This window comes from Populus alba, chromosome 4 (genome assembly GCF_005239225.2).
Source record: "Populus alba chromosome 4, ASM523922v2, whole genome shotgun sequence".
Taxonomy (NCBI): domain Eukaryota; kingdom Viridiplantae; phylum Streptophyta; class Magnoliopsida; order Malpighiales; family Salicaceae; genus Populus; species Populus alba.
The window spans coordinates 6316451-6388539 of record NC_133287.1 but is presented as its reverse complement, the minus strand read 5'-3'; the positions used below and the strand labels follow the sequence as shown (position 1 = coordinate 6388539).

General features: G+C 32.6%; 5 protein-coding genes across 6 annotated transcripts; 2 read left to right on the top strand and 3 right to left on the bottom strand.

The window, feature by feature from the left end:
- Positions 1-9923: 9923 nt before the first annotated feature.
- On the top strand, positions 9924-12126 carry LOC118030385 (gibberellin 2-beta-dioxygenase). Its single transcript, XM_035034468.2, has 3 exons — positions 9924-10616; positions 10860-11208; positions 11634-12126. Exons 1-3 carry the CDS (start codon positions 10219-10221, stop codon positions 11883-11885), a joined length of 999 nt encoding a protein of 332 aa, XP_034890359.1. The 5' UTR covers positions 9924-10218; the 3' UTR covers positions 11886-12126.
- A 25410-nt stretch (positions 12127-37536) lies between these two features.
- Positions 37537-39693, bottom strand: LOC118030384 (uncharacterized). 2 transcript variants are annotated; one of them, XM_035034466.2, is made up of 4 exons: positions 39169-39693; positions 38455-38598; positions 38087-38173; positions 37537-37838 (listed from the first exon to the last, which is right to left on the bottom strand). In XM_035034466.2, the coding sequence occupies exons 1-4, from the start codon at positions 39682-39684 to the stop codon at positions 37764-37766; spliced, it is 822 nt and encodes a 273-aa protein (XP_034890357.2). In that variant the 5' UTR covers positions 39685-39693; the 3' UTR covers positions 37537-37763. The 2 variants fall into 2 exon arrangements, with proteins under 2 accessions (XP_034890357.2, XP_034890358.2); XM_035034467.2 differs by lacking the exon at positions 38087-38173.
- Positions 39694-40150: 457 nt separating this feature from the next.
- On the top strand, positions 40151-41878 carry LOC118030383 (uncharacterized). The gene is made up of 4 exons (XM_035034465.2): positions 40151-40611; positions 40721-40867; positions 40999-41076; positions 41519-41878. The coding sequence occupies exons 1-4, from the start codon at positions 40255-40257 to the stop codon at positions 41726-41728; spliced, it is 792 nt and encodes a 263-aa protein (XP_034890356.1). The 5' UTR covers positions 40151-40254; the 3' UTR covers positions 41729-41878.
- A 2770-nt stretch (positions 41879-44648) lies between these two features.
- Positions 44649-45334, bottom strand: LOC118030382 (uncharacterized). Its single transcript, XM_035034463.2, has one exon. It carries the CDS (start codon positions 45209-45211, stop codon positions 44774-44776), a length of 438 nt encoding a protein of 145 aa, XP_034890354.1. The 5' UTR covers positions 45212-45334; the 3' UTR covers positions 44649-44773.
- Positions 45335-51494: 6160 nt separating this feature from the next.
- LOC118030381 (alpha,alpha-trehalose-phosphate synthase [UDP-forming] 1) lies at positions 51495-64999 on the bottom strand. Its single transcript, XM_035034462.2, has 18 exons — positions 64615-64999; positions 63240-63645; positions 62950-63047; positions 62417-62805; positions 61170-61284; positions 60899-61000; positions 60503-60653; positions 59980-60068; positions 59285-59333; positions 58456-58556; positions 57713-57900; positions 56617-56731; positions 56028-56204; positions 55833-55955; positions 55661-55748; positions 55323-55453; positions 55120-55218; positions 51495-52433 (listed from the first exon to the last, which is right to left on the bottom strand). The coding sequence occupies exons 2-18, from the start codon at positions 63601-63603 to the stop codon at positions 52053-52055; spliced, it is 2760 nt and encodes a 919-aa protein (XP_034890353.1). The 5' UTR covers positions 63604-63645; positions 64615-64999; the 3' UTR covers positions 51495-52052.
- Positions 65000-72089: the final 7090 nt, after the last annotated feature.

The window sequence follows — 72089 nt, the reverse complement described above, 5'->3', positions numbered from 1 at the left end:
TTGATGTGAGATGATTTATATTGGGTTTAGTTAATTTATAATTCAAGGTATTTTTTTTAAGGAAGTATTAGTTTTATTATAATTTCATGTTACTGTTATTGATTTGCATGAATGAAGCTGTTGATTAATTATTCTCCACGCAAAGGTAAGCTCATATGCTTCTATTGTTGGACAATAAAAGAGAATAAGAGTCTTTGTTTATAAGGGTTAACATGCCTTCGATAAAATCATCGTGGTCTTGTTATAGGCAGTGTCACTTCCTTGAGAAAAATAATAAAAAAGAGTCGATATATTAATCATCGACACCATATTATAAAAAAAGAGGTATCTAGTGACGTGGAAGTTACCCCGTAGTCGTTGAAACGAACAGTGATAATCCAACCTAGTAGCTAGTGATTGAATTCACATTGTTACCACAGTTATTTGAAGTGGCGGAGAAATTATGTTGTATGGTTATTTTAAAAATATATTAAAATATTTTGTTTTTATTTTTTAACACCAACATACCCAAAAAAAAATCTTGAAAAATATTTAAAAAATTAATTTAATATTTTTTTAAAATAAAATATACTCTTAACACACGTACAAAAACAAAAACCACTACCCTCTCGGCGCAGATGATCTCTTGAGATGCTTTTCACCATGGAATCGGAGTACGTCTTGACTCATTGGCAGTGGTTTAGCATCCCGCCTGTTGAATTGTTTTAGCATATTGTTCAGAAAGCTCTTACTTTATGATTGTTATTTCAACCCACAAGTTTAGATTTACATGCCACCGAGTTTGTTTTCTAGAGGAGAAAGTAGAGTAAATGGCGTTTCAATGGGCAACTCAGTGGTGGTATGGCGTTTCAATGGGCAACTCAGTGGTGGTATGGTTGTATGGCTAGTTTTGGAACAAGACATGGAAAGCGACCAAAATTCAATGGTTTTTTTGTTCAGATTATATCTGATATCGTAAATACATTTAGCTTGTTGATCCCTAGGAGTTTTTTCTCTATGACCAAGGAAATTTCATGTATTGTGTTCTAAATTTTATGTTCATCTTGTAATAATGCTATTGGAGACAAAGCATATATAGATTGTCCACGAAGATATGCATCTAAAGAAAATGACTTTGGAAAATCCTATCTCTTGAAAGATCCTCTTTACCTGTATCTAAACAATCTTTTCCCACCTCACTAGAATTCATCTTGATGCTTTTCCTCTCCTTTCAGGAGTCTGGAGAAGTGGGGTGTTGAATTTTGGTGAAAAGTTGACACAAAAGGCATCTATTAATATGATCTATCATATCACAGCATGCTTAGTTATATTCCGTTCTTCCAACTCACACATACGCACACATATTCGTATACGTAGTATTAATTCTCGAAACTGAGGATATTAATTTCCTTGTAGCGTCACGTCAAAATTTTTGATAGCCAAGAACAGCATATATAGCTAATGTTCGAATAGGCAGGGCCGTTGATGGTGTTGGTCTAAATCTGCTATATATATTTGGTCTTCAAAGAAGAATTGCCCTAACTTAAACCTTTGTTTTGGCATGTAAGTTATGGTGAATTTGGTGCTAAAACGTTGAGGCATTTCTTAAGTGTTCATAGGCGAGTTGCGTCTTCAATTCCTAATTAATATGGGATATTGCCCGGATCATTTTGGTCTTCCACTTTCGTTAAAGGACAAAAAAAATTGAAATTGAACAAAAACCAATATATCACGACTGTCGTTTTGGGTGTCAATTTCGGGATGCAATGGTTCCTTAATTTAAACAGACACAGACACCCAAAATGATGGATTTTATCTAAGTATTATCTACCAACGTAAGTAATCTCCTTTAATAGAACATAAGAAGATGAGGAATTTGCATTCCATGTCACTCTTCTCCAATGAAATTGCACTGAGGGAGCTGTGAAGATTACGTGATGAATGATCTGGTCACCAATGGTAACACAATGTATTTTCACCAACACACTCATTTAATAACTTGCATTTTCAGACTCTAAAAACTCTCAAAGATCATATCTCGATCGATCTTTCTGTGCTGCACTTTCGGTTTTGATATTCTCAACTTGCTAAGATCTTTGAAATCATCGATCCAAAGCTGTCACCGCTGTTCTTTGTATAAAACAACGAAGTTGCCAAAGCTAGATTTAGTTGCATGAGGAGAAGATCAATAATTTTGGGGAAAAAAAAACACCTATCTAGGAGATACATGCTCCTACAGGATTGGGTTTTCAACTTATTTAATTTGTTAAATATGCCAACTAGTAACTAATACATTGAACCAAAAAAAAAAAAAGAAGAAGAAAAGAAAATAAAATGAAAAAACGGGTGGCTAGTTTTATCATACAAGTGGATAAGTGAAAATCTTTGTCTTTAGGATGCATGATTTTCATCTTGACTGTTTGTCTTTACTGATCTGACATTTCATCGACCATTATTTCAAAGTTTGTTTCTTGGAAAGGTCAGTCTTATTATGTTGGTGCCACTGACCATTACCTTAACTCTTATTAATGATCATATCATGGAGATTTGTCTTACTTGTTTGATAGGTCTTTCTGACATAGTTTCATATGTTTGAGTGTTTCAACTTAACAAGTCTCTTGAACTAATTCAGATGACTTGTAAAATATATAAGCGTACATTGGATTTTTCGCGAGTCCCATAATTCAGTGGGAAGAAGGCCTTATTTCCAAGGCCTCGGAATATGCTGGTGTCAAAACAATCAATTTGAGGAGTTGTGAGAGGGAAAACAAGGGAAAAAAAACTGTTCAATAATATTAGTAGGAGGTGATGGGTCGGCAAACATTATGATCAAAAGTATTCAGTTCTTTTCTTCCTTTTTTTTTTTTTTTTTTTTTTTTAAACTTTTCTTCCACTCAAACACTTGATGGCGATGGTTGAGAATGACTTGCAATGCTAGGAAGGATGGCATTTAGCTACAAGTTGTGCACATATATGCTTCTAAAAATGGGCACTCTTTCTTCTAACTTGGAAGATGACATCTGTGCTTCGATATTGTCTAAAATGAATATCTAGCAGCTAGCTAGATGCCTACTTAGTTAGGTCCGTAAAAATGGAAATAAGATCACTAAACTTTAGTTTTGTTGACCATCTGATCATGTCAATGATGAAGCGAAAGCAACTGAAAAAAAAAATGCCAACTTTAAAAAAAAAAAAAAAAAAAAAAAAAAAGGGGGCTGTAAAACTATACAACTATACTTTGAAAGTTCATAGTAGTATACCATCTGAAAATTAAGTGCCTGTATCCTTTCCTCATTTAAGTGTCTTTTCCCTGTAAAAAAATAGTTGCCTTTTGAAGTACGACTTTTGTTCAAGTTACATTTTCCCTATATAAAAAAAATGAATACAATATAGTGAAGATAAAGAAAAAATGATCAATTCTCATGACACTATATTTGTTTCTGAATTTCAACATGTTATTGAAAGTGTTTTTTATTTAAAAAATATTAAATTAATAATTTTTTAGAAGTTTTTCAATAGTTTCGATATACTTATATTAAAAAATAAAAAATAAAAAATAATTATTTTAATATATTTTTAATTAAAAAATACTTTTACAAAATCACCCTACGTTCAAATTACAAAACACACACTGAGTCCATTGCATAGTGATGCAGCGTACAGTAGGATAATAAAAATTCATTAATTCTTTAAAATTCCGGTAACAACACTTAGCAGAGACGAAAGATGAGGAAATAAATTTTCAGTGTATAATTTTAATTCAAAGATAACCAATGGCCTCAAACTAACAAAATTGATTGAAGAGTCCACTTTAGTTCACTAAAGACTAAATAAAAAAACCAAAAATAACATTAAAATTAAAATTAATAAAAACAAAGGTAGAAAATAAGAAAATATATCAATGAGAAAGTTATAATCCTAAAACCAAAGAAATCTGGACATGATATGCAAGTTGAATTACTAAAATGTCATGAAGTGGATTTTGATCTCAAAAATGGTTTTTGATAGTTTTGCGTTTATGACACCGGAGTATCCTCTAATGGTTTCATTGATATTGGGTTATTTGAATTTAAATTGACAATGCAAATAAATTAAATTCTTGATGTTATTTATTGTCAACATGTGAACTAACTTTACATTTGAATTTATATTTTTTTATTGCATGAAAAAATAAGTTTATCTTATATGATTTTAAATTTTAGAATGTGCTCTTTTCAAATTACCCAACCATGCATACATTGAAATTATGTGCATGGAATTTTGGTTGTTTTAGTTTTTACACTTTTTATGTGCTTGTTTTATTCCTAACAAGTAAAAGATGTGTGTTAATTTATTTATTTTTAGATATCTATCAAAATCATTTAATTTGCCCTCAATTTTTTCATTTTGGTTTCTAGACTGACGGATTGTTCCAAGTATATAATAATCATTATACCATGTATTGAGAATCTTTGGTGAAAATTTGAATTGCGAAGTGTTAGCTATGAATTGTCAAGATTTTTATCAAAATCATTTATTTTTTCCTCAATTCTATCATTTTAGTTCCATAGACTTTAAGGGTTCTTCGAAGTATATAATGATCATTAAACCATCTATTGAGAATCTTTGGTGAAAATTTAAATTGATAAATATTTGACTTGTGTTTTTGGTACCATATTTAGTTTTGTATCTCTTTGCGAGTAATAAACTTTTATCCCTTAACTTTGTTTCTCTAAAGTGATGAGTAAATTTGTATCCTTAGAGTGGTGGGTTATTTATATTTGTATCTCTTTGATTTTGTACCTTATAGTGGTGAGCATAAACAGTAATTCATGTGAGTGAACTATTTCTACTATATATTCTTATCATCCCTGGTATCAAGTTAGAACTAGAACTTAGGATTTACAACTATGGTTGTTCATGGATGTCATGTGCAAGAATTTAAGAAGGACATCCATGTTCTTGAAATGAATGAAATGACAAGGCAAATCCAACAGATCTATGAGTGTCTTGAACAATATGAGAATCAAGATAATGATGATGATGACGACGACGACGACGACTCTGAAAGTTGTTCTTCTAGTAATAATGATAATGATGTTAATCCATCACAGACCAAACAATGATGCTAGTGATGGTTCTTCTTCTCAACATCAAAGAAAAAAGAATAAAAGGCCTCATCAAGATTCTCATGTAAAAGATGATATTCTTGAATTCAACAGAAAAATGCAACATAATGAATTCATTGATTAGCTCCAAACTATTGCGAAGGCTTTTGATTTCAAAAAGTATCCTTATGAAAGAAAAGTAAAGTTTACCGATCTTAAACTTAGAAAACATGCTTCCTTATATTGGGAAAATCTTAAGAAGCAAAGGGATTGTGAGAGCAATAACATGATCAAGTCCTAGGAGAAGATGAAAAGGGAGCTTAAAAAAAGGTTCTTTCATGAACACTATCTATAAAAGACCTTTATTATGTTTTAAAATCTAAAGCATTTTGGACTAACGTAGAAGAATATCTTATGGAATTGGATTTTGAATTGTTCATGCTAAGGTATGATATTTTTTCAATTTGGTCTCATTCTTTTTTTTTTTGGTCTTTTTTAAATTGATTTTTATTTTTCAATTTCACCTTTCAAATCAGAGATCAATTATATTTTGTATTTTAATTTTTATCCTTATTTTTTAATTGTTATTCTTTGTTTTGAATCATTTTGCATAATTGAATTATTTTTTTTCAATTTAATTCTTCAACATTTGATTAAATGAAAATTAGGTTTCATGATTTTTTCAAGTATGGTGTTTTCGATTTAATAACTTGGGTTACAAAAAAGTTAATGCAGTTTGGCATTGTTTTTTTTTTTTTTTATATATATATATATATATATAAAAAAAATAGGCTTCGTGATTTTCATTATTTTTTTTTTATCAGGTTATGTTGATTTCATGACATAGATCGTGGGTTTGACATGATAACCCGGATTGGTTTAGCCTTGATTACTAGGATTACAAGTTTGTCATAGTAACTTGGGTTGAATCAAACCAATTGTTTTAGGTTCTTTCTACCCAATTTAGTTATTTTGTATTTAATGGTCTAGAAATTAAGTTACATTGTTTATCTTGTTTTTAAAAAAATTCTAAGTTATCATTATCACCTTTTTTTTTATCCATATGTTGTCTTTGTCTATTTCTTTATCATCTAATTAAAATAAAATAAATTTATTTCATCAATTTAGGTCTATGACCCACGTTATGGATTTGTCTTCCTTTTTTGAAATGTGTTTGTGGTAGCTAAGTATCATTGTTTATGCAAAAAGTGACCCATAACATAGCGTAGGTCTACGGATAGTGAATTACTATTTTAGAAGTTCAATCTTTATGTTTGGAAAATATCATGACAACAATAATGGTGAAAATTGTTATTTTAAGTATCATACATAGCTATTAAATTCAACTTTTTGGCATGATGATTCAACCTGGTAACCAACAATTAGAATTTTGAATAGGCTAGAAACAATAGTAATGGTGAAAATTAGAATTTCAAGTAACAACAATAGCTATTAAATTCGACCTAGCCTGATTATTTAGCTTGGTAACTCATCGATTGAGATCCTAGCTCAGGTAGGATATCATTTAGAACTAACTTGAAAGTTGACCCGATTAAACTTGGGTTAACCTGGCTAAACTTGAGTTGATCTAATTAAATATGAGCGATCTGGTTGACCTCACAAATCTAGGTGAAACCTGACTAAGTCAATTCTAAGATTTTTTTATCTTTTTTTTTTTTTTTTTTTTTTTCTGATCTCAAAATATTGTTGTTCATTTTAAAAAAAAAACTAAAATGGCGTTCTTTCAAGTTGGAGTAGAAAAATTCACAACCTCAACCTTGAACTGGGTATGATAATTATGGTAGCAACTTGTAATTTTATCGATTTGAACAATAAACTAAACTTTTTAGCATGCCCAAACTTAGGTTGTCCTTACAAAAACTTGTATCACCACATCCTTATAGAGTAATTTGAGATACCATGAATTAATGTGGCAACATGCCGCATAACTCTATTGGTGAAGAATCCATATACGCTGATTATTATCAATTTTTTCAACCAACTAGAAACAATAACTGAATATTTATTCTAGAAATTAAAACTTTAAAAAAGAGGGTCCAAACCTTAAGAAAGAAACAAATACAAACAAAACATCCATGAAAAATATAATTAGAGGTACTAATATAGATCCATTCACAACCACACCATGCACTAATTCAATCTAAAACTAATGTAGATCGAATCGTTATTCAAACAAAGAAGTAAAAAACAAGGATCTAAATTTATTTTTAACTAGATCCAAAGGAGAAAAAATTAACAAGAAGAGAGAAATGGGTGAAAAAGAAAAGATCACAAAGGAAAACCAAAGATATTGCCGTTAGTGAAATAACACCAGCGACAACAGAGAAAATCTTTTTATGCAGGTTTTTGTTTCTTTTTTCTTAAATATATTATGGGTGTTTTTAATTTAAAAATTTATTTTATTGCTATTTATTTTGGTATATTATTATTAGAATATAATTTTATGACATGATTACATGTATTTTTGGGTGCAAAATATAAGTAGCCACTTATTCAACCATTGGTAAACAAGTGAACCGATAACCCGAAGATTCAATAGCTTTATCAGGTAATATTCCAGAATGGGCTGATCTCACATCTATGTAGCTTTAATTGGCACCGACTCATTAGCCGTGTTCCATTCTGGGTCGAACTAGTTTTTTTAATATAACAAAATATTCAAGCGTGGCTATATAAACTCAAAATATAATGCATATTAGATTATTATTTTTAATATTGATACCGTGTTATATTGAATGACAAATTGATCGACTTGGGTTAAATTGTTAAATCTAGGAAGCCAATCATGAGATCATGATACCCTTATAGAAAGAAAATCAAAATAAATTATGAAGATCAATTTCTAATTAACTTAATGTTGAACAAAAAAATTAAAAAAAAAATATTAAATTAAAAAATAGGACAAACCCCAATTAACATAGATTAACCCACCAAACCCGTGACTTGAGTCATGAAATTGAGATAACCATATAGAAAACAAATCAAAAAAATATTATGAAGTCCAATTTACAACCAAATACACAATGATAAAGCATAAAATCGAATCAATTAAAAAAAAGAAAAAAACAATACTGCAAGTCAACATGAGCTAACATGTTAAACTTATGACCAGATCATGAGACTAGAATAACTTCCTAGAAAGCAAAAAAAAATACGAAACTTTATTTCTAACAGATCTAATGTTCAAGTTTAAATCAAGAAAAAAAAAATACTCCAAGTCAACATGAGCTAACATGTTAAACCTATGACCGGATCATGAGATTAAAATAACTTCCTAGAAAGCAAAAACAAATATGAAACTTTATTTTTAACATATCTAATGTTCAAGTTTAAATTGAGAGAAAAAACTAAATCAATGAGACATGTATAACTCCACTTAAAGCAATTTGATAAAAATAATTAGGCGTTCCAGTTCCGAAATAACCTAATATTGAATGATAATTTTTTTTTTAAAAAAAAAAGGAGAAGAAGAATTGAGTTGTTGGAAGGTAAATAAAAAAAAAATCAATTAAAAAAGAATCTAAAAAAATGAATTGACTCAACCCGGGATAATCTACCAAACTCGTGACTCGGGTCAAGAAATCGAGATAACCACATAGAAAAAAAATAGAAAGAAATTACGAAGTCCATTTAAAAAAAATTTAAAAAAAGGACCTAAAAAAATAAACAGAGTCAGCGTAGGTTAACATGCAAAACCTGTGAACCAGATCGTAAAATAGGGATAACTTCATAGAAAGCAAACAAAAAAAATTACAAAGCTTAAGTTCTAACCAATTCAATGTTGAAAAATAAAATAAAAAAATTAATTAGAAAAAATAAGAAAAATGATCCAAGTCAATCCATTAAACCCGTAACATGAGTTATGAGATTCTGATAAATTTATTAAAAAAAAATTAAATAAATTATAAAACCTCACTTCTAACATATTAATATTAAATTTTTTTTTGAAAAAAAATAAAATTCATGAGAAATTAAAAAAAGTGAAAAAGAAACTCTATTCTGTTAATTTGTTAGCAGAATTACTGGTTTTACTAGGATACTTAATTATTGTTTTTTCTTATAATTGTGGTTGGTCATTCTCCAATAGTTATTATATCACCAAAAGATTTACTTTCCATCTTATAGAATATTTAATAACCCTAGAATTACATACACACAAGTTAGGATACACTTTTTTGGCGTGTAAAGTGTCGAAATTTTAAGGTAGAAAACAAGTTGGTTATTGTCTCAATCAGTTTGCCCTTTTCAAAATAAAATTTTTTTGACGGCTTTATATATAGTCTGGAGGTTCCGCCGCCCCCCGCCAATCAGCTTCCTTGTAAACAAATTACATCACGATTTCAGCTCCATTGAAAACGATATTAAGGGCTCCAATTTATTTGACCATTTTAGTTCATTTTCTTGGGAAATGCATAATAATTACCCATCTAATTATCCCATGCTGTACCTAGAAGTAGGAATAACTTAATGTCTCATGATTATTATTACACCTTCAAACATCCCATAAAAAAAAACGTACTTGAACAGGTGATCCATTAACAATATAATTATTTTATTTATCATACAAGAATTTCTAAATCGTCAATATATGGCCACTAGCTAGTAAAGTAAATTCTTTGCTTGTTACGCTAATTACACGATGAACAGAATTTCAGCTTTTCTATTTTATGCTCGAAACTGTGGGGACTCTGACTCGGATAGACACGAGACCCTACACGCATCAACCCTCTTCTTCTTTTCTTTTCTTTTTTCTTTTTTTATGTTTTTTTTCCCCTACGAAACAAAGTTATCTATATTTTCATTCCCAGCTCTAAAATAGAAAAAAAAAAAAAAAAAAAAAACAAATGTAAGCATTTTCTTTCCCTCGATAGCATAGATGTCAAGCAGACACACAAAGCCAGATGGCTGCTCATTATAGATAGTAACACTTCTGTCCCTCCTTCCCCCCCATCTCACACGCACCCCCCCTCTCTCTCTCTGTCATGCATTAGCTTCCTCGCCCATTCGCCCATTTATAGCCATCAGTCCCACGAGCCTCTCTAGTACCTCCTCACCAAGCCAAATTCTTCTCTTCCTTCTGCAGTCTCTTATCTTGCCTGTCTTTTTAGTGTGGAGAAACTAATAGCAAGCCATGGTAGTACTTTCCCAACTAGCTCTAGAACCTTTCTCAGTTATCAAAACATGCAAGCCTATAGGATTGTTTTCCGAGATACCCGTTATAGACTTGACAGACCCTCATGCCAAGACTCTCATAATCAAGGCCTGTGAAGAGTTTGGATTCTTCAAGCTGGTAAATCATGGAGTTCCAATGGAAGTCATGACCAAGTTGGAAGCTCTTGCTACCAACTTCTTTAACCTCCCCCAGCCTGAGAAAGACAAGGCTGGACCTCCTAACCCTTTTGGCTACGGAAACAAGAAAATTGGCCCTAATGGTGATGTTGGTTGGGTTGAATATCTCCTCCTTAACACCAACCCTCAAATCTCCTCCCAAAAAACGTCCATTTTGCAGGAAAACCCACAGATTTTCCGGTAAATATATTATACAAGACAGCACCATCCTGTTGCTTAACTTTCTTGCTTTCTTTTCGTGCCTCCTGTTAAACAGGATAAGCTCTTAAAGTACTACATAAAATCCTGAATTATGCTGTTTGTTAAGATTTTATTATATTTAGCATGGTAAACAAATTACGGTACTATATATTCTTGTTACTGCTAGCTAGTAAAAATATTGAAGTTTTGTATTTTCATTTTTTATTTGTGGGAATGGTGTAGCTCTGCTGTTGAAGATTACATACTGGCAGTGAAGAGAATGGCTTTTGAAGTATTGGAATTGATGGCTGATGGGCTGGAGATTGAGTCAAGGAATGTGTTCAGTAGGCTGTTGAGGGATGATAAGAGTGATTCATGTTTCAGGCTAAACCACTACCCACCATGCTCAGAGCTGCAAGCATTGAGTGGTGGAAATTTGATTGGGTTTGGCGAGCACACAGACCCACAGATAATATCTGTTCTAAAATCTAACAACACAAGTGGCCTGCAAATTTGTCTGAAAGAGGGAACTTGGGTTTCAGTCCCCCCTGATCAGACCTCTTTTTTCATCAATGTTGGTGATGCCTTGCAGGTCTGTTTACTTTGTGTTTTTATTCTTCTCGTAACTATGTTTTTTTTACCTGTAATTATCACCGTGTCTGTGTTTTGTATTGATGGGATCTCCCTGGACACGCCCTCCACGTCCAGCTACGGCCATTTGGTTTTCCTTTTTTTTTTTTTTTTTTGTTTTTTCTCCTTAAATCGAATCTGGCAAATTACCAAGTAAGTTCAAAATATGCCTTTAAAACTCAATTCTATTCTTGTGGTCCCACCTAACTTACTAGCATTTCTTTTTTTGAGAAAAAAAAGAAGAAGAAAGAATTCGGCTGTGGACACAACTCTCACGTATTTTTCTGTCCTTAAACGTCATGCCATTTATACTCTCAAGTCTCAAGCACATGTTCACTTCAAAAGTTCTTAATTTCTTTGTTGACTAGTTTTTGGGCTTGGACGCAGGTGATGACAAATGGAAGGTTTAGGAGTGTCAAGCACAGGGTTTTGGCTGATCCCCTGAAACCAAGGATTTCCATGATTTTCTTCGGTGGTCCACCTTTAAGTGAAAAGATAGCACCTCTACCCTCCTTGATGGCAGAAAGAGAAGGAAGCTTGTACAAGGAGTTCACATGGTTTGAATACAAAAGGTCCGCATACAAGTCAAGGCTAGCTGATTACAGACTTGGGCTCTTTGAGAAAACTGCAGGCCAATGATGTGGTCATTTTTAGTAAAAATTAGGGTTTCGCGGAAACTCAAAATTAATAGGTGTGAAAACTTTACCCAACCAGCCACAGATGGAAAGCAAATAGGCTCTTCGTTTACTCTTCTTCATGACTTCGCTTCCACACCCCCAACCCCCCCCTTTTTTTTTTTTTTTTTACTTTCTCGTTTAAAAATGTATTAATGCATTTTATCATCATGTCATGATGTATAAAGTTATGCCAACTTTTCTCAGATTCCACTTCAGAACATTTCTTTTTATCCAAAACTATAAGATCTTACCAGCTGGGGGCTTCCCCACTTTTCTGGTCAGATTGCCCATTGTTATTACTTTCCACCATTATCTTCAAAAATATCCCCATCACATCAAACCATGAATAAGAAGAGTCTTGGGAAGATTGGTGTTTGACACAGTGATGGTAATCATGCTGATGCAAAGCCACAATGGGCCACCTTGACTGAGAAGCATGGCTACAATTACTAGGCTATAAAACTTATGGTTCCCATTTCTATTATTCATTGCCTATCGTTCTCATTAGGAGAAGAAAAACAAAGCTAGCCAACGTATCATCTATCCTGACAGTTACTTGGAGGGATGAAGAGAATGAAACGGAGGGAATCTTGGCTTTAATCGATCCCTACCTTTGCCTCTAAAGAAACAAAATGTAAGAACAATCTTACTGTAGACATAAATGCTCCCTATGTAAGCACGTGATTTCACTGTCAAAAACAATAATAAAGTGCAAGCAAATTTATGCTAGGACGATAATTTCCGAGATGACACCATTATTTCTACTTCTGGCCAGGAGTATCATTGATGTAAATCCATATCAAGCTCATGGTTTTCAGGGAAGCCCCCCATTACACCTCACACGAGTAAGACGGTGCGTGCTTATTAAATTCTGAAAGGGAAAGGTCTTAAAAGAGTCAAGTCGCCCTTCCAAATTGTTTGTATTGACCATCCGAGTGCAATTCGCTCTATATCTCAGCCTCGAACCTTTTTCTGACTCGACATTTCGTCACCATTAGTTCACCATCAGGAGATGGAACTTTATCTCTCATTCATATACTGCTCAAAATCATCAAATCATACATACATACATGCATACCTGCCTACTTACATACATACATACATGAAAGGACATTGTGAAAGTAGCTTTCCAGTGCTGTATGCAAGACCTCTTCTGTATTCGGTCTCCTAACAGCAAATATCAACATAGATAATGAAGCACCTCGCTTTTGAAGTAAACAGAGGTCCATTTATGAGGTCCCCGCACAACATTTAATGTCACGTTGCATCTTCTGTGGTCACACAAGAATGCATTTCTAGAAGTGACAACGTTAATATTCAGTGAAATACATTCAAACGTTCAATCAAGCACTTTGATGTGGATGAATATGAGGAACTGCTTCCAGTAAATAACAGAACATCCATATCAACATTTTTTACAGCATCTCTTACCAGTATATATTCGGTGGTCATCGCCACAATCTCATCCCGTGAATAAGACATCTCTCTAGCTTTACCTCCTCTTAAAAGAGAATGGATTCTGCAGCCCAATATAGATGAGGAATGTCATACTAAACATCTGTCAAAACTAACACAACACTATAACACAATATCTCATTTATATCATAAATTAAATAATTTCAAAAACCTATCATATATATCTCTAAATAATATAAAAGCAGTATGCATGATCTCTCACCTTTTGCGTATGTACTCGTAGCTATGATAGATCATGTTCATCGAAAAACCATCTCAACTCAAAACCTTGAATTATTAAGCAAGAACCTAATAAAGTGTTAACTCACTAATAATATATCTTATGTTAAAACCCTTTATATTTAGAATTTGTATAGACCAACAAATTATAAGGAAAATACCATGACTTCAGCTCATCAGGGATCTCATTCTATGTTTAACACCTCTGTTTTATTATGTTTCTAAATAGTTGCAGCCGTGTATATTCCTTTACTAGCTTTCCTTACATAGTCACATGTTCAGTAATATATATATATATAAACAATATTATGCAATGAATATTAATCAAGTTATTCATCAAATCATTCGTGAAATCCTTTTATGGTATCAAAGCCTTATTCCCTCACAAGGTTAGAAACACTCTTTATCTCCATGGCAACTGGTAGCAACCCTACTTCTTTTTCAGAGTCTACTGCATCTTCACTCCCTCTAATTACTATCAACATCTCCAGCCAATTACCATACAAACTCACATCCTCAAATTATCCTTCCTGGCGTGCAACTTTTCTCACCATTCTCATTGGATATGATCTAATGAAATATCTGGATGGCACTCTTCAATGCCCTCCCACACCTGATGCACACTCTTTTGCCTATGCTGTAGCACTCCATGCACACTAGAACAGATAGGACCAGTTGCTATTGAATGCTATTTTTGCTTCTATTTCTGAAGCAGTTATGTCCCTTATTGCTATGACCACAACAAGCCGTGATGTTTGGCAACATCTTGCCCGCTTGTTTGCTAGCAAATCTCGGGCTAGAATTATGCAGTTGAAAGAAGACCTTACCCTTATGCAAAGGGGCTCTCGCACAGTGTCTGAGTTTCTCCATGTAGTTAAGGTAATTGCAGCCAAACTCTCTCTGATTGATGCAACCGTTTCAGATGATGATTTGACATTATATGTGCTTAATGGACTTGGCTCTAAGTTTAGAGATATGATGGCACCCATACACACAAGAGAAATTGCCTTATCCTTTGCAGAATTACGTGACCTGTTAATTGGCTATGAACAATATCTTAAACGCATGGATGCCCACTCTTCTTCAACACTGGTTCTCACTACAAACACCTCTCAACGGAGGTCCTTTAATCCACGTTTCAGAAACAATAAAAATCATTTCAAACAGAATTTCTCCAATGCAGCTTCTCCCAAATAGCCCTCTGTTGTGTGCCAATTATATGACCGTCCTGGTCATATTGCCAAGAATTGTATCAAATTGTAGTCTTCACCCACTGCCAATTATATTACTTTTTCGGCTCCTTCAAAAGATAAATGGCTTCTTAACTCCGATGCCTCTCACAACATAACGTGTAACTTGGCTAATCTCTCCATTCACTATGAGTATAATGGCCAAGATGAGGTGGTTCTTGGTGATGGTACAGGTTTGCACGTTGCTCATATTGGTTCCACTAGTGTCTCCTCTCCTTCTCGCCCTCTTAACTTAAAAGAAACCCTGCATGCGCCCCTCATCCATGAAAACTTGATCTCCGTTCATAAGTTTACTCTTTATAGCAATGTTGTTGTTGAATTTCACCCCTTCTTTTACCTTGTGAAGGATCCGAAAATAGGGGCAATACTCATGTGCAGTAGGTGTGAAGATGGAGTTTATCCAGTGGAACTATGTTCTCCCTCATTGCAAGCTCATGCCATCACTTTGGATGGAACTCGTACCTCTCTTAATTGCTGGCATCATAGGCTAGGACATCCCAGTTCACAAACTTTATCCTCTCTTATTAGTAGTTATCACTTACCTATGTCCCCCTCTAAGTCTTCATTATCATGTTACTTCCCTTACAAGTCATAAACCTCTTGAATATTTGTATGCTGATGTTTGGGGACCATCACCGGTTCCTTTAATTAATGGCTACCACTATTATGTACTATTTGTCGATCATTTTACCAAGTATTGCTGGTTTTATCCTATGCATAAGTCGAATGTGTCTTCTATATTTGTCCAACTTACCACTATGGTTGAAAATCAGTTTTCTAGAAAAATTAAAAAATTGTATTCTGACAATAGTTGTGACTTTATCAAACTTAAACCTATCATTGCTGCTTGTGGTATTAGTCATTTACTACTGCACCACATACTCCCCAACAAAATGGCACCGTTGAACACCGCCGGTCCGTCATCGATATATTGTCAATACTAGAATGGCTCTTTTACATCATGCTTCGGTTCCTTCCATTTACTAGACTTATGCCTTACCCACAGCAGTCTATCTTATTAATCGTCTTCCCACTATCTTACACTCACGTCAAAGTCCTTTTGAATTGTTATTTGGTCGAGTTCCTGACTACAAAAAGTTGCGCACTTTTTGTTGTCAATGTTATCCATGGCTTGTTCCATATTGTGCAAATAAATTTCAATCTAAATCCCAAACTTGTGTTTTTCTCAAGTACTCCCTCACCCAACATGCATTTCAATGTCTGAATCTTCACATTGGTAAGATTTATTTATCTCGCCATGTCACCTTTAATGAATGTATTTTTCCTTTCAAACTGGCACCACATTCAGTCGATCCTTCTTCTGCCATACAGTGTCAAGCACCTTCTCCTTCTTCTCTTGTTCCTCCAGTCTGCATGGTTCCATTAGAGACTCTTATCACCACACCTCTTGTGCATAATGGATCAGCACCTGTGCCTTCTTCTCCTATACCAAGTATGCCCTCATCTTCTCCTCTCAATAATTTATCCTCCTTTGTCTCTCCTTTTCCAGCTGCCCCTGCACTGCCTGGTCGAACACATCCCATGGCCACTCAAGCTCAAAATAATATCTTATGTCTTAAGGAACTCTCAGTCACCACCAAGCATCCTCTTGACCCGTTATTGGAACCCACATGCATCTCTCAGGCTCTCAAAGATCCCAGTTGGTGTAAGGCCATGGCAGTAGAATTCACTGCCTTAGTCTCTTATAGAACTTAGCGTCTGGTCCCTCGCCCTTCTGCTACCAATTTAATTGGCTGTATATGGGTGTTTAGGATTAAATGTCATCCAGATGGTACTGTGGATCACTTCAAGGCACGTCTTGTAGCTAAGGGATTTAATCAAAGGCTGGGTGTAGACTATACTGAGACCTTCAACCTAGTCAAAAAACTAACCTCTATTTGTCTCATCCTTTCCATTGCACTGTCACATAACTGGTCTCTCAAGCAGCTGGGTGTTAACAATGCGTTTCTTCACGATCAGTTAAATGAGCAAGTGTTCATGCATCAACCTGCTGGCTTCATTGATCAATCTCATCCTCATCATGTTTGTTCTCTTCAAAACTCCATTTATGGCCTCAAGCAGGCACCTAGAGCCTGGTATACTGCCTTACGTTCCAGCTTTATTGCCCTAGGGTTCTTTAATTCATAGTCAGACAACTCCTTGTTCATTTATGCTCAAGATGGTATTCTGCTTTATGTATTGGTCTACGTTGATGATTTAATTCTTACCGGCAATAACAACTCCTTTTTGCAGCATGTTGTTAACTTTTTAAGTGCAACTTTCTCTTTGAAAAAGCTTAGTGACTTGCATTATTTTCTTGGGGTAGAGGTCATTCCAGTTCAGCAAGGTTTGTTTCTGTCACAGAATCGGTATATTCATGATCTTCTTTCCAGGTTAAACATGGCTGGTGCGAAGACTGTTCACACCCTTATGTTTGTGTCTGTTAAACTCATGCTTAATGATGGTTCAACTGGTTGTGATGCTACTGAATATAGACGCACCATTGGCTCTCTCCAATATCTTTCCCTTACTCGTCCTGACTTGGGCTTTGTAGTCAATCACCTTGCTCAATTCATGCACAAACCATCAGTAATGCACTGGCAATATGTTAAATGTCTCTTGCGCTATGTCAAACAGACAATTCACTTTGGTCTCTTGCTACGTCGCCAATCCAATCCTGTGCTTCGGGGGTTCACTGATGTTGACCGAGGTGGTGATCTTTGATGATCGCAAGTCCACCACAACTTAAATCATTTTCTTGGGTGATAATCCTATCAACTAGCGCAGTAGAAAATAGAAGGTTATGGCTTGTTTCTCTACAAAAGCTGAGTATAGGGCACTTACAATTGCTGCTTCTAATATTGCATGGATAAAATCTCTTCTTGATGAACTTAGGCTCACGCTATGTGCACCCCCTCTCTTACTCTGTGATAATGTTGGTGCTACTCAACTTAGCCTCAATCTTGTTCTTCATTCCCGAATGAAGCATATCGCTATTGACCTTTACTTTGTCCGCGACTTTATTCATCGTGGCCAATTGCGTGTTGCTCATGTTCACACGGACGACCAGTTTGCGGATTTACTAACCAAGCCTCTCGCCAGGTCTTATTTCACTCTATTACGTGACAAAATCCACGTTGCTGATGGAACATCTATTTTGAGGCGTTGTATAAGGAAAATACCATGACTTTAGCTCATCAGGGATCTACACCATGACTTCAGCTCATCAATGATCTCATTCTATGTTTAGCACCTCTGTTTTATTATGTTTCCTAAATAGTTGCAGCCGTGTATATTCCTTTACTAGCTTTCCTTACATAGTCACATGTTCTGTAATATATATAGGCAATACCGTGCAATGAATATTAATCAAGTTATTCACCAAATCATTCATGAAATCCTTTTACAAATACCTTGTGCTGGAAATTTTAACTAAAATAATTATAGTTAGTAGGATTTAAACTTGATATCTTTTGATCATTAAATCTTTGTAATCATATCAAATAATTATCTTAATGTAAAAGTTTAAGTTGTTGGATGAGGACTTAATTGGCATAAGAGTAATTGAACAACCACTACCAGAATTTTTAGATTTATCGACATAATTTTCTTACGGTATTTGTGTTTGTTAGTAATAATTTAACATATGGATTTATTGACAGGCAAAGCCTGCCAAAAAACAAATTAATCACTTCATTTTGTCGGTACTTTCACCATTATATATAACATATCACCAAACAAAAAAAATATATATGTAATTCCATTAGTGTTTTGTTTTTGTCAGTTGGTATGTCTGTTAGTGAATTTGACATATAACTGTCAAACAAATTGTTTGTTATTCTTTCGATAAGTAAACAATGGCCGTGACATTTTCAGTAACTCTTTTTTAGCTGTTTAGAATAACCATCGGTAACTCCATTAATAATTTAAAAAATATATTTTAAAAAATAAACAGAATATAAAATAATTTAAAAAATAAACTAATATAAAATTTAAACATTTATTACAAGTTTATATATTTATAAGTTCAAATACAATTAATCTAAAATAAAGATGTTGAAGGAAGAGCAGGAGGCGGGTTTTTGCCTGGATCGTGGGGCGAATAAGAGGGAGCACATGTACCACCCATTTGTTATCTCATCTCCATTACAAATCAGTAGAGTTCAACCATCTCAACTCTAAGTTGTTCATAATCAGCAGTAGTATGGGTTGTCTGATCTTTAACTCGCCAAGTTTAAAATCATCTTAAACTTCATAGTTTGAGTGCCAGGAACCGATTGCAAGCATTTAATAGTTAAAACATTATGGGTCGTTCGCAAGTCCTCGGTCATAGTGCTAAAAAGAGCATATACCCAATTTCTATTGGGTCCACTATATGATCCTGTCTTAAATCACAATTCCAGATTGAGATCTGAATGGGTCAAAGGATCGTCATTGTATCTCCTTCAATTGAGTGTTATATGTATCTTGAGAAAAAAAGTTAGCAAATTCAAAAAATTAATAACTTCATAAAAAAATGGTTGAGAACAAAATACCATAAAGTGTTGAGCTCGGCTATCTACGAGTTGTTGCATTTGTTTTTGGCCATCATCAATCTGCAAATGCGTTTCCATAAAAAGATCCATCGTGCTTGGTTCGCGTCCAAGAACCATAGTCTGCAAGAGAAAATGTGTGTGTGTGTGTGTGTGTGTAGACACACACACACACACAACAACAAAAATGGACATCATTAAAACAATTTTATCATCCATTCCTATGCGAAACGAACAAAATAGAGCAATTGGTGTGAACTCACCGATTGTGGTTTTTCGCACCTAAGTGTGATTGTCACATGAAACAATCAGACGTCACGTGCTGAATATATTCTTCCCACAAAGCCTCCAAGATGTAGGAAGGTTCGAGATCCTTCCAGACCGCTACCTCATTCCATCCTATAAGCTCCTTTTCTTTCGTATATTTTTTGCCAAAAGAATCTTACCTTAATGTTGAGTTTTCCTGAGCCTAAGAAGTGAAAATAAAATCCAAATAAATCATTAAATAAATACAGAAGAAGAGAATAAGAATAGAGGAAAATAAACTTACACATGTAGGAGAAGAGAATGAAAGATAATGGGTTGAGGAGAGAAGGAGATAAAAAAGAGAAAAAAAGATGAAATTTGGGGGGAGGAGAGAAAAAGTTGCATATGAGGAGAGAAAAAGCTACAGAGAAAAAGAGAAGAAGAGATGTGCATGTTTGTTCTTATTTTAAGGATTTTGATATTTTAATTTAGAGTTTTTTTATCAACGAATTTACCGATGATCAATTAAATATTAATATTTTTAATTTTTCTATCGGTATTTTCATTTATCAAGTCTAACTGAAATTTTCAGTGTAATAAAACTTTTAAAAAACACGCCAAGTAATGTCGATGTCTTTATTGTCGAAAAATTAAAAATTAATATTTTGATATGTTGATGTTTTCATTTATCAATGCTATCTTCAATTCTTGATTTAATAAAAAAATTTCAAAAACCTGCCACATATCACTGATGCCATTAGCGACGGTAAATTAAAAATTAATTTTTTAATTATTTCATTGGTATTTTTTTTTTCATGTCTAATTGAAATTTTCAATTTAATTCAAAATTGTCAAAAACCTATCAGCTATCACCGACTACTTTTTTGTCCATCGGTGATTTCGTCTACAAAGAATAGTAATAAACATTGCAAGTAAAAAGTAAACAATACTTTAGCTCTCAGAATAATACCAATGTACATTACAATCGATGATCCTGTATATATTGAACAATAATAAACAGTGCAAGTGAGAAGTGAACAATACCTTAACTCTTGAGAAAATATCGACAAAAATTTGTCATGAGTGATCCTATATGCTTTGAATACAATGAATAGTGCAATTAAAAGGTGAAAAGCTCCAACATTCTCTAGAATATACCAATGACCTAAGAGATAAGAATAATTAAACAATCCTTACATGTGTTTTGAACCATGTGGAAAATTATTCATTTGTAATCGAAAGATTTGAGATTCAGTTAGCTATAAGTTTTTGGACAGTAAAAATTAACAATGTTGCCTATAAAGAATTCAACAATATATTAGTTTATGATAACATAAGTGATAAATTGTTTAAAAGTAACAACATGTGGAGTATTATACTTACTAAATAAAAGGAATCAGTTCATCACAATCAAATAGCACATAATTATATACTTGTTTGAATTATATTTCTGTCAAATACCTTATTCTCACAACATTTTTTGATATGGGTCATTTAGGATGGAAGAATATTGACAAGTTCCCACTCGAAGACAGTTCTCCACCGTCATCATATATTGGAATGTCATTGATTCTTGTTCTCAAATGATACTCAAATTATACAAGATAAATGTTGAGATCTCTTCAATAATATAAACCTCATATATCAAAGCCTCAACATGCACCTTGTTTTTACTTTTTTTTTAAGGTTGAACAAGTACCTGCATGGAATTAAATGGATGTTTAATTTTTTTTGAAAAAGACAATAAAATTTTAATTATAATGCATATGTAATCTCTAATCTTTTGAAGAAATACATCCATCTATATTGGACCAAATTTCTAACTTTTGCTTCAAATGGTAGATGTATTGGTAGATACTCTATTGAGTCGAAGAACAATGAAGGAAATATCTATCAAGTTTACATATGGTTTGGATGATATTTATTTCAAGCCTTTCTATGTGTTGTGTCTGCATGTTGTTGGGGTATATATATCTTTAAAGAAGTGATTGATCTCCATAGGTAAATCTTATATCCCCTTTGACAATAAATCCCGGTAAGTTAGTGGAATGAGTGTTTGCATAAACATATGACAACCATAACTCTTTATTCCATATAATCTGCAATCTTCCAAATTCATTAACCTTGATATGTTTGAAACATGTCCATTAGAAAAATGTAGACTCTTAAGTCATTAGTAGACAAGTAATTGTGCATTCTTATCTAAGGTGAGGTTGAATTTGGGTTTTTTGACCTATGACCCATCATAAACCAACCTCATATTTGTATGGTGACAAAACAAAGATTTATTCATTCTAGCCTTGAAGTTGTCCTTTGTCTTCCTTTTCATGTCCATAACTATGTTGAAAATATTTTCAAACACGATTTTTTAAATGTGTATGACATCAAGGTTATGGTGAAAGAGATTGGTCTTACAATAAAAAAACTCTTAGAAAATACATCGCTTTACCTAATTGTGAGTCAAACTAAAACCAATAAACTTCTAATTATTGGATTAAAAACCAAATATAATGTCATTGTACTCTGACACCACATAATACAATTCTTTACTTGACAGCAGCGGCGATGTAACATCCCTTTTAACTGCCATTCTTTACCAATAAAAAAGTCTTTTATGTTCTTTATATACTTATGATTCGTTGGCATGAACCACTTGAAGCAATCAATATGCTTTACTGCCATTTGTTAATGTGAAGACCTTGCTACTTTCATTTGGAAATTCTATTTCCTTGATAGATCATATGTCAAAACCCTGAATGATCACAACTGTTTCAATTCATCAATCAACGGATGAAGAAAAACATTTATGTTTAAGACAAACATCTATATTCTAGACTGGACTATTAGGATCATGTATGACTGTAGATAAAAACATGAACTTTGATCTCAAACATATCTTCGATAGAAAGTTGTAAACTGTGAGTATCACTAGCCAATAAAAATAAGGAGTAGCAAATGACTCAAATGGATTGAATCCATTTATATATAACCCAAGACGCATGTTTCTTGATTCTACAAAAAACTAAAAATACACCTCATTAAAATATCTTTAGGCTTCACCATCGGAAAGGTGTACCATCATTCCATCTACTGCATCATATTAATGATGCCATGTCAAGTGCTTAGTAGTCTTTGGTGACATGAATAACCTTTATAGTATAGCTGTGATTGGAAAATATCTAAGTTTTTTATGTGCGACAAGAGCCCATTCCCTACAAGTTATGGGTTTATAATGAGCATGCCTATATGTTATGCACTTAGTTAAATCTGCATTTTTAAAGTAGTACAACATGTAGAAGTTTGGACGTAAGTCAATTTCTTGGTATCCTAAACCAAGGGGTTTCGTCATGGATTTAGCAACATAAAATTTCTCTTTTAGCCTATTCCTTTAAGGTAAAATGCTCTTTGTCCATTCAACAATTCTATCATAACCAACTTCACTCAACAATTATCTCGTGAACACTTGTGCAAAGGATAAAGAGTGATAAAATTTTCACACCTATTTAGAAAAAAAGCTTCGTAGGGAAAATGAAAGATGGAGATCATATCAAGGGTGGCTATATAGATAATAAAAACCACTTCCAAAACTACAATACCCCATCCCCTTAATCCTATATTTCCAACATCGACTTTAACTCCATTCCCTACCATAAAAACTGAGACCCAAACCAACCAAGTCAATCAGCAAACTAAAAAAATACCAAAGAAAAATTACTAGAAGTTGTTAAGCATTGGACTCACATATGAGTACCATACTAGTGTTGCAGGACATAGAATCCATACTTGTAATTCCCTTAAGAAGAAGCTCCTGAAGTTAATTAAAGTTGGGTGGATAATGTTTAAGGAGACCCTGAATGTAAATGCAAACCCTCTACCCAATAATACCTCAAGTGGTGGGTTAGTAAACATACTAGAGGCGGAAGGCTTAAGGAGCTTAAAGGTGTCGCTATATAGAGTTTATGAAATGCTAGGGAAACTTGGGTATAAGAAGGGTAGTTATGAAGAGGACTAAAAAATGGGAATTTCTTTAATTATCAATGCGAAGAAGACCATACAATCAATAAATGTGTAGGCTTCCATAATGAGGTGATACAAATGTTGACTCGAGGAACTCTTAGAATTGAGGGGGCAACAAATAGAAAAGTGTCCATAGCATTTGAACCTAGTAGAAACAAGAAGGTTTATCAGGTACAATTAACTACAAAAAGATTGCCCAAACTAATTCTATCAAAACCTATGGTGGCAAGTAAGTGAAACTGCAATGCTTTACCCCAAAAAGAAGAGGATTCAATAGTAGTTGATGAATATGTATTAAGTTGGAAACTGATACAGATTTGATATGCTTACAAAAATATTAATGATGTTGGTTTTTCTCATATAGTTTGATCAATGTTAGTAATCATGATGATACAGCTATTGATTATAATTTTTATAATCATGTGTGTTTTTTACAGGTATTTACCCTTGAATACCTCAATTCTTTATAAAGTGTCATCGAGCTACCTACCTTTTTATGTTGCATAAGTTCTTGTACTATCTAATGTATATTATGTAAACAATTTATATATGCAATTTAGAAAATATAGCAATCTCACTAATGTGTAAGTATAAATTGTGAGTCATTGTTTTCATTGATGAAATTGTTGGATGGAGAGTTGAGGTTGTCCTCGTGTTATTATGTAAAATAATAATAATAATAATTTCTTAGTTTTTATGTTATAATGTAATTTAAATGAATGAATTATATTCTAAATTACGAAGAGTTATAGAGAGTTTAACTAGAAATCCAAAAAAGAAAAAATGTTTCATAGCTTCTAGATCAAGTTTTTGGTATCAAAGCTCGGTTTTGCATGCAAGATAAAATCTCATTAGATCCTAAACTAACTGGGTTTGATCTATAAATTTGCGAAAAGAAGACAAGGTTATTATAATAGTGCAAACAAGGTACCTATTGCTAGGCTATATGGGATAGAGCTGCTTGTTAATACTATGTTGGCAGAGCCATTAATTTATATAGAGTTATTTATTGAAGCTCCTTTATATAACGACGAATTTGATCCTAAAAAAACAGAGGGTTAAAACAGTTAGATGTTTTTTTCAATACCGAACAATATACTAATCTCCAAAAAACTTGTTTTTACATAGTGGGTGGCTTATTCTGCTGGACTAGAAACTGATATATATATATATATATATATATATTTCACCTATTCAATCATAGGTACAATTCACAATTACTTCATTATGGAATCAGTTTTATCCACTTGGTTATCATGATTATTTGAATTAAAGGTGGCAATGTCTACATCATAAACACAGTCAAAGTTTCTAGTAGTTTACAATTGAGTTTCAAAAGAAATTTGCTTTATTAGGCGTCAATATGCAACACCTTGATGAATTACAAAGCTAAATTGAGTTTTTCCACTGCAAACTGAATTAACACTTTTCGATGTATGAGATATGGATAATGCTGGTGGTGATTAAGACCATGCATGCATATGGAAAAATGGGATTGAAAACCTTCACAATTCGCTGTAGTTGTGAAGGGAAAATGACAAGCATGAGAGAAGGCGAAGGGAAATAGAAAAAAAAAAATCAATTATTTGAAAAGTAGGGCACCTATGATAGTGTTAAGGAAGAATATTTTTCATGTATATTTAGATTTTCATCAGCAAAATTGTAGCTTTGTTTGATATGACATCATAAAAAATAAAAAATAAAAAACTTGATTTTAAATTTGTTAGGGAAGCTAGCAGCTCAAGTTATAAGCAAAAAAAAATCCTCGACCATTTAATTATGCTTGGAAGATTAAACAAGAAATTAATCTGAATTATAGGTGATGAGACAGTACTGCACTTTCAAATATACAACTAATGAAAAATTTAAGAATGGAGCTGTTTTATTATACTATCAAATATTTGTCATATGATTTTTAAGAGTCCTTACCTACATGATAGAGATGGAGTTTTTCGTGGGAGGGATAATATATGATGTCTTGTCAAGAATGGATCGATCGTGTTTTTCCTACACAAAATCCAAAAAAGTTTTAACATGCCTAAGCTAGCATTTAGTTGATGGCTATCTCTTGATATCCTAGGATTCAAAACAAGTTCACATAGAATTGAGGATGTAATGAATTCGCTAGTGGATGCACACCAAAACAGAAACAAAACTTGAAATGCTTCCTCTTAGCTAGAGTTATCTCTTGATATTTAGAGAATATACCTCCTAATAAAGTGGTACATCTACTCTAGTTTTCTTGTGTTGTCTTGTGTATTCATTATCATGTTTTTGAATAAAATCACCACGAAGAATATGCACCTCTTCATATTTTAATGATTTGTTTGATTACTTGGAGCATGTTATCTATTTTAGTAAATTAGACTTGAAATCACGTTACCATCAAGGATAAATGAAGAAGACACATCAAAAAAAATATTTTTAATATAAAATATGAGCTGTATAATTAAATAGTCGTTGATGTCTTTTAAAATTACTAAAGCATTGCTATTTTTATCCTATTGATGAATGGTATATTTACTATCTTTGTTAGATAAATGTGTATTTATTTTTCTAGATGATATTTTTGTTTACAGCAATGCTAGTAAAATGATGGAAAGCTAAGAACTCCTAAATTCTGCCGAATAAAACTTATTCGTTAAGCTTGTATTTTTATATAAATATCTCTAGATCAGTTTACATGTATCTCAATAAATATTATGAATTTTAAAATTAATAATTATATAAATTTTTAATGGCTTTAAAGTTGGTAAAACTTAAACTAGTAATCTTTAAAAAGCAAATTCAACGTCTAACCAATCAAGCTAAGATTTCTATTTCATGAAGCTCATACTTCTTTATAAGTTGTTTCAGATTTTGGCATACATAAAATAGTTGCAAACCCATAAGCGGATGTTGACAGGCCTCACATGTTGAATGATGACACTTGTTATATTTGGGAATGTTCAGTGTGCAGTATAACTTTTTTATACACTATATTACTTGTTGCTAGTAGATAATAGAAAATCAATGAGAGAAAGCAACATGAAGTTATAGAAAGAAAACTACTTAAAAACCACAACACCACCACCAAAATCGTTGCCTTCCTTACCATCAGATGCCACCATAACAGCTCCTCTCTCATTTTGAATCATCCCTAAGATGAACAAATCTTTATTTCTTCTCTTTTCTTCTTTTATAGTAGGTTTTGGCAATTTACAATTCAAATTCAAAAATACTTAACAGTAGATGTTAACCCGTGATATGTTGCGGGTCTAAAATTGTTTTGTATGAAATACTGTTAAGGTGGCACAAACACTTTTTTTTATAAATAATTTAGGTCTTCATGGGGCTGAATCATATTTTTTTCATAAAAAAATGATACTATAGTGTTATAAGCATGTTCTAAAAAAGAAGGAAAAATTTGGGACAAAATAAGTTGATTTAATTTTATGTAGATGATAAAAAAAGAAGAAGAAGGTAATAAATAGATCTAATAAAAAAAAAAAACATGACAATCCATTAAAAAAAAAAAACCTTTTTCAAGAAAGGAAAAAACAATGCAACTAATTAAATTCTTATCCAATCAAATTGACTATGCATTGGACCAAAAAAAAAGATTTTTTGTATTCATTTATATATCTCAAAATATATAGTTTTTATTTAAATTTTACTAAATTAAATCAAAATGTACTATTTTATCTCTTTTAAAAAATATTTTTTATTCAATTACTTTTAATTTAATAAATACAACAAAAAGTGTATATATAAGCATAATATTTAGTGTATTTTTTTAATTTAATGTGAAAAGGTGCAGTAAGACTTTTTATGGACAAAGAGAATAATTTATAATTAAAGGATACAAAGAAAGAATTAAGAGGCTATGTGTGTTGTTAATCAAGAGGTGTGTGCACTTCATAGATATTAAACTCAGACCGGCCTGGCAGCTTGACTCAAAACCTAATTGACTCAGTGGTTGGACTAGTTCGGGTAAAACAAAAGATCTGGATGAGTAAAACCCCAGCAAAACTTAGTTGAACCGTGACCTGGGTAACCCAGCAAAACCTAGTTGAGAGTACCCGTTCTTCTTCTTCTTTTTTCAAATGTGTTTTTTTTTCTTAACTAGAAAATTTTTTTATATACATTTTTTAGTTGGCTATTAACCATTTTCAAAGTTCATTATATAAATACTAAAAGAATATTTTATATTTTTAAAGTGAAATTTGAAGCCCTTTAGTATATATACTCTATATTCACAAGAAAACAATTATTTTTTTCAATGTGAAAATTAGAGCTCTTTAATATATATATATATATATATATATATATATATATATATATATATATATATATATATAGTCTATATTCACAAGAAAAAAATATATATATATATATATATATAGTCTATATTCACAAGAAAAAAAAATTATGTTTTTCAATACAGGAAAAAAAAAAACTTTTTTGAAATACTTCAACTTAAAAGAATAATATACTAGCATAGTATCTTTTTAAAGTGGGATAAACAACTTTTTGAAATAATCTTTTAAATTTTATTATTGATAACATGTATAGTTTATATTCATATGGATTATTTTTTTTATTTTTTATATAAAATATTAAAATTTTAAATATATTTTTTTAAAATTTTTTAAAATAATATAAGTTAATCTAGATTAACTTATATTATTTTAAAAAGATTAACTTATATATCTGGGAATAGCTTGTTAGCCGGGTTAACCCCGGAAAGACTTTGGCATGCCTGATGTTGTTTACCCGCAATGCGAGAGTCGATAAAGCACACAATGACAGCTTTGTAGGACATTCGTTGCATAATTATGTGCTCCCCACCTTCCCTGCAACAACTATACTGATGGGTCTCTGATTTTGAATTAAAATAGCAATATACTTGTTTTAACCGCCACGGATTATATTAAATTTTTCTTTAATATCAAAAAAATATTTAGATATTACATATTTTTTTAGTAAAATAAATTAAATTTTGTGAATCTAAAAACAATTCATACAACTTGTAAAAATATAGTTTGAAGGAAAAAAAAATTAAAATAACAATGTATTGGATTGACTTGAGTCAACCCGGGTTAACATGTTAAATGTGATCCGGGTTATAATATTATTGATAACCTTATAAAAAGCAAATTAAAATAAATTATGAAGTCTAATTTCTAATCGATTCAATATTAAAGGATGAAATTGAAAAAAATTAAATAAAATAAAAACCTGATAAAGTGAATTAAATTAACATGTCAAACCTATGACTCGAATCATAAGACTAAGATAACCTCATAAAAAAATATAAATAAATTATAAATTTTAATTTTCAATTAGTTTAATATTAAACTATAATGTGATTAAAATCAATTATATCACTAGGAACTTTGATTCCACTAGGTTGGGTACGCCTTGCTAACAAATTGAAATAATATGTGTGGGTCGAATGCAATATTGGTTCAGTTTGGCGTGAAAACACACATGCTAAAATTTCAAAAATATACAAGTCCTTAAAATCATGGAAGTTCTAGATAAATAAATTTTGATTTGGATAGCAACCAAAAAGAAAATAGTCTAACTTTATATTAGTCTTCCAACAATCTCAAAACTGGATCCATAAACTATAGAGTTTCTCAATTTAATCCTCCAATTATAAAATGTTCCTCAATGGAGCCCATATTAGAAATTTCCATTTAATTACACATTATGCAACAAAAGACATTTTTTTGTCAAGAAAAAAGAAATGATATCCTGACTCTTTCAAACCTCCACTTATACCCATCAATATTGATCCATTTTAAAATTCCTACAGATTCTGTTTTCCAAGGGACTGAAGAGCGGATTATGATAATGTTGGGGCAAAGTTGAATTTCTATAAAACTTTCCAAAAAATCATCAAGCTATTTGACCCAAGAAACAACATTTTGAAAAATAAGAGTATGGATCCGATCCCAATTAGGCTTAACTTCATTAAACATAAAGCAATTCCTCTATTATGAAGAAAGTCTCTAGTTTTGAGTTTACAAAGTATTGCAAGATAAACAAAAACCTTAATTTAAACGGAGTTAGACTGGTCTAAATATTGAAATTAAAACAAGAATACTTACATTTCAACTTCTCTTCTTTAAACATGAAAATCTTTTCTATTTTATCTTTTAAAAAGGTAATTTTTTTGAAAGAAAAGGTTACCGATGTATTGTTAATTGAATTTTTATCTGTTGTGTATCATAAATATGCACGATCAATGTTGACCCTTTCAACTTTTAATAGTCCATCAAGTTTATGTGGTGCTAATTGTTTCTTGATTTATCTGCATACTATCAACTTTATCTCAAGTGGTTAGACCTTGGTGAGAGATCTAGATATCTTAACTTTTGATAGCTTTAAAGCCTTGGCTAGATTGTTCTTCCTGTTCTTCATAGTTGTTAGCTTGTTGAACAATTTCTTGACTTTCACGACTTCTTCACATAAGTCATCATAAGTTTCTTGCAAGGTTAATTCATGATTGATAATAACACAAGTAATATATAAATCACTAGAGTAGCTAATAGTTTTATTTATGTTAAAATTACTAAATTTGTTAACAGTTTGGTATTTGTTAGAAACACTTAATGTATTAACATTTTAGTTCATGTCAATGCATCCATTAACAAGACTAGAAAAGCAACAAAAACAAGTTCATTATCAAGATGAAAAAATAAAATTTTTAGAATCAGATTCATCACTTAATTAACATTAAGGGCTTTTTCTTTATGTCTTTTTAAATTAGAACATTTATTTATTAAGTGACTATATCTTGAGCATTCAAAACACTTGATTTTTTTCTTGGATTCAAGTTTATTTGTAATTTCAGTTTTTGAGTCATTTCTTTTGTCAAAATCTTTGCCCCCCCTTTTTTTTTTATCTTTACTGTTGTTCTTTTTCTTAAACACAAATTTTCTAAATTTACTAGCTACAAGAGTGATATCTTCACTATTAAGATCATCACTATTAAGTAATAATATATTGTTTAATAGATTTAAGTGCAATGGACTTACTTTTCTTTTAATGAGACAATGTAGATTCATAAGTTTGTAAGGAAGTTACCAATTCTTCAAAATATACAGTGTCTAGATACTTGCTTTATTATATGGTTGTTACCTTAGGTCAAAATCTTTCATGTAGGAATCTTAGAATCTTTTTTACAATTCACGAGTTCTATATATTTTCTCTTAAATTGAACTTGAAATTTACAATATTATTAATCTTAAGATTTGAGGAGATAAAGAATGTTGGAAGAATATTTTAATGAGTTTAATTCCTCTATTGCTCTCCCATCCTATAATTTGAAATTTTTCACTGTCTTAGTTTCCTCATGAGTAACTTTAAGAATATCTCAAGCTTCCTTAGCTATCTAATATATAGAAATTCTATTAAATTCATCAGGAGACATTGCCATGAATATAACAATCAAGCCTTTGTTATTTCAATTACAATAAGTGGATTTATCTATGGTCTAGTGATTTGAGGAAAGCATTCATCCTTACCTTTTAGTAAACATAGTTTTCCTAGTTTAATTATGGTGGAGAAGTCAGTGTTAACATGTTTAATAAGGAAAAAAGATCTCATTATGGAATGAGAGAACTTGCTCTGATATCACTAGAAAGTCATGTTTTAGTTTCTTGTATGTTAAGAAGCAATCTACTAACACTTATCAATAACCAAATAAATATAAGTGGGGAAAACTTAAATGAACAAGTTATTTGGCTATGAAGGAAAAACTTTTTGAAGAACTTTTCAATGATAAAATACCTTTTGGGGTAACTAAACTCATGATAGACAACTTTCATTAGTTTAAAAGATTACAAGAGGAGTATTTCCCCTTTACAAATCCTTTGTATTTATACTATCTTACTTGTCAAGATAAATATTGTGTTTTTCTTCTATCGCGGTAGCTTGTCATAATATCTGATGATTTTCAAAACTATTGTCATCCTAATTGGAATATTTAGTTGCTAATAGTTAACACAAAAACTCCTCATATGAGTCTGTTGGCGCTCCAACTCTTCAACAAATAATTTCTCTTGAGAATTTTTTTTACACTCCACTTGTGTGTCAATAGTATATGATGTGAAACTCTACACAACTCCATAGCTTTTTAGGCACGCTTTCTCCGTTGCAATTGTTGCTTTCCCTTGTATACATATCCATATATATGATAAGGATAAGAACCTTTTATCTTCAAGCTTTATAATATGTTATATTCTTAACAAACTGCTAATTGTGTTTCATAACAACACTTTTATATCCTTTAATAAACATTTCTTCATAATCATTGAATAAATTGAATTTATTTTCTTTTAATAAAATCTATATGAACTTCCTATAAAATTTATCCAAATAAACAAGATAATTATAGAAATAATCATGTTACATCCTATAAGATAAACTAGACTAATTCTTTATCTCATTTGGATAAACTAACAATCTAAATAAATTCTATTTGTATAAATAATCTTTCACTTATCAAAACCAATTATTTTGACATTTACAATCACCTAGCCTAATTCCTTTAGCTACACAAACTTTGAAGATGGAGACCCATTAATTAAGATAGAAATTCTAGAGATGGAGTTACATTGATAAATCTAATTTTTCCATGTCAATCTGAACCCCACATGAGCAATGAGTTGTATCATAAAGTCCTGAACAACTCAATCAAAAGCTTTTAGGATGTCGGTTTTGAAAATAAAACACTGAACTCTTTACTTCATCATCTACAAAGCTTGGTAACGTGTCCTATTCTTTTGTTAATTTATTATTAAAATTTTATTTACTAGAAAATACACTAAAAATGTCTCGATATTTGTTCTCACATTTAATTATGCAACCTCCAACATATCACATGCCAAGGACATGGTCTATCACTAGAAGTGCAAAAAAAGAGGTGGTGTCATTTCACTGCTAGTAGCACTCCACAGGCCACAATCCAAGACCAAATGCCTTCAACTTGTGATTTATTATTAAAATTTTATCTACTAGAAAATACGCTAAAACTTTCCTGACATAGGCAACTCAAATTTGAGAATTTCAAAGATTTGTTTTAATATTTTCATCCGAATCATTGAAAAGGAATAATGGTTACTTGGAAGACCATCTTATAGTGTTGTATTGTAGCTTAATTTTCCAAACAACAACTTATAATTTTCCCCTATAAAAATAACTATTGATTTTTAAATTATTTAATATTAAAAAATTATTAAAAAAAAAGAGGAAAAGAGGTGGAATTTACTTTTTTCCTTTTCTTTTTAAAATGAAAGTTCTTTAAATTTAAAATTTAAATATTATTAATTATTAAAATTATAATATCATATTAAATAACTATTTTGATTTAAAGATTTAAATTGTTGAAGGAGACCCGAGCATAATTTTATATTTATTCTAAAATATATTTATATTTTAGTTAATGCATTTTTGTTGCACCATTCACAATTATCATTATCATACGTATAGTTGAATGAGGCCCAAGAGTAATTTTTGTGTTTCCAAAAAAATATGGTTGTCTACCCTTTAATAAATAATAAAAAAGAAAAGAAAAAAAGAATCAACCTAGATATGTGGACCTGGATAAAAGATCTATATGCCTAGATTTATTTAAGCTCATACAAAATGGGTCACCTAAACCAGGCCCAATGCTTGGATTTTTTTATTATTTTAATGTTCTTTTATTTTTTTATTTTTTAATCTTATTCTTAAATGATTCTTTTTTTATTTGTTCTTTTCCTGATATTATGAAATGAATTCTTTCTATTTAGCCCAATTAAAAATATTTTTTTTTAATTGCTTTTCTATGTTTTTTTTTTATTATCATTTTAATAAATAAAACAATAATAAAAAACAAAGGAAAGCTATTGAAAAATAAAACAAATTAAGTTTAAAAGCAACAAATCAAAAAACAGAAAGACATCGGAAAGCGCATACCGATGTCAGTACGTCACGTGACGTCAAATCAAAAGAAAAGCAATGGCCTGTTGAAAAACTGGGAAATATTGCTGCAGAGAAGAGGCCCCAAACTGAGGTTAAATGAAATCATGCACTAAGATTTATTAGGCTCTAAATAAATAAAAGCAGGGAATGGGCTAAGCCCATCACGTGCTCTTGACCCAGTCGTGGCTCGCCTATTGGGTGCCTGCCTGCCTCGCCAAATGAACCACACACCTTTAATTGCTAACCTCGTCTGCATCCACTAGACGGCACGCGCTGCTGCAGCGGACAAGGGAATTCCTTGCACGTGGGCTTCAGGTGACAATGTCCTAAATGCGAGCTTGCATGCTTTTCCGAGAGTGGCCCATGTCATTCCATTTTGCTACACACAATCTAGTCCTTATTTCCCTCTAAATTGCTGATCCCGATCCATCAAGTTTTCATAATTTCATCCACGCCCCTCCAACATGTTCATAAACGTGTTTATTCTTTAACATTTCGGCATTTCTTGCTCTACTTTGCCGCCCTATTATCATCAAAATTTGCTTGCAATTTCTCTAAATCCTGGAGTTTCTATTAATTTCTATTTGATTGAAGGTAAAACACAAAGTAAATCAGTTTCTAGATGATTTTAAAATCGAAACTAGAATATATATATATATATATATATTCGCTTTATCTGAACAGTTTCCAAGCATATCACCATAGGTGCATGCTACGTTAGGGGTCACAAAAGAGAGAGCAGTGTGAACTGTGAAGTCTTGACGACAGAAGTAATGGCCCAATTGCATGTCGGCCTATCCTTATGGAGTAGAATCAGCCGACAAGAACCCCAAAGATTCTTAACAGATAAGAACATATAAGCTGGCTGAGGATAGCTGTCATGTCTCCGTCCGACCAATCCAAGTTCCAGAGCAGATCAATTATAATTTAGGTACTAACGAACAAGAGAGTTCTTATACGGTTATACCTGTTTTTTGTTAATTTATAATCGACAGTGTAATCAACGGTATAATCTACAGGAGTTGTTTTCTGTTCAAATGATCAAAATGCTGTCTAAACTAATGATTTATGGCATTGAGAGGGAGGAAAAAAAAACAGTACAAGAATATATATATATATATATATATATATATATATATATATATATTATTGTATCGGATAAAAATAATTTTTGTTTTTTGTATTTAGAAATGATGGAAAAAGAAGAAAAATATATATATTTTTTTTACTATTTCTGACGGATTGACTGTAGAAGAAGTAATAAAATCGTAATTTTACTTTCTTTGGTACTTCTATCTTATATAATTTAAACTTTAAATTACTTTCAGATTTTTTTTTTTGAAATAACTTAATAATAAAAATATGAAAAAAAATTTAATTATTTTCTATGGAGATTTCTTCACGGATAATTAAAAAATTGAAGGAAAAATTAATTTCAAAAACAAGTAAAAAAATAATAATAAAAAAAAGAATCCTAAATTTTGTTTCCCTATGAAAACAGTTTCCTGATAAAAGGAATTATGAACACATCAATCCAACAAAATATTACACTTTTCCTTCTCATGGAATAAAATAACTAAAAGAATATTTTCTCAAAAACTCAAAATTTTGCAAAACAATTTGTTTTCCTCCCTTCCACAAATAAATTCCCTCCCTCTAAATTTCCCCCCATCTATATCTATTCATTCCCCGAAATTCATTTCTCTTATGCCCTCTCTCTTATTTTCTCTCAATTCTACTTCTGTTTTTCTGTTTTCCATCGTCTCTCAATTGAAATCCAATACCATCCCTTGAAAATATAATGTTTCATGGTACTTTCTCTTCTTGCTAATTAATCTTATCCCTCTACAATTTTTTGCATTTCTTTTTTATCCTTTTCTTTTTGTATTTTTTTATGCTTTCTCTTCTTCCTTGCTTTTCCCTTCATAATTATTATATTATTATTTTGTATACATAATGTAAAATAACCATCACAATAAAAAAAACACTTAGTTTTTTTAAAAAGGTTAGAAAAATAGTTTTATATTAACTCTAATACACATCAGGAAAAAAAGTTTTTTAAACTTAAAATATATATAAACTCTACCAATCTTGTATTGATATTTTTATTAACTAGAAAAATAAAAGTGAAAGAATTTGAACTCATAAATATTTGCTCATTAATACCCCGATACCATATCCTCCAAAATCTTAGGTTATTTAATGAAACATCAATAATGGTTTTATATAAATTCCAATAGACATTTTGGTTAGTTATTATATTTTGATTATTTTGTTAATGTTGTAATTAACGTCTTCCAATTGTTTATAGTTATTGTGATGTGTAAAGATTATGTGTGAAGATAATGCAGATGTGTGGGGATTATTAATATGCATTATGAGTTTTTTTGTTTATATTGATGGGTTTATTTAGCTTTTGATTTGTATTAGATAGTAAAAGTTTGTGTAATTTAATTTTTTTCTAAAGTTTTTTTACCCTTGTTTTTGCAATATATTTTAAAAAAATCTTAAAAATACAAAAAATATATAAATATATATTTTTTACGTAATTTGGCCATCTTACACCCATTTTATAAATTTCAACCTTTTTTTCTTGTTATTTTCATATTGATGATTTTTTTATAATAAAAAAATAGAAAAAATCAAAGAAAAAAAAGTAGTGACTGAAGCGATAATTATGCAAGGAAAGAGAGACCACAATTTTGCCCCTAGCAATTAAGGGATAAAAATGGAAAAATAAATAAAAGATATAAAAAGGAAGAGGCTAGAAGATGAGAAAGGTTTGAGAAGATAAGAAGAAAAAAAATAATGAGATATATAAATAAAGATAGACCCATACAAGTAAAGGGGAGGATTTAAAAAAAGAAGAAGAAGAAGAAGGAAATAATGGTAAAGAGAAAAGGGGGAAGAAAAAACTGGAGTGAAAAAAACCAAAGAAAAAAATTAATATAGAAAATAATACGAACTTCACGGATATAAAATTTAGTAATTCATAGTCAAATCAATTCTTTTTAAGAAAATTAATTTCAGACTTGTGCTTATGCTTAATATAATCATAACATGTATCAAAGTACCAAAAATATAAGTAATCAAACCCCACCTTGCATCTATAAAGAAATGTGAACATTTCTTATTATTTTTTATTTTAATATCTTTGAATTATATTTTTAAAAAAACATTTGAACTACATGGTGTTGACACTGTTTTTGTTACATTTCGTCCATCTTTGCATATAACTTACACATGTTCCCTGATAAAATATTAAATGATCATTAAAAATTGGTCAAACAAATTTTACAATCAGCCTCCAGACAAATATTATGATAGAACATCATTTACAATATGATAAAACTATCATAAAAAATTATCCTTGGAAAATTTTATATATATATATATATATATATATATATATATATATATATATATATATGGTTTTGGTTTTTTAAGAAAACGTCTAACTGGTATATGGTATCTTATGTCTAAATCAGATGTAATATAACATTAATGTCACTCAAAATGCTTTACAGTTCAAGGGTTAAAATCAGGAAAAAAAAAATTGCTACTAGGCTGGAGCTGTCAAAATATAATCTTGACAACGATTTAGGTGTATATAGACATTAAAGAATAAAATTGCAGTTCTCGTTTTTTATTGTTTTTATTTTTCTTGAGAAAAATAATTTTCTGAACTGGGAAGCCAATTGCTGGGATAATGGGATTGAAATTTTAGAAGTGGGTTGACCTTTATTATGCTACAAAGCAATTTTCAGAGGTTGCTTTGTCACATCATGGTTCCTCGTTTGATGATAGAATCTTCGGTTGTATCAGTTATTTTAGGTCAGATTGATGTCTTTGTTCAGTCTCTTGTTTCATAAAATTGTTCTCCGTAAAAAGAATGGATGGTTCCATTATTCAAGTATTTTCTCAAAGCGGTAAATCGTTCCAAAATGTTTTTTTCTTGCCTCGAAAAGAACATGGCTGCTCCTCAATGGGTAGGAGATGAAATGTTATGCGGGCAATCATGGCCGTGTGAGCAAATGATCTAGTTAAAATATATATTTTCGCACATATTGATATTATGATGCCAATGGTTGTCCCTCTTTGATTACATGGAAAATTTATCTTGCAGGCAGAAATCCTCATTCATCAGCATACATGTGCGTATCTTTCCCACCATATCCTTGCATCCTCTTCGAAATCCAACATGGTATATATAATAGCCTGTACAAATAGGAGAAAAAAGAATGCATCTAGTTATCATGCCATAATCTGAAGTATTAAGGCTGCGGAGTAATTAAGTTCGTAAAAAAGTATGTGTTTTACAAGTTCAAAAGTGTACGTGTAAGCTAATGTGTAAGAATTCTTTTTGAAAGAAAATTCAGAAATATTCATTCGGAAAAGCTTAGGCCTTGATTATCATAGAATTTCTGATAGATGATTGTGTTAATTCGAACTCGGGGTTTAACGACCTTGTAAAGGAAAACCCGGGCATCTGAAGGGCCGAGTTCATCATCATGGTTGAGGCAGTCGCATTCCAAAGCAAGTTCGTATTTGTGCTGCATAACATAACATATATAGATTAACAGATCGATTACTCACTAGGTAGCTAGGAGGTCAGCAGTAAATTGAAGGAAGAAATAAATACTTGATTATGCAACCAATAAAAACTAGTTTTCAAGATTCTGAGAGCTATATTTTTCTTAATTTTACAAAGCCAATGAGAAATTGAGGTTTATTGATTCTAGAGATTTGCATATATGCCAAGATTGTCGACCTTTGCATGCATTTTGATGAAAGTTAGCACCCAAACATTTTGCAAGCATTTTGGAAGTTGTACCTGATAAATGAGAATTTCCACTAATGCCATTTCCACATTGTATGCAGGCTCAGGATCGTTCTTATACTTCTCAAATGCTTCTTGCAGATACCGCACTGCTTCTTCAGGTTCCCCATATATCATCATAAGACGCACTGCATGCTTCTGCAAAACATTTTGTGGACAACAAATTTAACCTTTTAGCCTATCCAAGAAAATTCAGTGCCTTTTAAAAATAGAATATAGAAAACAGAGAACAGAACGGATTTTGAGCCTAGCTAGAATTTGACATATTTATTGTTCTGGATATTCATGGTCTGAATTATGTTCTTGTACTTCCATTCAGCGAATCGGCGCCTTTTTTTTAGTTTCAGCCGGTTTACGGTGTTGGCTTCTGTCATTGCTCGCATCTCTCTCTCTCTCTCTCTCTTTGTTCGAGATAATAGAAAAAAATTAGTTGCAAAAGAACTTTTGAGTAGGAAAAATAGCCATGCAAAATTGTGTTTCACTATATTAAAATAAACTACTTTATATCGAATAGGACTTACGTGCAATTGAGGACGGAAAATACCATAAATAAACTATTTTGGTTGATCATTTTTCATTAAATTGAAGGTGTGGTAAGAACCGATGATCTAATTATTTGGTATGGATATCAGTAGAAGTTTCAATTTTTAAATAAAAGAGTTAATGTAATATGGAAGATTAGCATTTCAGGGTGTTGAAGAAGAGAACCTTGATCTCTTTAACTTGCTCTATTGAAGGATTTGGATGCGGATCAAAAGTTTCAATTCGGCTCTCTTCCTCGGTAGAAGCCAGATCCGATGTCACATCCAGGAATGACTCGAGTGCCAGCTTCGCAAGTGATGATGGACGTTCTTCTGCTTGAGGAGCTTTCTGATATAATTCCCTAGGACCTGCAATGGCTTTAGGATACATTCTGAAGTTACCACCAATTATACCAAGAGCGCAAGCCAAAGCTACAGATGCCCCCACTGCGGCTTTCACAATTTTGTTGTCGCCATTGTTTTGATTTCTTGAAGGTGTTGGAGACCTGTCTGATGATGCGCAAATTACAGGACGGAAGAGATGCCCAAGTTTGTGGCGTGTATAGCAGCTTGTAAGCGAAGGAGAACTAGGGACAAGGCTTAAACGAGGTTTAGTCCTCCGTGGAATAATGCTGACAATGGAAGGTATGCATACAAGCATTGAAAGTGGGTTTCCATTGCCAACGCAAGGCATTGATGCCATGATGGTTTGCGTTTTAGGAGTTTCAGAAAACATCCTTTGCTGGTTGAGCTTTAAAAGGAAATACCTGAGAATAATGAAAGTACTCTGATCAAGCTGTGCAAGGAAGGCATCTCTGAATCATAATTGTCAGACGTTGCAAGTATTTAGCTGGCGAGGCATAATTGTCAGACGTTGTAGATACTATGCTGTTTACTGCTTAGTATTGTGGTAACTTGGTATTAGGAACTAGCATAACTTGAAAGATAAGAATTTTCCAAGAACATTCACATTGATATAGGTAATATTTGTTCCTTCATATGGAGGAGAGGAATACATTTTGTCGCAGTTCTCAAGGGCACTTGTGTACTCCTGCAACTTTCTTTACCCACCTAACAAGGAAGAAATAAGAATAATTTGTTCTTCTCAACCAAGCTTTTGTTATTGTTTTTTTCTCTTAGTATTCACCTTTATGAATTATCTCATATCATTTGCATCGCCACTTCCCGGATTGGAAGCAATTCCACTAGCATATGCATCGTTAGGAAAGATTTTCTTTCCCACGGGCAGTAGCAAAACCATAAATTGATAGCAATGCCTGTTTTCAAGTTTCCCCTGAAGAGAAACCTAGACGTACACTTAGAGAATTTCTTTAACAGCATCACTGTAAGGAATAAATATGGAGCAATGGCGGCGACGGCAACTGTAATTTTTGCCAGCGTTTACATCGGATGGGCTTATGCAAAACGTTCATGTAAGAAGCAAAAAAAGAAGGTTCACGGTGTGTTTACAAGATCGATGTCTGTAGGAGTTCTCCATGGAGGGAAACTGGCCTTGGAGAGAGTGATTGATTATCATCGTGCTCGAACAGATGAAGCGTCACTTAAAGCAGCTGAAAAAGAGTTGAAGGATTTACTGATAGAAGAACATCCTGATTTCGTAAAGCTACAGGTTAGGTTTCTCCGTTAATTTAATGAAATTTTTGCTTTCTGAGTCTTCAATTTTTGTTCAAGGCACGGCTTACCAGTATCTTTAAGGTTTCCCCATTACATGTGACTAGAGCACTGTTGCAATGCTGGAAATGAGTGGAAAAGAAGCAGTTGCGGTGGGAATACTGGAAAAACAACTGCAAAGGGCTCGAAAGGATGGGAAATCACATGTAGCTTATGAGATTGAAATGTTGCTTGTCGAAATGCACATCTACCAGGTGCTGCTTCGTTCAATATTCCTCTTACTCGCTAATTATATATATATATATATATATATATATATATATATATATATATATATTACATAAAATAATCAGTGTAGTATTTATATATTTACGCATCTCTCTAGGGAGAATTCAAGAAGGCTTTAGACTGCGAATGCCTGAGTCATGAAGAAATTTCTGACGCAAGACGTCCTCTATATAAGGTGAGGACATCTTTTTCACAACCCTCATGACAAACATGCATTATGAAAGAGAATTGCAGATAAATTTGGGGAAGAACAATTATATCTAAATAATCAACGAGTCCATAAATCTTCGAAGCTTAAATTAACAAATAGGACTGAAAATAACTTATATTATTCTCTATCATAATATATGCCTTTAAAACTAAAATGCTTCTAGCCTTAAATAGCGTATCAACTACCAATAGTTTATAGTACCAAATAAGCTATGTTATCTACTAATATACAGTGGATTGCTTTCTTTTTTTTAAAAAAAAAAAAAAAACTATCAACTAATGTAATTCAAGTATTCAATGATCAATGGGACAAGAAATGATAGAAACTTCTTGGATTATATTAATTTTGCAGTATTGTATATTAATACCCGTAATTGTGAATGTTTATAAAAACACTGCTCTTGCAGGCCATCATTTATATAATGTTAGGACGCCCCAGGGAAGAAGTCTTGAATTGTTGGACAAAATTCATAGACTTTCGAATTCGCTTCCAGTCTCCAAGTTCAGACCAAAGCCACCTCAACAAAGCCGTTACCAATTTCGAAGAGTTTGAGAAAGCAGTCAAGTTGCTTAGAAATGACATCCACGAGGCCCACGGGAAGCAAATTGAGCCCTGAAGTCCAAAGAAATCGTACATCTTACCTATATATCCTCAACTTCTTGTTATTCTTCCATTTTATTTTATTTTTTTACTTTTTTAAGGTTTGTTTGGCATATTGTGTGGTGATATTGGATTGTTTCAATGACACTTGAGATTTTCAACTTCACATCCTTCATTGCTTGTTCTTTCCTCTCATGCAACTTCATTTGTAAGGAATTCCTAAAAGGACATCTCTTCAATTTTCTATGTTAAAAAAAAAAAAAGGATAGGCTAAAATATAAGATACAAACCGTTAGATTTCTGAAACACAAATATACAATGAAAATGATAAATTTAAAATTTTGTAGGAGTTTCAAATATTTCGTTACAAAGACCTAGAGTTGTTTAGAGTTTAACGAATATTACTTGAAGATCAAGTGTTCCTTTTGGCTTTGAATAATTGCTTCAATGTTGAGTTGTTATAAACTACAAATCATTTAAGTACCCCATCTTTAAAAGTAATCCATATGAACCACTTGTCAGAAATCTTCTAAACCCTTTTAAAATAGATGAATTGATATACCTTTGAGTGCTAACTTTTTTATTTTATGTTTTTCAGGTGTTTTATAACTTAGATAGTCTTTGTATCATTTACTACTTGTTGTACAAAAATAAAATGCATAACATTTTATTTATAAGGAAACATGAAAACTTTATAAATAACAAAATATCAATGTGTCACCTGAATAATATCATAGCTATTATTTATAAGGATAATTTTAAAAATTTATTCAATGAAGTCCCTACTGGATTTTTCTAAGTCTAGAATTGTAATTCTTTGTATAAATTACACTTTAGTCCTTAATTTCTAAACTTTTATTTGCAATCAAGTCACACTTGATTAATCATCACATTTTAATCTCTAACCAATAGTTTATATATATATGACTTATTAGGTTCCCTAATAAATTGATCCAAATATAAATAGCAACCTTAAATAAAATATGATTAAATAAATTAAACAAATTCATTTATTATCAATTCAATAATTGATTGATTTATATTTGAAGATCAACTACAATGTCTAACAACCTATCATAATCCCCCAAATATTAGGAAAGTCATAAATGGTTTTATCTTAAACTTTTAATGATTAATTTCTTAGTGTAATTATTATTCATTCATCAACAATGTTCTGATTTAGACATTATAGTATGGAGTGTATCTACTCTATCAAATCATGTTTGTTCTCAACACCATAGTTATTGATTCTTTAAATAAGATTTGAAATTCTTTCCAAATCTCATTCTATCTTGCACAAAGATTTATAATCAAATACAATTTGACAACAAATAAAACATTTTTCTTAATTCATTTAGGTAATGAATCCTCTTTTAATTACACAAATACCTTCATATAGTTCATTTTATATCTATATTTGTTTGTTTGTTACCTTTGATTAAGACAATATGTAGCATAATCTAAATATAAAATTTCTTATATAAAATAATTTAGTAATTTTAAGTTTAATGATAACTTACAAAACCGTTGCGAGAGCCTTTCCATAGACATAAGTAATATCTTTATATAGAATCATCATGGTGGTCAATTCATTGTACATATGATATGATAAGCACCTATTTATTAATTCTAGGTACCCCTCATACCTCAACTTATGAGAACATTTTCTTCCTTTTATAAAGAAAAGAAAATAATATATATCAGTCTTATAACTCTAATTAATATTTAGTTTTAATAAAACATTGACTATGAACATTTAGGAACAATGATTTGATGTAATAGAAATATCATAATTATAATAATTTTATTTGCAAAGTATTTTTATTCGATAAACTTTATCTTTACTCTAGATTCATTAATCAAATACTTGATTCAATAATAAAATATTCAATAAATATTAAAGATAAATAAATATTTATTAATAAATTAAATATATTTACTTAAACAAGGTCAATCATACATGTAACCAACTAATTGGCTACAAGGCATGTACACTAACACAAACATGAGTGTGGGCAACTTTTAACACAGTGTATAAAATAAAATGTCAATCCAAAGAACTTAAGAGGGGGTAAATTAGGTATTTTAAATAATGCAAACTCCGTGAATATAAAGATCTAGAAATCCACAATCAAATTGACCCATACATTAAAGTTAAATTCAGGCTTGTGATTGAGCTTGATAACTTGTACTAAGACACCAAGATTATAGAAATCAAACCCCTACCAAAACACCTATAAAGAGACGTAAACGAGAAGTATGAAAGACACAATGAAACTTGGTTAATTCTTTGATAAACAGAGTTGTTCAATAAAGAATCAAAATAAAAGAATTTCATCTCACACACATAATATATTATTTTGAAATCAAATCTGGTTCAAATAAACCTAAATACAAACTAAATAACCATATTTATAATCGATCAAATCATCCTAAACAATTCTAGAAAAAATAATAAAAAAGTTCTAAATAAAATAAATAAAAAATCCTAAATCAATTAGCAAATAAACTTTTCATGCTAATTTCTAAACAAATTGATATGCAAACCTTTTGCCGGCCTATTGCTAGTGTTTGTATAGCATTATCTACCTTGACCAAACCGAACAAAACCTTTAGACAAAAAGACAAATCACCAAATGAAAATCATTCTCTGTCGGTCGGGTCTAAGCTTAGCAAACTATAAAACTAATATGTTTTCAGGGACTAAGAAAATGTAAGCCCAAGCCAAGTAATTTTCCATCCAAAATTGACACACTAAAATTTGATTTCCAAATCCAGTGGACATTAAAGAGAGGGGGGGGGGATTGCATATTTATCTTCAAGCTAAGCATCAAATTCACCTAATCCAAACCAACAACATCACTTGTCAGAGAGAAACAATCATGGCGCAAAAAAAACAGGCATAACATAAATCAATCTCATTAAAATAATTGAACTGCGTAAAAAGCATATTAAATTATATTATTCAGTCCAAAATAAAACCATCTTAAGAACACAGACGTGAATCCTCGGATTTCTGAAAATCCTAAAACACTGAAAACCCAATGTAACGAAAGAAACCTCACTTCTTGTCCTCCTCAAGCTCAAAAGCCGAAACAGGAAAAGTCCTAGAGATCCCTGTCGGATTACCAAACGTTATTTTCTCCAAATTCTTCTCATCAACATAAATATCCGAGATGGAGACCCAAATCAAAAGCTCCTTGGTTTTGACCCCAGTCAGTCTCCGCATCCGACGGTTCTCGACGAAAGCTGTCACCTCCGTATCATAAGATACTTGGCGTCCGATCTTAAGGAATCTGTGATCTTTTCTCTTCTTTTGCTTCAACCAAACGAACCCGGTAGTGCGGTTATAACCCACCTCAACGATGTCGTCAAGTGGGAGGAGACCCATAGGGAGGTGGATCTCTTCGAGGAGTTCCAAGGACTTTTGCTTGCAGAGAGACTCGCCGGTGTGGATCTCTGCTTTTTCTCTGTGGGTTGCGATATGTTGAGAAGTCATTTTGGGATCTGCTTGGCGTCGCTTCTCCAGGGAATTTAAAGAAGCAAGAAAAGGAGTGCTGAGTTCCTATTGATTAGGGGGATATTTAGGTGTTCTCCTTCGTGGTTGTGAGGGCATTGCAATTAGCTGTGTTCAAAATAAATGATTAACCGAGAAAATTAATAAAATCAAAGAAAAATTAATTGAAAAAATCAAACTGAAAAAAAAATTTAAAACCATAAATTTTAATAGGTCCGGTTCGGTTTCGGTTTTGAACCAGAAACCGGACCAAACCGAACGAAACCCAATAAACAATTAAAAAAGAATTATACTATAAATAATTAACTTAACCTAACCTAACCGGCTAACCCTAACATAACAATACATAACCTGCCTCTCTGTGCATCTCACAAAAGCCGCCTCCTTAGTCATTTCCAGAGAAATTCCCCTCTCAATTAATCCCCAATCTTCCTTTCTAGATACTGAAATATCTAGTTTGGAACTGCTATCAAGGTATGAGAGTGGAGGCTCAAAGGATGAAGTTTGCAGCATTGTTAGCGTATGTAAAAAGAGATCATATTGTCTTTTTGTTGGAGATATTTTGGATCAAAGAGCTGGTCGGCCCTTACTTTGAATAGTGAATTCAGCTATTTCACATAACTATGTCCGGCAACTACCTGTAGTACACTGGGCAAAGGCTTTACCAGATCACTCTTCTCTACAAAATCCTCAAATTTCATATTTTGAAGGAAAAAAAAAAACCCATATAGGATGGGATTAGATTTCCCGGTTTTTTGCAAAAAAAACCGGATTTAACCGAACCAGTTTTCGGTCTGGTTCGGTTAATATTTTATGAAATTCCTATAATTCGGTTCGGTTGGTTTTTTGAGTCTAAATCGAACCGAACCGAACCGTGAACACTCCTAATTGCAATGACTGCAATAGGCTTTGGGCGGAGGAATTATGAAAGGAGAGTTTTTTGGAATATGGTTTTTGAAAAATTATTTTTAAAATTTTTTGTGTTTGTTTGCTATTATAAAAGTTGGTTAATGAAAAATACTTTCTAATAAAAAAAAAAATTGGCTTGATTTCTAGAAAAGTGTTTTTCTGAAAAAATCTGGGAGGAAAACACTTTTTAAAAGTTTATAAAAATTTTTGAAATGTCATGTTATTTTCTGATTATAACAAATTTGATCCTCAAACTTTTGATTGCTATATATATATATTGTTTTGAATATTTATTTTTCAATTTCATCTCTTAAAATTTAATTTTTATATTAACTTTGGTCCTTATTTTTATAATTGTTATTTGCTTTTCCCTTATTATTTTTTATTGAAATTTTTTATTTATCAAATTTGGTCCTCATTTCTTTGATTGTTACTTATTTTATTTGAAATAATTTATGAAATATTAATTATTATTATTTAAATTTCTTCATCTTTTATTTTTTTTTAGATTTAGTCTCTATTATTTTGATTATTATTTATTTTATTTGAGATAATTTATGAAATTATATTTTTTTTTTTCAATTTCATTCTCATTCAACTTTTTAATTTGAAAGATTTTTTTCTCATTATTTCAATAATCTTGAGAAAAATAAAACATTAATAAGTTATTTTCCAGCTCATTTTTTATGATATAACCAAACACTAGAAAGTGTTTTCCAACTTATTTTCCATTACACTACCAAACCTCAGAAAATAATTCACTTTCCCAGAATTCACTTTTCAAAAGGAAACTACTTTCCAACAAACAAACGGGGCCTAGAAAAGTGTTATTTATCCATCTGGGTGAATTTTTTGAAAAAAAAAAAAATTAATTTCAATAAAAAATGAATTTTTGTTCAACAATATTATAGAAAATAAATTGAATTTTTTTAAATATTTATTATGTCATGAAAAAATAACTTATAAAATTTTTAATTTATTTTATCAAGTTTTATTAAAAGAATAGAGACCAAATCTAACATATGACAAAGTTTAAAAAAACATGAAATTGAAAAAAACTCATTTTCATAAATTATTTTATATAAAACAAATATCAACCAAAATAATATGGATTAGATCTGACAGATAAAAAAGTTGAAAGAGTATGAAGTTAAAAATTTTTTTGATTTCATAAATTATTTAAAATAAAACAAATAGTGATCAAAAAGAATGGGGATCAAATTTGATATATATAAAATTTGAAAGATGATGAAAATTTTTTTAAAAATAAATTTTATAAATTATTTCAAATAAAATAAATAGCAATAAAAAAATAGGGACCAAATCTGATATATAAAAGAATTTTAATTAAGAATAAGATAAGAGAAAATAAATAAAAAAAAGAAGAAGAAGTACCAAATTTGATATGAAAATACAATTCAAGTAAATTCTGTGTGATGAAATTGAAGAAAAAAAATCAAAATAAAATATATAACAAACAAATGGTTGAAAAACAAATTTGATATAATCAACAAGTAATATGATATTTTTTATTTTTTTATAACTTTTGGAAAGAGTATTTTGCTTAAAATAAAAGAAAAATACTTTTTTGAAAACTAAGCTAAATTTATCCTTTGATTGGAAAGTATTTTTTTATTGACCAATGACCAACTTTTTTAATGGTAAATAAATATAAAAAAGTTTAGAAAGTGGTTTCTTAAAAACTATTTTCTATAAAACACAAATAGAGCCTAGATACAAAGTATATCAACTTGTCTCTCTTTGGATATGAGTTGAACTAAGATTACATAAGGGAAAACAAAGTTTGAATCAGGTGAAAGAAATATTAGAATACAAAGTAGAAACGGTATAAAGTTGTTAAAGAAAATTGACATGGTACATGGAGGAATGAAGGAGAGCAATTGAAGTCATGCATAAATCTACAATTTTCCCTATTTAAAAAAGGTTAAGGGAAGAAGAAAGCACACAGCAATTTAAACAACTAACACAAATTAAAAATAATTGCGCTGCAGTTTGATCAAGTTTACAAGAACTTGAAAACCTATTTACTTTAAGGCGATAACATGTAGGCAGTAATCTGTAGGCAAATAACTTGTAGGTGATAATCATTAAGCTTGCAATTTCTATATCAAAAGAAACTAGAAAACATCAAAAAATACAAGCCTATATTCTTTGTAATTAAAACAAAGATCATCATATGAATATAAGTATTATAATTTTAAGTAATAAAGTTTTTATTTATATTCAATGTATTAAAGTGTTTGATTACTTCACGAGTATTTGAAATATATTTTGGCATTGCTATAAGTCTTTAGTTACAAATCTAGTTTCTTAGTGAAAGTCTAGAACTTTAAGTCTGAAATACAAGTTATAAAGTTCTCTTAGTTGAAACATGCACAAAACAACCAACAAAATAATTGATAAAAACATGGCACCAAAAAGATCAAAATTACTAGAGAATCTAGAGGAAAGAAAATATTAGTGGATATCCTTGTTAAAGAGGGAAATAAAGAAGTAATCCTTCAAAGGAAGGAAACAAATATATAAAGAAGAAAGGAGATTTATGATTTTAGAAAAGAGATATTTACTCTTTAAATGAAAAGTAAAAGAAGCAAATAAAATACTTGAAAAGAGGTACAAATGTCTTTATGGAGAAATTGAGAAACATAGAATTAAGATGAAGATGATTGAAAGATCATTACAATAGAGTTGTAGCAATGAAAGAGAGATTAAATCATGCTATAATGGAGTCAAATGTTAAAGACAGTTAGAATGGTGAAAGAAGTTTAAAGCATTAAGTAGAAAAATTGCAAAACTTAAATAAGGAATTCTATAAAGAAATTATTAAGGCTACTGAAGATGCTAATGCAAAATTAGTCATTAAAAAAAAAAAGAAGAGAAAATAATGAATTGATCTCTAACTTTAACTATATACTATATTAGAGACAATGAATAAAATTTCCAAATAAATGAAAGTTAAGGTAAAAACTCATTTAGATTAGAAAGTGCAAAAAACATAATCATAAGAGAAATGATTCTAAACAAAATAGGAAATAGCTTTGTTGGCCAAAAAATTTATAATAGGAATAATACACTATCTGAACAAAGAATCAACTAAGAAAAACTTTTAATGATAGAATAATTCTAAATAATTTAAAAATAAATGGACCTCTAAATAGGGTTGATCTAGAATATATTCTAAGAAAAGTAGAATAAGCCTATGGACCCAAAGTTCAACCAATACATAAAGCCAACATATAAAAACCATATAAAGATTGTATTTTATAGGATGCACTCAAACTTTACTTTGTTTAATGATCAACGGACCGTTAGTTATATAACATATAGCAATATTCATTTGTCAATATAATGAAGTATTTGATTCAAATTTCGTGAAACTTAGATTATTTTTAAATTCATTAACTGGAGTTGCTTATATGCTAATTTAAAATATTCATTTGTCAATATAATGTTGTAAAATTCCACGAGAAGGATACCCATTAATCCTACATAGAAATAAGATTAAATTTGTCTTATATGCTAATTTAAGAAAGAGGAAAGGAAATAAAGGAAATATGTAATAGCTATTTCGTCCAATTGCTGTCAAAGCAAGTGCGATGCCTGTTTAATCTCTCTACGCCAAGATCGAGAGTCTAGAAGGTTCGAGTGAACAGTAGATGGGCGTCGGCAAGAAGTTGTATAGAATGACGATGATGTCCCAAAAAGTCACACAAAGATTCCATGAATTGAAATTCATAAGAAAAATAATCATAAAATGCCAAAGACAAAGTCGAAAGTTCTCTGGGGATCTTGAAGAACATAGTTTGGTACGTGGAATTATTTAATTTCTTAATAATGAAAGGTTATATCAGTAAATTCAATATAGAGTTGGAATGATACGTGGACTATATTCCAAGCTCACTTTTCTATCATAGAACTAGACTTTGAATTAGCTAATTTAGTGAAATTGAAGAAATATTGTAACATCACATTAGAAATAATTACATGGCCTGTTTATTTTTTTATTTTAATTTTTTAAAAATATATTTTTTTTACTTTAAATTAATATATTTTGTGTTTGTTTGTAGATCATTTTAATATGTTGATGTCAAAAAATAACTTTTAAAAAATAAAAAAAAAATATTATTATAATGTATTTATAAGTAAAAAATACTTTTAAAAAAATAAAATAAAAGACTAAATAACTTAAAATCATATTATAAAGAATAGAGTTCTTCAAGGAAAAATACCTTGAGACACATAGGATCATAAAATTGTTCCATTACATATTATATTCATTCCATATCTCATTTCACCTCACGAGCATATTTTAATTCATATTATTACATGTATTTTGTTTTCAACTGTTTTGCTTTTCAATCCCATTATATATTGTACCTATTTATAGCCCTTTTTATTTTATTATTTTTATTTATCCCGATTCAATGTTCATGTATTATATTTTTAAGTAGAATTTATTAAATGATCCATTTCAATATTGAATGTCTCACTTTGCATCAAATGTGCTTTCATCAATTTATATGAATCAATGATTTTGTACCATCCATCAATTTTATTGACATCTCATCCCTAATGTGAAGGATGAAAAATATATATTAGGCAAATAAGAGTAATAGAACAAGTGATGAGTGTGTCCATTACCCTTTTCTCCAACAAATTATTTACGACTCTTGAATTACACAAATCATCATTAATCCTTTCAAGAAAACATATAAAACGTCTATTATTTTAATTTCATTTATTTCCTTTGTTAAGGTTAAACTCCCTTTTCTTTCGTTTACCCATAAACTTTCTTCACTTTACATGTAAGATTATCTAGCTCAATCTTGACTCATTCATATATTTTCCATCATAAGTACTTTTATGCTCTATTTTGACTCATTTATCTATTTTCATCATTCTTTTTTGATAACTTATTTCTTATTCATTCCTTAACACAACTAATATATGAATAACAAGGGATTACGATTATTGTTTTTAATTTGTTCCACTACTTGTACTTCCCTAATTACCAGCACAATTTGACTTTTAATCTTATTATGTTTAATTTACATTTTCACAATTTCACTTGGTTATATTATGTGAGATTATAATATTATTGAGCATATTATGAATTTTCATATCTATGTTGGAGCAGTAGAATTTTCAACTCTTATAGGTACTTACTTATATGTAGACAAGGGCTACATGGTTGAGTGTAGTTATAAGATTATTATTGTATGAGAAATTATTAATTTTGATTATATATTCAACTTTCATACTTAGGTTGGTTAGAATTTCAAATTAGGCCTTTCCAAGTAAATAAAAGCAACATTTGTTATGTAAGGTTAGTGTTTAGATTTGAAGTTTCGGGCTAGAATTTGAGATTAAAATAGTTTAGGGTCTTAGAATTTAGTTAGAGTTAAAGTTTAAGATTAAAGTTAGGATTTTAAAAAACTACATTTCCCACCTACGATTTCTAAAAATAGCAGTTCTCACCTGCAATTTTTTCAAAACTCGTAGCTGAGAACTGTAGTATTTTAAAACTTACAGTGGAAACTGTATTTTTTACCAAATTGTGCTATTTTTCAAATAAATTTTTAACCATTTAAATATTTTTCAAAGTGTGTTAGAAAGGAAAAAACACCCCAAATTTCTTCAAATCATGTAACTTCTAGTTGCTACCTTTGATGTCACTCAACTAACAAAAAGGAATGTCTTGCCAAAAATTCCTTGATCTCTAGATACACTGTCAGGTTCTCGAATTTCTCAACTGAACCAACTAGGGAAAAAAGATAGCTTGAATCAAATTGATCATGGAACCTCTGCTAGCTCCCGTAACAATAATCGCCAGGATACTCTCTAGTTTCTCAAGAATTTGAATTACAGCCCCAAGAAAACCAGTAAAATTGAATCAATTTGGTGATTTAGACTCTGCCAGATCTTTTAAAAGTGTGACAACATCATCTGATGACTGGAGGAGATATCGAGCATCCGATTGCTTCCGGGAAACAGTGCAAGAGAAGAAATTCTCAGCCTTGAGATCAAGTACAGATGAGCCCTCTGGCAATGACATGCTATCATGAACTATAGGCCGCCAAGCAGCACTTCGATAACTGCTCCTTTCCAAAGTTGACAATGAGCGTTGTTTCCGTAACTGATGAGCCTTGACTTGGTTTGTACTGTCTGGAATCATTGAAATAGATGTCCTCGCAGGATCTAGTGACCTGGTTCGTGCTAAGGCTAGTGATTCACAAGGAAGCTCTGGCTCAAAAAATGTATAGACATCTTCATCCTGAAGCAATGAATTCCAAAAAAAAAAAAAACATTAATTTCTGATACTTGTATTTCAGTAGAAGAGTAGCGTGTTTATATGCATCCATGCATCTGAATAGAACAGACAATGCAATGATTTGGTATAGTCTTGAGAGTAGGAAATTCCACAAAATAGTTAATGCGACTTGGATATATCTGAGACCTGATTATATTGAATGGCAGCTGGTAGAACATGCTTCAAGGTTGAAAAGAAAAGAAAAGGTTGTAAACGCCACTGCCACTATTCCCAGGGCAGTGGCTTCATTGTTCAAACTTTTTATTTTATAATTATTCATTAACAAATTCCTAAAGATTATTATCACTCAAATCAGAGTCTAGCCAAAAAGAACATTGAAAACCAAAAAGCCTTTGCTGAGCAAGTTTTATTTTGTCCATAGCTAAAATGCTGGTTCCAATGTGAAAATTAACAGATTGCACGAGGTGTTTGATGGGGGATGAAGGACAACGATGGGAATTAATATTTATTTATTGAGGAATTTTATAATTGTGTCATTATTTTATTTTTTATTACTTGGAATATTAGTATTTCTTATTTATTAGTTAAAGTTAAATTAGGATTTTAGCTTCCAATTTTAGCTGGCGGGTTGCATATAAATAATCTCCTAGACATTAGTTATTCAAAGCATATTATTATTATTATTATTATTGAAAATAAAGACTTTGAATATTCTTCAAGATTGAGTGTCTCTCTTGTCTTGAGTTTCCAAGATCAACTGTGTCTCTCTTGGCTTGGTATTTCAAGAACAAATGTGTCTCTCTTGGATTTAAAGGTGGTACTCTGATTAGACACATTCTGGGGTATAGGTACATGTGTTTTCTCTTCAGGAGAGGCAATTGATTGGGGAGTCAAGTCCCCCGCACAAGGTTGTTTACCTACTTCTTCTATGGACGTGCTTTATTGGCATGATCGATTAGCGAAGGGATTAGTGAAAGAGGACCAATTTCTATCTAGTTCCATGAGAATGGCATCAAATCCCGCTATAGAGGCTAAAGTTTCTGTTGCCACTAGCTTGTGGAAGGTTTTGAGTACAACTGCCCTAGCTAGATGCTCCTTATAGTGATGGTTAGATGATGGAGGTTTTTCAGCTTATTTTAGAAGTATTAAAAGATGCCTCTAATACTTCAAGTCGATTGGTTCGTAAGCACACTTGGATATTTTAAATTATTGTTAGGGCTAAACTTTATCTTTCGATGCTAGATCTCAAATGTAACTCTGGTTGGGAATATGCTCAGGTGTTTTTTTGACAAGTTTCATTATAAACAGCTATCCCAAAGGTATGTTCTTGCACATGGAGTCTATGATGTTTGAGATTTTCAAGGAATTTGATGAAATTCCAACGGATCTAGTCTTTCTTTTAGATAAATATGAGATTGGATAACCAAGGTTTCTCATATAATGCACTTAAGCTAGTTGAGAGTGTTCTTATCAATTGCATTCAAGCTTACTCCTTGTATAAAGCAGTGCAATTAGGCTTTCCTAATGATCACTATAATAAAGTTCTCATTGATAACTATGTACAATCCAAAACTTTGGAGTCTAGTGACAACCTGACTACAGGTGAAGAGATTGAACATAACCAAGCAGAGCTCAAGTTAGAGAATCGAGAAGTTGTTGTCAAAGCTGATGAATGCATTGAAGATGACATGTAAGAAACTTGTTTGAGAAAAATTGTGACTGTGCAGACACAAGATGGACACGACTTTGAGGATGAGGAAGTTAAAGCAATGGATCTTGTACAAGAAGATTTCAAAGTGTCACATTGAAGAGTTTAAAGACGATAACCAGTTATCAAAAGAATGAGCTAAAAGCCATAACAAGATAGATAGCGTTGGCGTACGGTTGAGTGAGCTCATAAACGGATTCCCGAATTGACTAATGATAGGTAGATAGGAATGGCAGGATCTAAACGAGCTAGGCTTCAGGTTGTTCATACTGTCTTTGTAACTCCTAAATTCCATTTTGTAGTTGAGAAGACTATCTTATTGCCAACGTTATTCTCATCATTAAAGAAGAATGAAAGGTATCAAGTGAAACAGAATTTCTTCCACCTATCGAGTGCATGCAAGTTTGTAGAGTTTTTGCTACTCGATGTCAACTTTTATCCAAGAGAAAATGATGGGGATGAAGGACAACAATAGGAATTACTATTTATTTAGGAATTTTAATACTGTATCATTATTCTATATTTTATTACTCGGGGATATTAGTATATATTATTTATTAGTTCGATTAGAATTTTAGTTTCCTTATTGAATTAAGATTTATTAGGTTTTCCTATTTTGTTTGGTTTGATGCATATAAATAAACACCGAGACATTAGTCTTTCAAAGCATACTATTATTGTTGAAATAAAGATTTTTGAATATTCTCCAGGATTGAGCGTCTTTCCTTTGTTGAATTCCCAGGTTCCAGTGTCTCTCATGGTTTGATCTCTTCAAAATCAAGAGTGTCTCCTTGTTGGTGATTTTGATTTATGTTTTGAATTAGCTATCTGTAGTGATCTTGTTTGTGTGGTTTTACATCAGTGTTACTAGTTAAAAAAAAATATAGAATATAAAATTAAATTGGATGCTTATCATTTCTCAAATATTAATACATTTGGCAAAGTAAAACCTGCTCAAAGATTATGTGTAGGAAAACAGACCTTATTTAGAAAGTGCCCAGCACAAAGGACATAATCAATCGGTGACTTCATGCCCTTGTTACGAACTATTTCCCCTAAAATACGATCAATTGCTGCTCCCTGTATGTAAATGGAAATATCCATGGGAAAGACAAACAAGTCAATCTGAAAAAGTCACAAAGCAGGTACGTGGTGTACAGCAGCTAATCCTGTTGTGTGTATACCTTTGTCACACCAACAGATCGAACCTCAACAGATCGATCACCTTGGACAACATCAACAGCTGCGTTTGAAATAGGACCAGTCCAGAGATGCTGTAGCATATCCTTTGATTGAAGCTTTCCAAAATGACTCTCTAAAAGATTTAAATATTTAAGAAAATAAAAGGTAAAAGAAATGCTGTTGTTAGGACATCATCATGACAAAGTGTGATCCCGTGATATTCAGAACTTAAATGCATGTGCATATGTGCATGTAAGAGATAATACACAGTACAACAGATGCACTTCAAACTTGAAAGTGTAGAAAAAGAAAGAACAAAAAAAAAAAAGCGGTTAAGTACCTGCATACTTGTATTTCCATACAAGTGAAGTTTCACGAAGCTCAAAATGAGATCCAGGTGTTCTTTCTGTAAAATACTCGAAAACATGCTGAAATCATGAATAAGCATCTGGCATTTAGAGTTAGAGAACCTGTCATGGAAAGTACTAAGTTTTAAGGTGTGATATATTAACCTTGACACTGTCAACCCAATCCATATTCAGATTTTCTGGCATTGTTGTCATCCATTCTCCTGTACTATGGCGTAAAAACATTCCATTTTCTGCTGCCAACCACAAATTGTATTCTCGAAAATTCTGTATAAGAAGTTGTTAGCTCAAAGGCATAATATGGAGGCAAGAAAAGGGTAACTAAAGATATGAGAATACATCATCCAGGACAGCTCTATCACTTCCACTGAGAATAACAATGTTTGTTCTACGATCATCACAAAGTTTTTTCAAGGTTTCTTTTATTTCCGGGTGCAATCTAGATTGCAGCTCTCTAATATGACCGCCTCTAACTCCTTGAGTGTTTGCTGGTTCAGTTAAAGTTGCATTGAAACCCTGCAATAATGATGTACGGCAATAAAGATAAAAATAATCGAAAACAACTATACTTCATGAAATTAAAAACAGATTGTTTGTATACACTTCCAGAAATTCACACATGTGAATAGGACATACTAAACGCATATGAACTTAATGGAATTCCTCATATTAAAGCATTTTATTAGAAGGAGAAACGTAAGATACTTGTGCATGCCTTAGAATTCATTTAATTGTAACCTTTCGCGAAGACTTATACAAACAAACAGCATTTTGAAACTACTTCCCCATTTTCGGTACATCAGCTACACGTAACTTTATGTCCAGGTGAACAAGAGATAGGAAAGAAGTTCCAAAACTTATATGAAAAGGTGCCATAATTGAAGTGCTACTGGTAATCATGCTCATAGTTGAAAGTAAAACAGCTTACCAGCATAAGCAAACGATTATTGGATTGCAAATATCGTTCAACTGCAACTTTGACAGGAAGTAAGGGAACTTGTCTTGTCCTTAGTTGGGCTTCAATAATGGTATCATTTAGTTCACTACAGAAAGGAGAACTTCAAAATTAAAGTAAAAAGAGGCCAAATGTTCCAATATACTTTATAAAAAATATATAAAAATACTTGTTTCACTGAACAAACTAAGAGAAAGTCACCAATATGAATTCCCATTTCCCATTTATTGTGCTAAATCATATTCCCCATGGAACATTTTAAAACAAATCAAGTCATGTAAAACCACTACACTAACAAAACAATATTAACCAATCAAATCATCTAGGTGGTGGCCCAATGATAAGAGCTTGGGACCAAGAGGTTTGCTCCCTCTGTGGTCTCAGGTTCGAGCCCTAGGTTGCTCATATGATGGCCACTGGAAGCTTACATGGTCGTTAACTTCAGGGTCCGTGGGAATAGTTGAGGTGCACACAAGTTGGCTCGGACACCCACGTTAAACTAAAAAAAAATATTAACCAATCACTACATGTACTTCCAAATATTAAAGTTTTATTTCCCGACATAGAACATGTCTCCACTAAGAAATCCTGTTGTTGAGCGATAATAGTTATCACTTACGCTTCATCAATATCATCATTGACACGATGATGGAACATGTCCGCGTACAAAAATTCTTGTCTTAAATTTGTTTTAAAGTTTCTCCAACCAAATAAACCAATTTTTGACGTTTAAAAATGGCCTTTAATCCATTAAAGTAGCTAGAAGTTACAAAAGTAATTTTTCTTATATGTTAGATAAATGCCATATTACATGAGTTAATTATAACCTCCTGTAAAAAAAAAAAAAAAGTAATAATTTGAAAGATTTTAGAAATTAATTAAGATCTTGATGATAAATAAGAGATCCTAGTTTCTCATCACAGTAAAGATTGAAAAACAGTGGAAGAAAATGAAATTCAAGCATGTTTACTTTTCTAGAATGGTGATATTAGTAATATTAAATTACTACTAATTTACACTAATTCCATTAGATTCCACAATATTTGCAGTAACACAATATGATGAATACCTTACAAAAGTAGCAGCCCACTCTTGTGATGTGTGTGTTGTCACATGCATGAAGTTATGCTGATGCATTTTTTCTCTTTCATCAGCTGGCATATTCAAAGCCTGACTAATTGAAGCAGCAACTTCTGCAATATTCCATGGATTCACCAAGAGGGCTCCAGCGCCAAGAGACTGAGCTGCACCTGCAAACTGGCATATTCAAAGCATAATCAATGTGTTCTTCTGTTTCTCTTCTTTATTTCTAAAATGTATCTTTATCCAAAAATCCTAACAGAAGCAAGAGACTATCCCTGGAATATACACATAAGATGGTATTGTATGCCATCACAAAGGGAACCTTGTAGCTGCTAGACTTCATGTTCACCTTGTTTCAATAGGAATTCAGCAACTCATTCAAATACTTTCTGGATGATCCTAAGATTTTTGTCTCAACCACCATTGGTGGTTATTGATCATCTAGAACACCAAATGCAATGTTAACTATAGGTTCTTGTCGTGTTTGACAGAGCAAAAACATAACTATCCAATCTTAGATTCCTCCTAGACACTGACAAACTTCCAGTAATGAATGAGAAAAAGCTGTTATTTCAACCCTCTGCAAAAATAAAAAAAGGCTGCCTGCATTTCTATGTTAAATTACTTCACACGAACTGAAAAATAAAATAGAGCAGGATAGTTGGATTTCTTAAGCTTTTAGTCCTTTTGTATGAACATGATCTCAAAGGCATTGCTGAGTTTTAATACCTCACTCAGAATGAGCACCCCTTTCTTGGAAGCTTGGCAGGCAACAAACTCATAGCTGACAAGATTCATTCCATCTCTTAAAGACGTAATAAGCGCCACATCTGGATAAAAAAAAATAATGTTAATGTATTGATAAGCCTGAAATTAAATTTACCCTCCCAAAACAATCTAATTATGACCGATTGAGCTTCTTATTGAAGGTCAGCTAGACAAATCCTCATTAAACTAAATATGTAAATGCAGATACATTATGTTTATATCCACAAAAGCAGCTCCAAATATTAATGTCGCTTTTGTAAAAATTTCACATGATTCCACGTTCAGTTATCGACTGCGGAGGAAAATTATGCATGCTGGACCTGGTATGCAGTTAGTTCAGATTTCTTCAAACATTTTACACAATAGCATACAAGATGATCACCTACTTTGCTATGTAACTCATAATGCAAGCATTTGTTGGTTGCATGTTCTTGCAAAACTGTAGAAGTCATTATAGATGAACACTTAGAAAGTCATATATAGGACTGCATAACAGGACATGACATTGCCCTCCCCCATCTCCTCCAAAAGAGAGAGGGTTATCAATGAAGGAAAAGAACAAAATAAAATTAAACCCCATAAGAATGAAGGCATAGACCAGATGGAATATCTCATTCCACATTTTACTGGCAGCAAAAGTTTTCCTACTCGTTTATTTCTACAATTTTAGCAGTTCATCCATCCTCTTTAGAGGGCTCAAGAACACTATTCACAAAAATGATAATATCTAATCCAGTGTAACATTCCATAAAAAAAAATAAAGAACTATAAAATGCCTATAAATAGGTACCAGTAACAGCATATAGCGCACATAACGCATGAAAGTCAAGAGACCGATCCTGGAAAAGAGAAGAAAATGCAGAAATTTAGGAAAAACTTAGCAAGTAATAGTCACAAGAGAGATCAATCAATCGATAATTATCACCATGATGCATTTTTCACCTAATTTCAACTTTCTACACTAGATTGACATGGTGCAGAACAATTGAAACATTTTAACTCATAGAGCTTCCACATATTTCTCAATAGAAGCATTTATCCCAGTATTCACAATGAAATTAATAAAACCCACCATATAAGAAAAATGATTACTAAACTATTAGCATGTCATAATTCAAGCTTCCATGAACAAGAAAATAATAAAGGAAAAAAGAGTAGTTTGGTGGATGAAAGAAGTTTTGATACACCACCAATCCTCAAATTTAAATTGATTTGGTTAGGCTACACGTTTTCTTCACATAGTCTGTCCAGGACTAAGCTTTGTATGTTATTCTGATACTAAATAATTTTTATTCAGGCAACATGATTTAATCATAGTTTTTTCTCAAACAAAGAAGCTTGTCTGGATTTGGAAGTCCACTCTTCCACTACTTTTATTACCACCAGTCTGGTATATGTAATTTCATTTATTACAAGGGAACCTTTGATTCCATTCATAAACTAACTCCAGTGACAAATATCATGGTTCATAAGGTAAAAGCAAACCAGATGATGTATTGGAACCGCAGTGAGAGTCCCAAATCTCCCATTGATGCGCCCAACAATCTCATGGACCTGGCTAGAAAGCTTTTGATCTGTCAAAGACAAAAAAAAGAAAGAGTAAGGCTGGTAACAGAGACCTCAAAATGGTATAGAGCTCATTGGGAAGCCAATGTTTAAACTTAGAACCTTAATAGTTGATACTACAATCACGAGGCACTATTTCTGGGTTCATTAAACCACCACAAAACTAGATTTCTTACAGTTGGCAATGATCTGAAAGCCCAAGATTAAAATTAATCCGCAGAATCTCAATTAGTTTCAGAATTTCTTGTCTTTTTTTAGTGATCACTAGCAAACCACAACCCTAAATCCCTGTTAAACCACTGGAAATTGACACTCTCTTGGGGTTCCATGCATCACTTAGTCAATTCTGTGCCAGTATAATTGGGTTAGAAGAAAGTTTGCTTGATGTTTATATTGAATAAAAGAGCACCGGTAACAACTTATTTTAAAAAAAAGCACTTACATTCCGGAACATCTGTTCTTGTTGGCACAGCAATTTGTAACAAAACTACTTTATCACGCCACTCTGGATTTTCCTCAAGGAACTCTTCAAACGCCAATATCTTTTGGGGAATTCCTTTTATCATATCAAGACGATCAACGCCTAACATTACCTACTCACATATGAGTCGAAACAAGCAGCCAGATAAACAAACTAACATTAGCAAGCACATATTAAGGAAAGCATTTATTCATACTATTAATCGGTAATGAAATGTTGATTCAAACATCATGAAAAGAAAATCATTAAGATCATGTGAATATATAAGAGCATTAAAAGGGTTGATCAAGAGGAAAAGAAAAACAAAAGCAACAATCTCCTAATTGCCTGAAAATTGACCAATATTCAAGTTCCAACCTTTCTGCCAGCAAATCTTTCTTTCAGTTCTTTTATGTGATCCTGGACCTGAGGGAGCTCCAGAGCTCGAATGAATCGATCGGAATCTATCCCAATAGGAAACTGCAGTTTCAATCTCCCAAAAACGAAATGGTGCCATCATGAGGAAGAATAAGGGTTGAGAAACAGATTTATAAGTAAAGTTAAAGAAGCATATTTAATATTATATTAATAAGCAAAATATTTGCAGGTCTGCAGATAAGAGAAATAAAATTATCAGCAAAATATATACCGCTGCTACACGAGTCAGCTTTCCCTGATTCTCTACTCCTTCAGGTGTACCCTCAAGCCCAAGGATACGAGTGCAAGCACTGACAAAATGTCTTGCATAATCATATGTGTGAAAACTGAAAGTAAAAAAGCCAGCAATTAGAAACTTGATTATCAAAAGAAAACCAGAATAATTACCACGAAAACAAATTTTCCAAAGAGATAATTTGGTTCCTTAAACCTGGCTGCATCATTATGCTACATTGAATATCTAGTTTGTTCACAAATCACGTGTAAAATTATCTACTCCTTCTACGAGTAGGATTGGAGCAAGGAAAATTGGGATGAACAGAAAGCAACAGCTATTGTTCAGTTCAGACAGGAATTTAGGTTCCTGGAATTCTTAAACATTTGGAAGAAACTTCCTATAGATGCTAAATCTGCATCTGTTGTTTAGTTTTCCAATTTAAAAGGGATCCAACTTCTTATAGTATCTGCATGTAACAGAGACACAGAACACATTTTCTGATGCGTAAGAAGATTGACTATTACTTCTTCAATCAGACGTGTTTAACATTATGCAACAAGCACTGATAATACAAAATTCCAAAACAAGTCTCGGATTTTGCATTTCAAGGGAAACAGCCTAAAATACTTTGTTTAGCAGGTTTCTTACAGAAAAACATTGGCTCTGCTAGCATGACTTTCTGGGATTTGTATGCAATTGATATCTATACTATTCTTACTTATTTCTTTCAACTTGAGTAGAAAAATATCTATAACATATCTGTAGAAATCAACCAGGTTGATTAGATTATGAATCAAAGTGCCATTTCACACAATGAACGTACAGTTTTTAGCTGTTAAATGTTTCCCCAACCTCTTGGACGTAGCAGGAGTGTATGAGTTCATATCACGAAGCACATCCAATGATCAAGAGGAAATAGCATCAACTCCAAAGGTTTCATTTCTCATGAAACAAATTGAGTTTGATCTTCTGTTTCCATACAAGTTACGTAAGAAACAGGAAGAAAGAGAAGATGGCACTCAAAAATAAGAATTTAAGTTCTTTAGGGGACTTAATCTAGGCCTGGTGTCCAACTCCTAAAACGCCATGTGTGCTCTGAAGCAAACTTGCAGTGACAATAAATTTGTAAGAATTTAAGCATGCAGCATACAGTGCTGGAATATATGAAGCAGGATGGAGCACATGATAAGTTGGTGGAAACAGGTAGTTCAAAATGCTGTACAACACTACTCACAACTTACCCAACTAAATCGGCTGCAAGAACAGATTCCAACAGGTCTCTACGAGATGGCAGCATCCTGTGTATTTCAGAGGAGGGAAAGGGAGTGTGAAGAAACCAACCGACTTTGATGTTGCTGTTTTTCTCTTTCAGACATTTGGGAAGAAACATTAGGTGGTAATCATGGCACCAAACAACATCACCCTCCTCATAATGTTCGTGCACTACATCAGCAAACATTTGGTTTGCCTTCTTATAAGCATCAAATTGAGATTGAAAACTACGGGTGGTTGAAAGGCGATCTTCTTGGGGTAGCCCAAGATAATGGAAAAGAGGCCATATTATGTTGTTACAATAACCATTATAATACTGATGAACAGTGTCTTCGTCCAGGAAAACTGGGATGCATTTCTGCACAAAATAGACCAAAATTAAGGAGAAAACTGAACCATAGCACAGACTACAGAGAGAAGAAGAGTCGATAATCTATAGAGTGTTCGAGATCATAGATGAACAAGAATTGAAACATCAAGATGCAACAAAAGGTTTTTGAACCTTTTCAGCCAAAGCTTTAGTTAGTGCTTCTTGTCCAATTTCATCGGGCACATTTACACCAGCCCAGCCAATCCACCTGGCATCAAACTCCTTCAGACCTTCAAGAAAATAACAACACTTCAAATTCTCTTAAAACTCAGTGCCAGTGGTTTAAATACATGGACATAAAAGAAAAGGGTAACATGATTATGTTAAATCAAACAGAAATTATCGGAAAAGAAGACAATACACATTGATATACAAAAGGAATTGAAAGGATGATTAGAGAAAGAAATTTAAGTATCACCTACCCAAAAGTGCACTGACTAGCCCACCTACACTTATCTCAAGTTGCCATGAATCCTTGCCCTGCCTAACTGCAGAGACGGGCAACCTATTGGCAACCACCAATAAACGTTGTTTAGGAAGCCTCTGATCTTGCCTTTCATATCCATCGACCCCTTCAGACAATTCTTCCTCATTAAGCGAAGCACAATTTTCAGTTTCAGTTAATGCCGAATCATTAGAAAAGAGATCTGCATCTCTCAAACTATCTCCTGCTTTCTCATTCAGATTAAACACCCTGTTTAATTTCCGTAAATTTCTTTCCTTCATTAGCCTTTCTGTTCTACTTTTGGGTGTGGCAGGATCAACATTACACTTGCTCCCTGGCATATGGCTTGTTTTGCTCTTTGGCAAGGTAAACTAACTCTTATTCTACACAACCACTTAGAGAAGGGATACTGATTTAGAAAACAAATAAACAAAAAGTGCCTTCTCAAACATGCCCAACAGATATAAGAGTACAAAGACATGAAAAATCTCATAATTAACCTCTCAAGTGTTTACAGCATATTTGAATGATTGCATTGTTTTACAAAGCATGAAAAAAGAGCCCCTGATCATTAAATTGTGCGCTCTCTTCGTACAGACCTTGCCAATCATCACATACTATATTACTCTCCCCCATCAGACTTTTGATATAACCATGCAAAAACATTTATGTAGTAGAATTTATCAGCCAACCATTTATACTCTGATTAAACTTAAAGGAAAGATTGCTGTAATTCTAAACTGGTAAAATGCAGGCTTGTCCAAGAGTTTAGGCATGCAAAGATTAGGAAACGAAGAAAAAAACATAAACTATTGACCACAACTTGTAATCCATTGCTTGCAATAGTTCAGAGAAGACTAAGGACCTAGTCATGTGCAAACTTAAACATGGCAAAATTGCTATTATATCCAACTTTGCAAATCGATTGAAAAAAAAAAAAAAAAAAAACCTAAACAACAGAAGCAAAAGAATAGAAAACATACAAGTGGGGTCCAAAAACACCCACTTTGGACTTCGAAAAAACAATCCAATGAAAAATACCACGGCATTCGATCGGTTGCAATAAAAGAACATTCACCAACAAATCCATTTACAATGCCAAACATAACAAAAATGCACTGATAAAAAACAATAAGAAAGAAACAAAACACCATTATAAGAGGGCTAACAAGAGAGAACAATATCGACAAGCAAACAGAACATCAAAATATTCAAAACCCATTTTCATCAACACAAATAAGAATCCTCCATGACCAAAAAAATAACCAAAAACACAAGAACAAGAATAAAAAAAGAATCTTGAAATTGAAAAAAGAAAAAAATAGAAAAGCCACATGTTATCTTGTACTTACCTGATTGTTATACAGAATGCAGATCTCTTCGGGTGATTTAGCACTCATTCAAAACCATATTGATAAGAGTAAATATGACAACGTCCTGTTGTTTTGTAAAACAAGAAACGTTTAGAAGAGCCATATGGAGACGAGATAAGCAAGTTGGCCAAAGCGATATTTTAGAGGGTTGTGGACAGCACTGAGAGAATAAACACAAGAATCTCTGGGTAACTGATGGTGTCGATCTTTGTGAGAGAGAAGAGAAATTAAAAAAAAAAAAGATTTATTATCCAAATGAACGATATGTGTTTGCCAGAGATTGGATTACAAAGACAGCCGGTTTTATATGCAAAAGGAAAGGCCATGCAGGCAGGTTCGGTCTTGTAACTGCTGTAGGGCGCCCCATTCAAAAGATTGGAGTGTAACTGGTTGGCTAATAAATTCTACATTACTGTATAGAATCACAGCAGCTTTATAATTGCATGTATTGTATGGTGATCACAACTTTGCTCATAATCACTCTGCGCTGCCTATCATTAAAAATTAGTGTGTGATATGTTAAGAATACGTGTAATAAATATTTTGAGGTAATCCTCCAAATTCTTTTTTTTTTTCAAAATAAAATAAAAAACTACAATATGAGAAAGCATGCCCAAAAGAATTTCAAACATATAAAAAAATTAAGTTACAATTTTGAATGAATTTTGAAGCCTAATTGTATGCCTATTATACCTAAGGCTGAAGGAATAATACAGATTCAAGGTCAAATTAAATAATTATTGCATGAATCTGAATAAAAAATAAGTCTAATGACATAATTAAATTTTTAATATGCCATTTGATTTAATCATTTACCAAATTAAAGTTTAATTATGTTTAAGAGTTAATTTGGGTCCAATTGAAGGATTTAGTTAAGTGTAAGGATTTAATTATACTTTAAATTGATCAAATTAATTTTATTAATAGCTCAATTGGTAAAAAATTAAGTTTGGGAGGTCAATTTGATCTTAATTGAAAAGATTATTTGGAAGGGTGAAAAACTACACAGTAAAATATACTCTCAAATATTAAAGATACGAAGTATAAAATAATGTGATTCTAAAATCCAAACTTTAGAATAGTTAGGATTGAACCCAATAAGATAGAGATTTTCTCACGAAGAGAGATTTGCCTTGAACCTTAAAAAAAAATCAATAAATAGAAACTTAACTTACAAAAACAATTAAATAACAATACAACTTACTTCAGGTAAGATATACTAGAGGTGATGCATCTTCTTTATACACAACTAGTCCCTTATACGAACTCTCGCAGACTATAGGATTCATATTAATCATAATACTAGGTAGCAACTCTTTAACCTTAATCATAATTTTATAATTAAATTCATAATATTTTCCTTCTAAATAATATCTTTTAGGAGGCACACAAACGTGCCAGCCCGACATCATCTCGCGACAATATGTAATATATCTTCTTCTTTTCTTAATTCTTATTATTATGGTAAGAAATTGTGGATTTTCTTTCTCTTTTTAAAAGCTAAAATAAATAGAGATTGATGGATAAGTTTGGAGAAGATAATCTTAATATTAGCGTGCAAATACTGAGAGAGTGATCGAAGGATTGAGATTTATATTACTCCAACGGATTTTCAGTCAAAGTAATACTTGTGCTTTCCTATTTGGTAGCTCCTATATTTAGTTCTCATAGACACGAATTAAGTCAATGATTATCCTTCAAGTGCTTTATAAATTCCCCGTGAGAAGTTATTAAGTCTAATACGAATTTTACCTTTCATTTCATATAAATATAGGATCCATCCTGAAATTTATTTATGAATTTGTCTTCATATACACACATACTAGTATATTATTTCGCCTTCTACTGTGGATTAGACCAATTTTTTAAAAATGTATATAAATATTAAGAGCACGGTGATGCAATTCTGGAGGCAGAAGAAGAGGAAGCTTAAACCGCAAGACTACCAGACATAGAAGACTTCTACCAGACATAGAAGACTTGCAGAACAAGGACTTGATATGTTTTAAACTTATTAGCTATTATCCTAGTTAGCTGTAATGATAGTTCCTAGACAAATTAGGATTAGATTAAATTTACGTATTGAATTATAATTCTTAAACAATATTTAAAGGGGAGAGAACAGAACAAGAGACACACATTGTTTTCTTTAAAAACCATTCATTCTATATAATAGAATTCGGAGCGATTCCCTTTACAGAGAGATTCTGTACTGTTAATTAACTTCTTGCTTAATTCAACGAGAGGTTGAATAAGTTGGCTTTACATCAATTTGGTATCAGAGTTGTTCATGACCTTAACCCGAAGTGGTAAATCATATACCATGGCAGACAATCATGCTATCAGCAACCCTTCGCATGAACATGGAGAATTCCAGCAACCAAACTACCAGCAACAACTCACCAAAATCACCCATATGCTAGAACAACTTTCTAATCGCATAGATGTTATGGATGAACGACGGGCACGAGAAGGAATAAGATCTCCTAATAGAAGGGGACGTGGCCAACCCCGTGAAGACTCACTAGAAGGTGATCAGAGGATTGAAAGGGAGCACATAGAAACTGAAACTTTCAGGGATCTTGAACCCCGTCACCCTCGTGTTCAACAATACAGGGAGGACTTCCCACGTATCTGTGACAGGAGGTTAATGGATAATCAACCCATTGACGAACTCACCAAGAGAATTAAAATAGATGTACCGGACTTCTATGGCAAACTAGATCCACACGCTTTTGAGGATTGGCTGACAGCCATTGAGGATTATTTCGACTGGTTTGTCGTCGCTGAAAACCGCAAAACCAGATATGTCAGGCTGAAACTAAAGGGACATGCACGAGCCTGGTGGGGAAGCGTGGAAGAGCAACTCAGACGTACCCAGCGGCCAGCAATTTCAGACTGGGAAGAGATGAAAGAACGACTAAAAGAAAAATACTTACCCATTGATTATGAACAGATGATGTTTGAAGAAATGTTGCAGCTGAGGCAGGGAGCTTTAACAGTGGACCAATACACAGACCGTTTCCATGAATTAACTACCCGCAGTCGAATTGTTGAGACGGACCAGCAAACATTAGCACGATATCGGAATGGATTACGTGGTGACTTATACAAGGAGATGTTGATCGCACGACTAATCAATGTGAATGAGGCATACCAGCTGGCATTACGTCTGGAAAAACAATTGCAAAGCACGAGTGGGAAGAGACCTATGCTGATGGACTTAAACACTGGACGCACATCAAACTTTCCCATGCAGAAACCACAAACACCAATGAATAAACCAAGAAGCTCATGGTCGGGAGAACAAACAGGAAGAACAAGGGCTGCAACTGAAGGTCCACAGTGTTACAAATGCAAAGGGTTTGGACACTATGCCGTGGTGTGTCCCACCAGGGATAAGAAATTGGCTTTTATATGCGAAAGAGAATTAACAATAATGAATGAGACAGAGGAAGATGAAACAACTGAACTTACACAGGAGGAAGAGGAGGAACAATTGGGCACCTCAGAACTACCAAGTTGTGTTATTCATCGAGTATTAACTGGAAATAAGAAAGAACCCCATACAAATCAGGAGTGGCTGCGAACCAATATATTCCATACCCGATTAGAACATGGGGACAGAGCACTGAACGTCATCATTGATAATGGAAGCGGCATGAATGTCATCTCTGAAACAGCGGTGGAACGACTGAAACTGAAGAGTGACAAACACCCATCTCCTTATCGAATAAGTTGGGTCAATGAAAACAACTTGGTTTCAGTGAAGCATTGATGTCTAGTACAATTCTCGTTGGGACAGGAGTATGTAGATGAAGCTTGGTGCGACATCATTCCTATGACTGTTTGCCATATGTTATTGGGACGACCATGGCTTTATGACCGGAAGGTCTCCTACAACGGTTACACCAATACATACTCTTTTCAATATCAGGGCAAGAAGTTGGTGCTGATACCACTACCAATCTCAGACTTTGAAACAACCAGCACAAAAATCCCAGTACTGAACCTGCACCAATTTTCCCAAGCCTTAAGTAGAGATCGCATGCTATTATGTGTAGTAAGACGAGAAGTTAAACAAACTGATGGCAAAGTCCCTAAAGAGCTGACAGCCATAATAGAGAGATTTCGAGATATCATGCCTGATGAAATGCCACACCAGCTGCCGCCTATGCGAGATGTCCAACATGCTATTGATCTCATTCCAGGGTCATCGTTACCCAATTTGCCTCATTATAGGATGAGTCCTGCAGAGAATGAAGAACTTAATCGACAGGTTCAACAATTGCTGGATAGAGGATTCATTCGGGAAAGCCTTAGCCCTTGCGCCGTCCCAGTACTACTCACACCAAAAAAAGATGGAAGTTGGAGGATGTGTGTAGACAGTCGAGCAATCAACAAAATAACAGTAAAATATCGATTCCCAATTCCGCGACTTGACGACATGTTAGACTTATTAAATGGCGCCTCGGTGTTTACAAAGATTGATCTTCGCAGTGGATATCATCAAATTCGTGTCCGCCCGGGTGACGAATGGAAAACAGCATTCAAAACCAAGGATGGCTTATTTGAATGGCTAGTCATGCCCTTCGGACTAACCAATGCACCAAGTACCTTCATGCGCACGATGACGCAAATTCTCAAACCCTTCTTGGGTAAATGTGTTGTTGTGTATTTTGACGACATCTTAATCTTCAGTAACTGTTTGCAGGATCACCTAGCTCACATTGAACAGGTCCTGACTACATTAAAAGCAGAGCAACTCTATATTAATCACACCAAGTGCTCATTCCTGAAGAAGAAAGTCTACTTCTTAGGCTTCATCATCTCTGACAAAGGCATTGGAGTTGACCCCGCCAAGGTACAAGCCATTCAAAACTGGCCGACACCTAGCACCGTCTCTGAGGTCCGTAGCTTTCACGGTCTCGCAACATTTTATCGACGGTTCATTCGACATTTTAGCACTATCATGGCCCCCATAACTGAATGTCTAAAAGGAAGAAGCTTTACCTGGACAGCGGCAGCCAACAAAGCTTTTGTGGAGGTCAAGGAGAAACTGGGACAGGCACCAGTTTTGAAGCTACCAGACTTTACAAAAATCTTTGAAGTAGCATGTGATGCTTCATATGTAGGAATTGGAGGTGTACTAAGTCAGGAAGGCCACCCTATTGCCTTTTTTAGCGAGAAGCTCAATGATACCCGGCGGCGGTATTCAACATACGACATGGAGTTTTACGCATTAATTCAAACCATTAAACACTGGCGCCCATACTTAATCCATAGAGAGTTCATCCTCTATACGGATCATGATTCTTTGAAACACTTGAACTCTCAAAGCAAGCTCAACGCCAGGCACTCACGCTGGATGAATTACTTGCAACAATTTGATTTTGTTATTAGGCACAAGTCTGGGACAGAGAATAAGGTGGCTGATGCATTAAGTCGACGTCCACACTTGCTACATATTTCCTCAGCCCAGGCTACTGATCTTGCCGCAGTCACAGACCAATACCCTACTGATGAAGACTTTGGCAACACATGGGAGAAATTACAAGCTAGAATTACCGTAGATGGGGGTAATTACTCTGTAAGAGATGGGTATCTATTTTATGGCACCAGGCTATGCATTCCAAAGGGGTCCCTCAGGGAGTTTATCATCACAGAACTCCACGGTGGAGGCTTGGCTGGGCATTTTGGCCATGACAAAACTTATGCAATAACCGCCGATCGATTCTACTGGCCTAGGATGCAGAAAGATGTGCATAAAGTGGTAGATCAGTGTAGGATCTGCCAACTAAACAAAGGAACTAAACAACAAGCTGGACTCTACACACCTCTTCCAATTCCTAATCAACCATGGCAACACATTAGCATGGATTTCGTGCTGGGCCTGCCCCGGACTGCTCGTCAACATGATTCCATCATGGTAGTAGTCGATCGATTCTCAAAAATGGCTCATTTTATCCCCTGCAATAAGACTTTTGATGCCTCTAAAGTAGCTATGGTTTTTCTACAAGAAGTAGTTCGACTACATGGGGTACCACTCTCTATTGTGTCTGATCGGGACGTCAAATTTGTTAGTTATTTTTGGAAAACCTTATGGACAAAATTGGGGACAAAATTAATGTTTTCTAGTGCATTCCACCCCCAAACCGACGGTCAGACAGAGGTCATCAATCGAAGCCTGGGCAACTTACTACGCTGTCTCACCGCTGATCATACCACCAATTGGGATACTATACTGCCACAAGCAGAGTTTGCAATCAACAATTCTGTTAATCGGTCTACGGGACACACACCCTTTGAGGTAGTATATGGCAAGCGTCCTTATACCCCCCTAGACCTCCAACCACTACCATCACCTCCTAAACCAAGTGCAGCTGGCCTTGACTTTTCAGAATATATGAAAGACGTCCACACTGAGGTAAGGCGACGATTATCTCTTAGCACAGAATCATATGCAGCCTCTGCTAATGCTAGACGCAAGGATAGACAGTTTAACAATGGTGATATGGTCCTTGTCCGTTTAAAGCCGGAACGTTTCCCTTCAGGAAGTTTCACCAAGTTACATGCACGACGTGCTGGTCCCTTTCAAGTTATTAAGAAGTTAGGGAGCAATGCATATGTCATAGACCTCCCTTCTGACTTCGATATTTCACCAATTTTTAATATTGAGGACATCACAGCATTCAAAGGCGATGCAACTGATGTGGGTGGAAGCTCACAGACAAAGGACATGCCAGCCTCTATCCCAAGAATTCCAGCAGCCACCGCTCCTAAAGATGAGATTGCCGCCATCACTGACCACCAATTCGTCTCCACACGTCGCGGGGGATACTACAAGTTCCTAGTCCACTGGAAGCACAGACCCACCTCTGACTCAACTTGGATCAAAAGCACTGCACTACAGCAACTACATCCTGAATTGTTCACTGCATATGTTAATCATAACTTGCCAGAGTCAAGTTCTTCAAGAGAGCCAGCAAATGATGCAATTCTGGAGGCAGAAGAAGAGGAAGCTTAAACCGCAAGACTACCAGACATAGAAGACTTCTACCAGACATAGAAGACTTGCAGAACAAGGACTTGATATGTTTTAAACTTATTAGCTATTATCCTAGTTAGCTGTAATGATAGTTCCTAGACAAATTAGGATTAGATTAAATTTACGTATTGAATTATAATTCTTAAACAATATTTAAAGGGGAGAGAACAGAACAAGAGACACACATTGTTTTCTTTAAAAACCATTCATTCTATATAATAGAATTCGGAGCGATTCCCTTTACAGAGAGATTCTGTACTGTTAATTAACTTCTTGCTTAATTCAACGAGAGGTTGAATAAGTTGGCTTTACATCACACGGAGAATTTTTTTTTAACAATATTATTAAGCATGATCAAATGGATTAATTTTGAAACATCTTGACTCTACTATTTATCTAACTCAAG

Bases quoted from the DNA above. Each gene is read 5' to 3' on its own strand.
- LOC118030385 (XM_035034468.2), top strand. From the start codon at position 10,219: ATGGTAGTACTTTCCCAACTAGCTCTAGAACCTTTCTCAGTTATCAAA. The intron at 10,617-10,859 runs GTAAATATATTA...GGAATGGTGTAG, and splicing joins GAAAACCCACAGATTTTCCG to CTCTGCTGTTGAAGATTACA. The intron at 11,209-11,633 runs GTCTGTTTACTT...GCTTGGACGCAG, and splicing joins ATGTTGGTGATGCCTTGCAG to GTGATGACAAATGGAAGGTT.
- LOC118030384 (XM_035034466.2), bottom strand. From the start codon at position 39,684: ATGGCATCAATGCCTTGCGTTGGCAATGGAAACCCACTTTCAATGCTT. The intron at 38,599-39,168 runs GTTCTCTTCTTC...AATGTTTTGCAG, and splicing joins AGCAAGTTAAAGAGATCAAG to AAGCATGCAGTGCGTCTTAT. The intron at 37,839-38,086 runs GTCGTTAAACCC...CTATTTGTACAG, and splicing joins CCCGGGTTTTCCTTTACAAG to GCTATTATATATACCATGTT.
- LOC118030383 (XM_035034465.2), top strand. From the start codon at position 40,255: ATGCCTGTTTTCAAGTTTCCCCTGAAGAGAAACCTAGACGTACACTTA. The intron at 40,868-40,998 runs GTGCTGCTTCGT...GCATCTCTCTAG, and splicing joins TCGAAATGCACATCTACCAG to GGAGAATTCAAGAAGGCTTT. The intron at 41,077-41,518 runs GTGAGGACATCT...CTGCTCTTGCAG, and splicing joins CAAGACGTCCTCTATATAAG to GCCATCATTTATATAATGTT.
- LOC118030382 (XM_035034463.2), bottom strand. From the start codon at position 45,211: ATGACTTCTCAACATATCGCAACCCACAGAGAAAAAGCAGAGATCCAC.
- LOC118030381 (XM_035034462.2), bottom strand. From the start codon at position 63,603: ATGCCAGGGAGCAAGTGTAATGTTGATCCTGCCACACCCAAAAGTAGA. The intron at 62,806-62,949 runs GTTCAAAAACCT...TATTTTGTGCAG, and splicing joins CTAAAGCTTTGGCTGAAAAG to AAATGCATCCCAGTTTTCCT. The intron at 58,557-59,284 runs GTACCTATTTAT...TTTTTTATCCAG, and splicing joins TGCGCTATATGCTGTTACTG to ATGTGGCGCTTATTACGTCT.